This window comes from Vespa crabro, chromosome 6 (genome assembly GCF_910589235.1).
Source record: "Vespa crabro chromosome 6, iyVesCrab1.2, whole genome shotgun sequence".
Lineage (NCBI taxonomy): Eukaryota > Metazoa > Arthropoda > Insecta > Hymenoptera > Vespidae > Vespa > Vespa crabro.
Window position 1 is genome coordinate 3,637,838 of NC_060960.1, and position 72,089 is coordinate 3,709,926.

The following is a 72,089-nucleotide window of genomic DNA, read 5'->3' on the forward strand; positions in this document are numbered from 1 at the left end:
ATCTAAGAAAATTATAAATCTATTGTGCAATTTATATTATAATTTATATTAGTATAACTATACTATAATTATACTATATAATAGAGAAAGAGAAAGAGTATAATCTTTTAATACATTATATTAGTATATTATTACATATATTATAGATATATTATAGTGTAATACTATATAGAATAATACTAAGAAAGTTATATAAAAGTTATAACACATACACATACACATACAAATAAAAGTTATATTAAGTATACTTAATAAATATCAATCTTCGCATCTAAACTAACAATCGATTCTATAAAAATGCGAGAATCTTAATTAATTTTATAGAAAAAAAAAAAAAAATAAGAAATATATATTACATAGCTTGTAACTTTCAAGTTACATGGCATATAAAGGATCATATAATATTTATATATAAATTTTTCTTTAATTTAATCGTATGTTAATTAATTAAATCAAATAAGCTAAGAAATGATACTATTATAACGTGATCAATTAGAAATAATTCCAATTATCATTTAAATAATAATAAAAATTTTGTTTGTTAATAATTTCATGAAAATATCTTATAAATTGTAATTAAATTTCTAATTTAATCCGAGCTTTTTTTTCAAAGCTTGAGAGAAAATTAAACCGAAAGTTATTTCGTTAAGAGTAACACTCCGTGTAAGTACCACGCCAGTGAGCAACAACGTGCAACATGCAACGTGGACCTCCTCTCGTCCTCCTCTTATCGTCATCCTTTCTTTCTCTCTTTCTTACTGTGTCCTACAAAACTCGAAGCGAATTAACGGCCGAGGCATTTACATCGTCCTCTTTTACTCGCGTGCACGCGCTCTGTAAGTATGTATGCGTGGGTACGTGCCAAGTTTCGCCGTGGAATGCAAAAAGTTCGGTGAGTTGGTAAAACCGGTGATTTAAAAAATACCATCGTCCTTGCCTTTTTTCATCGTCCTTAAAGGATGCTTTAAAACGTTTTTTCTTGTTTTTTTTCTGTTTTTTAATTTTCAGGCAAACTTTCCTTCTTTTTTCGTTCTTCATTTCTAATCATCGTTTGATTCATAAGTGTAAAATCTTAAGGCGAATGAGCGTTTAGAGAAATAGAGAAAGTAAAGGAAAGATTCAAAAATGATGATAAGAAAAGATGAAAAGGATGATGACGCCAAAAAAAAAGAAATGATGAAAATGATGAACACAAAAAAAGAGAGAAAAATAAATTGAGAAAAGAGAAAGAAAATAAAAATAAAATAAAAAGTTAAAAAAAAAAAAAAGAAATGGAAAATGATAGCGACGTAGGTGTGGCATAAGCTATAACGAATCCTGCAGTAGAGTCTAATGAAGAAACGTGAGGAATGGGCACATAGTTCAGTCGATGCTTCCTAACTGTAAACGTACAGAATCCAGTTAATCATACGTAGTATGACGTATACAAATAATTTTTTAAATATCGAATGATGTGCTTGTATAAAAATAATAAGAACGTTCGATGATTAGCTAAAAAGTAAATGAAAAAAAAAAAAGAAAAAGGAAAGTATAAAATATATAAAATTTGAATATCAAGATCAATCTTAATTTATCAATTTTATTAATTTATAACGTAAGTTCGTATAATATATAGTAAATAAAAAAATATAACGTAAGTATATTATATATAGTAAATTTAATGATATATTAATTCGATCATGAATGAATAGATCGAAATGATAAAAATGAAAGAAAAAATGAAAGAATTCGAGTCAATGTGACGTGATCCCGTGTGACTCTTTACTGTCCCAGTTTGTAGATCTAGTCAAGTCATTCCTATGATCGAAAAATCAACTAGCAATACATGTGCGTGCACGTGTGTATGTCCGTGCGTTTGTGTACACACATTCGTGTGCGTTTTTGTGTATTCATTTATTCACCTCGAGTAAAAGTGCGAGAAGTTTAAAGAGTAGGTGACAAAGGGAGTAGAGAAAAATTAAGTGTATAGTTGGGTAAGTGTGCGAAGGATAGTTGAACGATGCCAATGGAGGCCGGCAATCTAACAGGCAGGAAGCTGCCAGGTGTAACGGTACACTCGGACCCTGACTACTTTGTAGCGATGCGGAGCCTTTTCGCATCGTCGATCGTTTCACGTTGTAAATATAGGCAAACGCGTTTCTTACCCCTTACTCTTCCTTCCCTCACCATGGAAAGTTTCTTTTTCATTAGACTTACATGATCCGTTATCGGTACCTGCATTATTCAACGATTAATCGAGAAATTTTAATTCTCTTCTTGCAATCCTTCATTAGTTCGATATTTAAAAATAAGAAAAAAATATATATATATATATATAAAATTATATGATTATATTGATTATATAAAATTATATGATGAGTAAAATTAGGCATACAATGAATTTTGTAGAATTCTTTCTGTTTCATTTAACATCGGAACTAAATACTTTTTTTTTTTTTAAACGTGTCCGTCAATTTAATAGATATTTGACAAATAAATGATTATTTCTTCTTTTTCTTTTTTTTTTTTGTTATCTTCAGTTCATTCAATTTTATAATGATAAGTAGACAAGAACAGTTATCAATTGACATTTTTTAATACGTCAAAGTCACGGATTTTAAAAATTCTTCGTCTACAATTACCGAGATCGTGATTATTAGAGTAATTTTAACTGTGAGATGTTTTTGTTTACCTGTTATTGTAAAATTAAAAAAACTAAAAATAATAAAGAGTAAAGTTTAAAAATTTTCTTTTTTTTTCAAGTACTCGTGAAATTAACAAAAAATATGTGGTCAAAGTAGCTCGGCATAGTTTTAGTATTATCAATTATCATCTTAAATGTACTGTAAATTCATTTCAATTCATTGTAAAAGAAAAGATTCGAAATCCATAATTTTTACGGGTTTAATAGTTCTAATGTTAATTATACAGGATAAGGAATCTAAATGAGACTACCTGCTTATTTTGTATTATTCATTAATAAACGAAATATGTTCTTAACGAGAACTGATTTCAAAAAAAGATTTTTTACTACTATAATTACTATTACTATAATATTTCCAAAAATTATAATATTTTCATTAAGAAATATTATTGTGCATCTATAAACATTCACATGTTCTTATTGAAATGTTCCACCCTGTATATAATTTTTTATCATCATCTGAATTTTCCTTAATCATGTATTATTTACGATTTATTTAACAATTTCAACTTTTTTCTAATATCTAAAACTTTGGCTATGTCAATTTTAATAAATTCATGAATCTATTTTGAATTTATGGAACACGTCATTTTGATGAATTTCAGATTCTTTGTTTAAATTTATTTTTTACGATTTTATGTTGACTTTGATTGATATAACGATTTGAACCAATGTTATAACGACAATTTTAATGTACTCTTCAACATGAAATATCTTATATCATAAATTTATAATTTTTCATTAAGAATTAAAAAAATATTCTTTAATTTCTTTGTTTTTGGAATTTTAGTACAGTAACATTAAAAATCAATATCTTTGATAACATCTAACGTTTAATAATGCAAATATAATTTTGTTCATCTAATTCAACTAAGCAATAATTTTATTAAGATTACTTTTAATTTCAATTAAAGCAATTAAATACAAATAAAAAAAAAAAATAAAAAAAATCGTATTTAAATATAAAATTAATCTCAATTTAAAATTCTCGTTCAATATTTTCATATTTAATACCCGTTAAATAGTAACTAACTACTTCGCATTATATACTTAACATTGAATAAATAAACTAAATTAAAGAGATTTTTTTGAAAGATCATCAAAATTCTTTTTTTAAAGGGTGTACCCTTATCGAGCAATTAATTAAAATCTATAGACGATAATAATCAATTTTAACTTCATAATTTTTTTCTCTGTTCATCAATCTTTATGAAATTTCATTCAATCCATTTCATATTTTCCTTATATACGTGAATAAAACGCCATCCCGCGAATTGCAAACGTCATTTTCGTGTGAACAAGGATGATTCACGAGGTATTAGTAGTTCAGTCTATAAGACAGGATAGAATGGGCATATATAGTTGCGGATAGAACATCGAAGATACACCTTAGAGGCACGCGCTGATGTAATGTGGGTAATGCATAATGAGGACTTTGCACATTCCTCGCACCATCGACTCGTTCTCGTCGAGTTGGAGAAGGAAAGATTTCTCTCTGGCTTCATGACTTAGCCCGCAAGCCTTTCCCCTTCTGCCTTTTCCAGATTGGCCACATTGCGTTCTTTCTAGGTAAGCACGTGCTTAACTATGTAAGTACGTATAACTACACGCTCTTGTGAACGCGAAAAAGAATAATACGTTAGCGCGATAACAAAAATCTAAAAAAATTATTATTTCGATATATGTATTATTTACATATCATTTTTTTTTTTCTATAGTTCATATAATTTTTTTCTTACTATCATCGTTAAATTTTGTTCATTAGTTATCTGTAGGAATACTTTTTATATTGTTATTACTTATGTTAGATTCGACGATAAAATATTATCGTGAATTTTATATAGTTTATTTTCTTTTTTTTTTTGGTTATTTAATAGATCACTAGATTTGTAAGAATTTTCTCATTTCACGTTACTGTTAGTTCTAATAGTAGTGATAGAACCGAAGCTACGTAGAGAGATCGAATAGAATAAATGAAAAAGAGGGGAGAGAAGGAAAAAGAGACAGAGAGAGAGAGAGAGAGAGGGAAATAGATGGAGAGAGAGAACGTGAGAAGAGAATAGGTATTTATAAGCGGTGAAGCGAGCAGCGGGATAAACGTGGATCAACGGTACTTCTTGGAAGAAAATTATACGTAGACAGTGCCGATTACACGATCGACGGTGCCTTGCACAATTAACAGGGACCAGCATATTATTGGGTATGCCTTGAAATTAATTAAATAATCGCTATAACGTCTGGCGTAGTTATTCTATTAGAAGCAGGAAATCTAATTAGACATTATTTTTCAAAATTGTATTTATTAAGAAATTTAATAAATATTTATCATTTACAAAACAGTTATTGATATTTATCACGCAATAAATAATTGTATAGAGATTATTATATTAAATAGTATCTATTAATCTAAATTGTACTAGAGTTATTTATTTTGAATTACAAACAACAAATGCACGATAACAGGGTATCCATGGCTTTACCAATTTTACCATTGGTCTATTATTTCTCATTGTTAACCATGTTTTGTAATTTATTCTAACTATATAAAAATCATCGAAAACTGGAATCATTGGTACGGTATCATTTTGTATGTTTGATAATATACCAGAAACATAACCCAATGATTTACAGATCTCGGATGCGTCATCGTTTGTGTTTATTGGATTTGGGAAACATGCCGAATGCCAAATACCAAAACTTCTCTGTATTACTTCTCCGATATTAGTTCTATAAAATAATATTTCTTTTAATTAAAAGTTTACGATGAATAAATTAATTCTATTTAAAGATTAATACTGATGAATAAGTGGGATATCGAATGATAATCGAAAATTTCATCGTTAAATTAAATACTCACTTATCCTTATGAAATTCTTGTATTTTTTTACATTCTGCTTCATCCTCACCACCTGGACAATCATTTTCTTCGTCGCATACGAATTCTTGTGGGATACATATTTCAGTGCCATTGGTTCTGTGAATACAATATTATCATTAAATTATATTCTTAAATATCTTCTTTATAATCTTTTAATATTTAATTCATTTAAATAAATCAAATTAAAAACAAATATATAATTAAATAAGAGAATTGATTATATAAATATTATTAATGTAATTATTTAAATAATTTAATTTTCTAGTAAATGAGATATAATTTAATAATACAATTGTATGAATAGATTTAATTTACCCGGCACATCTGAAACTGTCATCCTTGCAGGGACATATCATTGACGATTCGTCCGATTTATCCAAACAATTTCGTTTACCATCACAAATACGTTCCGGCGTAGTCAATCTCAAGTAATTCGCGCAACTACAATTTGTCATTTCGTCGCTTCTATCACTGCAATCGAACTTTCCATCACAAAATAGACTTTTCGATATGCACTCGCCATTTCCACAACGTAACTCGAATTGAGAACATTCTATTCGATATAAATAAGAGAAGATATTAATCAAATTTAAATCATCATTTTATAAACTGTACGATAGATCTATAGAATATTATGATCGCATACTAATACCGTATATGTTGTTATTCTGACGGAGTTCCTTTAATTTTAAACAATTTTTTATGTTCTCATCGAAACCATCCCGGCAGTCTTTCACTCCATCACAAATTCGAGGACAAGGAATACATTGGCCAATTTTACAACGAACACCGTCGCATTTAGGTTCTTTGTATGGCTTAATTTTATCCTCTGAAAACATAACAACTGTATGAGAAAAGTGTATAATAATTATTTTATATTAAACAAAAATCATAAAATTTTCTTACCCATTGCTTGAGTAAGATATGCATTTAGATAATCAATGCTCGTTAAGGCTTGCACTCGTTGAAAACTACAAGGTGGATTTTTTTTGTGAAACACTGCCGACGGATACCAGCCTTTAACTCCGTGACAAAATATGATTCCATTCCAATCATTTGACGTGTTATTTGTCTGATTAATATATGCAAACATTTGATTAATTTAAGAAAAATAATTGAACAAGGTTTATATATATACATATATATATATATATATATTTCTTTATATATATATATATATATATATATATATTTCTATATATATATATATATATATATTTTATATTATATTATTATATATATATATATATATATATATATATATTTCTTTTTTTAAAGATGAAACTTACCGTACAAAAATCGTTCCTAGCATTCACGAAACAACGATGACACTTTTGACAGTTTTTCAAAACTGGTTTTAAAAGCACCGTATGAATTATCAATTCGTTGTCTGTACCAACTGCTATGCAACTGTCCTTAGTATTTGGTGGGTAAATTCTAAAGAACATAATATGACTTATGAATGTATAACATTATTTGTTATTTAATATTAATATTTTATACGAACTTTTTCTCAAGGAACAGTGCTTGCACATGACGCGTCATATTGACTGATGTCTTCAAATGAATAAGTGATGCTCCTGTATCGTTTAAAATTTTGATATCGTCTACAATTGACACTTGCTGATGAGGCCCATCCGCGTAAAGGAACGACGGAGAATAACCCAACAATACAGTTATATAGTTTTCTGATAATCTACAATATTATCATTCTTATTTATATAAATTCAGTTTAGAACAACTAATACTTATTGTATATTAAAAAAAAAAAATATCTGATTGATCTTAAAAAATAAACATACTTGATATTTTTGGTACATGTCGAACTAGATAACAGCCAATTTGGTTCTAATAGAATTGCTGAACAACGATAGAGACCATCGACAAAGACTGCAGCTAACCACGGCCAGATATAAGTACGACTTCCGGTTTTCGGATCGACAAGCAAGTGTACGTTCGCACTGCTGCTTGGAACCGGTCTGCAATGAATGTAAAGACCTAGACATGTAGACAGTTCCTCGCTAGGAGCGACATACGTCGGCATAGACTGGTAATAAGTCGTGTTTGTTCCGTTTATATCTTTCAATTCTAGATCCATGTTCAATACTGGTACCTCTTCAACCTTATCAGCGTTTCTATGAAAAATAGTTTTGTTAAATGTCGTCGATTACAAATTTTATTCATTCGTTATTTCATTTCTACTTACTCGAATCCAAAATATTCGCACATATTATTAGCGATAATTACAGTTGATGATTGATTAAGAATTTTTACAGAATGATGACAAGTTGGATGCCATTTTTCATTTTGATTTCTGGTGAGGACACCCTCGATATTTAAAATTGGACGTCCGTCAATGTCCACATTCACATACTTGCCATTACTTAAGATGACTAAGAAAAGCAATAAAAATGTTATGATCATCGAGAAATCATCAAGTTTTAGTTTAATAACTGAAACTTACAACAATCCAATTCGTCCTCTTTCAATGGACAATCGAATTTCGCATCGCATTTCTTTGACAAAGGTATACACGTTTTACTTCTATTGCAAAGAAACTGATCATCCGAACATATCTCTGAAAGATCAATTTTTTTCTGTAAATATAGAGCATATACGAAGGTAAATGAAAGAAATTGAAAGGAATTTTACTGCAATTATTTTCATCGGTTTTATCTTCACAATCCATGTATCCGTCACATATTGCTTTTGGTCGATATTGAGATAAAGTATCTTTGCATGTACAATTAAGTTCATCTGTTCCATCCTCGCAATCGATAATTCTGTCACATCGTTTACTTATATGTATGCTTTGAATTAATCTGTAAATTAAATTTTCTACTGTTCATTGATTTTCTAAATTTATTTCTGTAAATATAGAATATTGCGCCTGAAAATATAAAACACTTTCTACTTTGTCGATAATGTTGTTTACGAATGCCATCTATCAGTGAGAAACTTTTTTTAGTCCCTAAGAGAAGGCAACACCTATATACACGTTTGTGAATTATAGCGATTGTATTAAGGTGCTTAAAATAAGTCTCTTGAACTTGCAAACAACATTATCGATCATGTACGTAATGTTGTCTATTTACAGGGAGAACATTTATATCAATTACAAGCAATTGATCGATACATATTACAGATTAATTTCTTAAACCCAGTAATAATAAAATTAATTGCAATGCACCGAATAATTTCGTCACTTTTTACAAATGATAAGAAAACATAAATTATTTTTATCATTGTAACTTTATATAAATTTATTTCATACTTACAGTTTGCATGTAAATACATAAGAAACAGAATTCTCTGCGATCGCTGAGACAGAAGTTGATTCTATATATTTTATAGTTGACGATGAAATATTAGAAATATCAGTATATGCACTGGTTTCCGACGATGACCATGAAATATTTTCTGTAATGATAGGCGTTTCTGTAAACAAAAAATTCATAAAATTCGTTAAACGACATCAATTTTATTTTTATAAATGTATATCTAGCCTGATCAAATAAAACCATTTCATTAAATTATACAAAATATTGTCTCTCAATGGGAACACTTTTATATCTTGTATTATTGATTAAAAGTCGAGAAAAAAATGAAACGATGTTTAAAGATAAGTTTTAACATCTTCTTAAAAATTATAATTTTTCACTTCTATATTAAATATAATATCATTTTTACCTGTATTTGAACTGTCAATCGTGGATTCATTCATATTGGATAATTCAGTAACTACTTTGTAATCATCATTATACGTAATATACTTATTATGAGTTTTGTTTTCGGATTCTTTGAATAATTGAAAATCAGTAAAAACATTACAATTTTCTTCATCTTCGCCATACAAACAATGTACCGTTCGATCACAGCGTTGATTACTTGGTAAACACTTTCCATCGTGACAATTAAAACCTGGACATTTTTTTAGAGGATAACCTTTCCTACGAAGTGTCGATCGTCCTTCTACGTAATGAAATCAATCGAGTTAATAATAATACATTTATATATAGTAATATAAAAAAATTTACCAGAAATTTGTTTGATCCAATTGACGAAATAGCTAACTTTTGTATAAATGCCAGGTTTTCCTGGACGTCCACAACCTTCACCATGACTAACTATACCAGCTACGTAATAAGACAAGTCCACGGATGGATTCCTAAAAAATAATAAAAATGTATAATCCGATCATTTCATTTTTTTATATATTTTTCATGCTATATATTATGAATAATATATTGTACATGCACAATAAAGGGCCACCACTATCTCCTTGACAAGCATCTCGACCACCTTCCGGATATCCAGCACAAATCTCAGATTTATTGTCATATTCAAAATCGATACATTCTGACAAAATAGGTACTGCAACTTCTCTCAATTGATCAGCTACATAATATTAAAATTGATTTATAATATTGCGAAACTTAATATCCATTGATATAAGTAATTTTAATGATTGAAAGAGAGAGAAAGAGAGAGAGAGAGAGAGAGAGAGAGAGAGAGAGAGAGAGAAAGGGAGAGAGAGAGAGAGAGTGTTTTACTATCAGGGCCTCGTTCCATCCATGCACCCCAACCCATGACCACACACATTGTATGAGCGGATGGTACTTGTTCCCAGATCGAACCAGGTATATTCTCATTTGGAAAACATGCAGGACGAACCCATCGATTAAAATGGAGTGGGGCATCCAACATTATCATTCCAATATCATTTCTCATCGTATTAGGATCATAGTTCGGATGTACTACAATACTTTTTGCAATTCTATTTTGTGTCATAGGTGAAAATGATAAACGTCGTAATATGCCAGCTTGTACTTCGTAATAGTGATTAGTTCTAAATAAAGGATTTCAAAATTTACAGATTAATCTTAATGAGATTTTAATTATACCACGATGAGAAATATATTTGAAAAAATCTTACTGAACGAGACAATGAGCAGCAGTGATTATCCAATATTCGTTTAAAATAACACCGCCACAATGAAAATTGCCGTCCTTGTACATAGCAATTAAAAAGGGCCATGCTTCTGGTTCACTAGCACGACCTCCAACAATTCCTAAGATCGTATCAAATTCTTCGTTAAGCTTTGTAACCACTTTTTCTCCGTTCGATTCTGTCGAATTTCTTGATAATTTAGCTTGACCGATCTTAAAATTATTTCTCATTTTATTTTCTTCAGAAAGATAAGAATTATATTCTTGAGACTGATGTGTTGCACCGCAAGGATAAGGTGGACATTTAACATACACTGTGTTCGTGCAAGAATCGATTATTTCCACTTTGCCATTTGTTATTATTAAAAAGGATCCCTCATAATCGTTCCAAGATACTGTACGGATTTCAATTTTTGATTTATCACTGTAATCAATCAAAAAAAGATAAATACATATATGTATATGTCCTTTGACGAATGACAAATAATTTTATCTTTTCTTTTTTTTTTCTTTTTGAATTTACAGAAACATACATTTTTTTCAATCTTAGTTCATTCTTACAGGCTTCTTCAGCCAAAGTCATTTCTTTCGAGCAAACTGGATACCATTTGCCTTTGTAATTTTTGTGTAGATAACCCTCGGTATAGCCGACCACGTTAATCTGAAATAATGATCAATTAATCTCGCAAAATTTATTGTATGTATATCATTTAGAAAAATAAAATCATTTTTATTAAAAAATATACATCTGTATTTTTGATATGTGTTTGTAATAGTAGACTACAATCCTCTTCGTCTTTTCCATTTAGACACTCTGGAGATCCATCACAACGTTTAGAAAGAGATACACATCTACGATATATCTCTCCATATTTAGAATTGTAACAGCTAAATGAATCTTTTGGACAATCTAAAAAAAAATTTTAACACATTTTTTGTATTAAAAAAAACAAAAAAAAAAAAAATCAATGAGACTCGTACTCCTAATCGAAAAATTTCATTTTCAAAAATAAATACCATAACATTCCATTTCGTCTTCGCCGTTAGGACAATCGACATATCCATCACATAATCGATTTTTCGCTATTCTGTCTTTACAACTACAATTCTTTTCGTCGCTACCGTCGAAACAGTCAACGTAACCGTCGCATAATCTTAATTTCGAGATACATTGATTGTTTTGAACGCATAGAAATGTGTTTACTGGACAACGTAAAGATTCATAATTTTCTGCAAGATAAACAAATATTAATAAAATATATTGTATTGATATATTGAATTGATTTTGAAATACAATCAATATATCAAGTTTATCATTGTTACCTATATTCTTTTCTGTATGCCTAAAGTCTGGAACTCCTGGAATGTTTGAGGGATGAAACGGCGGTGCTGGCAAGTATGTGCAATAAAATTGTAATGATCTACCAGGTCCAACCGGAGGAACTTTTTGATTTGGCATAGATAACCAAGGAACAATGTTCTCAGAAGGAGATAGTAATTGCATATTTTGAGCTTGAATTTGTAAGAAATTTGGTGGAGATGGATTTGACAATTGCGAATTCCCGGAATATGGTATAGATTGTTGAGGAATTTGGGGATAAGAACTAGACGGATAGGATGTTGGGAAGATAGGCGAATTTAGATCACTGGACTGGGGAAATTGAGATATACCATAAAAACACGTGGGATATGGCATCCAAGTATACGGTGGTTTTAAATCTACTTGACTCGCTTGTTGCATAACTTCAGCAGTGGGTAAAATTATTTGAGAACTTGACGATGATAATTTAAATCCATAATCTATCGATTTCTCGTTAACTGTATCCGATGATTCGTTAGCAACTGTCTCTAATATATTATCGACTATTTGACGCGTATTATCCCTTTTAGCCTGACCAATCGATGACGTTGTTATAGGATCTGGCATCAAATTCATAGTTTCAGTATCATCAGTTTCCCTTTTTTCATCTATACCCGTTGAATCTAAATTATGATATTCATCAATCATATCGTGTTTACCGTCTAACAAATTGATAACGATTTGAATATTCTTATCTTCATTTTGAAATGACATATCGTTATCTTCGTTGCTTATTGGATCAAACTCGTAACTTTCGGTTATCATACTTTTACACTCTAAACATCTTATTATCTCCAGAAATTTCGAATTTTTATTTTCTGGATTGTTTAGAACGATGTCTATATCTTCCAACAAAGTCGATAAAGAATGTTTATTGTTCGTGAGTATTTTAAGAAATCTGTTTATCGATTCGCAGTTATTCGCTGTTTCTTGACAATTTTCAAACGATATGTTTGATTCGCGTTTAAAACGCTTTTTATTCTGATCTTCAGGAAGAAAGGAATATATCATTTTCAATGTGTCTTCGTTAATATCAATATCGGAAGTTTGATTTTTATCAATTTCTTTTTGAGTAAACTCAATCGGTGTTTCCGTTTTATCGATATAATCATGCTCGATATGGATCTCATGATAAATAGGATCTCCTGTAATATCAGTATATTCTTAAATTTATTACAAATGCTTCGATGGATTCAAATATCGTGAAAAATATTTTTTTTTTTTTACCTATTTCTAAAGACACGACGTAAATTATTGAGACGAAAAGACACATCATTAGAATCATAAAAAGAAATACAGCCGTGAAGAAAGTTTTCGAACGTTTTAACGTATTCAAACATATGAACGGAATGTAAATATGTCGGTTCGAGTCATCTAATGTTTAAAAAATAAAATAGATTATCAAATGAAAATAATTCATATATTTCTCTTATAAAAATTCAACTTACCTTTTAATACGGTTGTTACTAGACTCTCACAACAATATGACCGATCGATCAGAATATTTTGTAATTTTTTAGACAGATCTTGTTGTTTATCACTTTCATCCATTTTTATTAAAAAGATCACTATTGAATAATACGTCAAAGTAAACTTATGATGTTAAGGATAGAACAATTGTTTAATTATTGATTTTTTATTTCAATGTTAACTGTTTGTTATAAAAACGATTTGAAAAGTAATACGATATCGTTGTGTCAACTGTAATCCTTCAGCTCGATGGTTTCAAAACAGAATAAAAAAGTAATACACGAAGCAATCTATTTGAAACTTATATCGAATGCGTCAGCGACAAGTCTTTCGAATATTTCGACATTCGATTGCGTATAAAGGACCGATTCGAATTGTACGCATTGTTCTTACGATTTTTCTTGCAAAACTTGCAGAAAATAAGTGGGTAGAAATTTTTCCATTATATGTAAGTCTATCGAACGCATGAAAATTTTGAAAAATATGGAATATTTCGGTAAATTTGTAAAATATTTTTATTATTTATTTTTTCAATCAATTATTCCGTATAATATACTATACAAATTAAAAGGTTACGTACATCTCTCTCTCTCTCTCTCTTTTTCTAAAAAGCATTCAAAATTTTTAATGATTGTAACTTTATCAATTTTTGAAATATTCTAACAAAATTAGCAGAGAATAATCTTAAAGAATAATACTATCCAATAAAAATATTTTTCAATTATTTATTTAATCAGTAAAAGTACTTTCAATTGAAATCTTTCATTTCACAACAATTAGCGTTGAAATGTGATAGCCATGTCATTCTTTCGATTTCCTTTGGAATGTGCAGACTAGTCAATTACTCACTTCGTGACATAGTTTTCATTAATGAAATGCATTTGCAAGTTTAACAATGTAAATGCAGACAAAGGAAAAGGAAAGAAGCAGGAAGGGAGAATCTTATTAAATCTATTTAAACATGAAACTATTGTTAAAATTTTATATGGAATTTTAAATGTAGATCTGTGTGATCATGCTAAATTTATTGAAAAAAAAACATCATGTAAAAGTAATAATCTTATAGAGATCTATCTAAGAAAAAATCTATCATTTCAATGTTATACGTTAATGAAATAATGTAATATATATTATTCCCCGATTTTATTTATTTATTACATATTGTGCCTAAAAGTAGGCAACCCTTCTTACTCTGACGCTAATGTCGTTTTCTTGTATCATCTGTTAATAAAAAACTTTTTATTATTAACTGATAGTAGATAATACATTTATAGATCCTTATATGAAAAGAACCAGCTATTATAAGGCTCGAAAAAATTTCTTGTTAATAGATGGCGCTTGACAACAACATTATCGACAGAGTATGAAGAGTTGCCTTATTTTAGGCGTGATATTTAATGTTCTCATAAATAATTAGGAAAACATTGATATAAATGTTATATATAATTATCAACAATTTTAAATTAAATAATAAATAAATTAATTATATTGAATCACATATTTTTTTAACTCTCGCAAAACTTACAAAAACGTTGCATTATATAATCCTTATTTGCATACAAAATAGTTTTTGAATAAGAGAGAGATTCAATAGCTGGCCAAGTCATATATTACATATATACAGTTTATTAATCATAGTGGAATAATCAATTGTATTTTATTATTTCCATGATGGACATAAAAGAATTCGTTAGTAGGATGAACGCGAATGTAGGATAACCATCGCTGTCTACAATGAATCATATTTGAACTGAAGGTTAGACATACTTTAAAGAAATACGATTTACATTAATTATTATATGCAGTATAATTTAATGATTTATCGACACATTTTCAAATCCTTTTAATAAATTTTTTTCTAACCAATTTTTGCTAATGCAATTGTTAGTAATAATAATGTAAAAAAAAAAACACATCCCGACTTTTCATTCGTTCGATTCTTTTTTATTTTTAGAATAATTTCTACGATAAATTTTACATTTAGAATAATCTGATATAACATTTTCTTTTACCAATTTATTATACATTCATCGAGCATTCATTGTTTTATAATGATCTATGCTAACAATAAGTACAGACATAATTCTTGATCAATCTTGATGAACAAAGTCACAATATTTTTTTTTTCTAATTATATATGTTTGTTCTAAATTAATTATATTATTTGTTTATTCCAAATTAATTAATTGATATTGTTTGATCGATAAATAACAACAAGGAAACTTCTCAAGTAATATCCAATAGCATTGTTTGTTTTCATTTCTATAGAATTTGATCGATCTATAAGCACAACAAACAGATTAATAAAATCATTTATGCCACTGCATAAAAATTTATTAAAAAAATAAAGCATTGAAAAATAAACGTGTAATATTAAATATGTGTCGAATAAGTGAAGGGGAATCAGTATGACGATTCGAGCATGACGATTCGAATTGAGAAAAAGAGAGAAAAAGAAAAGGGAGAAAAGGTGATAGAATAGTCTGATCGTATTTAGCGGCGAATATCGATTATGCAATGTAGATTCTTTTACTTTCTCTCAGTATGTCTGAAGAATAACTTCTGTTGGCACGAACGTTGTTATAGGCTCGCTAATGTACGTTCAAACGTGCTACGTTAAAGAATAAATCATTAAATTTTCTACACAGAAATCCGCGTTACCAAAATATCTTGTAAATTATTATTTGAAGATATTCTTTATTTCTTATCTTCCGAAACTTTCGTGAAGGTATTTCAACGATAAATTTGATTTCGTTTCAAGGTGCTATCAAATTACTCGTGTATAAAAAAAGATGGTGAAAATTGGCCAATGACGTAAAACGAATTCATAAAACTTTGTGACAACAAGTGTTTCATATCATAAAAAAATAATACAAATGTTTTGTTAAATATAACGAATATTTCAACAATAAAAATAGAATAGATATACTTTGTTTCAATGTGTCGAGACAATGATTTACAATAATTTATGTGATTTTTAATTCAATATGATCTGATATTAAAATAAAAGAAACGTGAAAATTAATAAATAATTCGTACAATCGTTATGATAACGTAATTAAATTTTCATAGGTAAGTGTATTATGAAAACAATAAAAAATTTAATTTCATCATTTTGAAATATAGATGTATATATATTTTCGTATATTTTAAAATAATGTACAATAATTTCTGATAAAGATACTGAAACTCTATTCATGAAATACTCACGTGTACATAAATGCGAAGTTGCAAATAATCGCAATGGAAAATCTCTAAAATTGTTGACAGTCGCAAATGCAACGTGTATGTTATTTTTTGTTGTATGATGTAATGAATAGTTTATATCATACATTTCAGTAATGATAGTTTAAAAAGGTCGAGAAGAAATAAATATATACATATGCAATATCGGAACGCAATCATTGCAAAAAAACATATAATTTCTTCAAAAATAGATTTAGAAGATATAATAAATGCTCTGATTATTCTTTATTCTCAATGTTCATATATTTGTATATATATATATATATATATATATATATATATATTTCTTGAATAATATACATAAATTTAAAAAAAAACGTATAAATTATTTTCTACATTTATTTAGTGTTATATGATTTAATTTTATTTAACTTAATGAAAAATAAAACCTTCCTAATCTTTTTTCGTAACATTCACTGCATTAAAAATTTCAATTATTTCATTCGACAAAAAATAGAATATTTTAAGGTAAATAAAAATGTTAACTTTCTTTTCAGTAATTCTAAGTGCATGTTCATGTATTCTATTGACAGAGTTCTTTGTTTATGTATAATATTTGTATATCTTTTCTTTTTTTTTATATATGTTATCAATTTACGATACAGAGCAATATCAAAAAGTGATTAATATGTATTATCAATTAATAAAAAATTATAATTAAATATAATACACACTATACATTTTCAATCAATACATATCATATAATGTTTATTTATTATTTTTTTTATATTTTTTTTTTCTTTAATCGATATTATTATAATATATAAGTGTTCCGACTTTATCAAATGTAAATTAATGTAATGAGAAACGTTAATGTTCTCGATTCCAAATATAATATATTTACGTTCAAGAATTACGTGTCAGAAACGTATGTGTATTTTCACCATTCGAATCGTAAACATGTGTAACATTACAAATAAGTTATAGAATAAATCCTCTGAGAATAGAGCCTGTAGTATATAATATCGATAACAATGATTTCGATTCTCGAATTGTAATAATCGGAATATTCCCTTTAAATCCAATGATGTCTACGTAAAAAAATTGTCTCAGTAATATTTATAAATTTTGATTTTATTTATATTTTTTGTGGTATTTTTCCTTTTAGTAAAATTAATGGAAAGGAGGAAGATTAAAGGGGAAGAAAATCAAATATGTGATGAACCTTGGCATTGGTTAAAGACGATGAATCGTGTAACGATTTAATGAAAGAAGAATCGTGTAACCTTTCAATGCAACGTTTACAAAATTGTTGATATTTCCTAAATTATTCCCGAAGTCAAATTAAACAAGTAAAATCATGCCAATGATTTCTATCGATACTCAGTGTTCTCATAAATTTTTGGTAAGTAGTAACAGATTTATAAAAATATTTTATTTTATTTTATTTATGTATTTTTTATTTTTATTCATTTCTTTTTTTTTTTATTTCAATCTAATTACGATTCACTCGTAAAGTAATTGATTGAAATAAAAAAAAATTTACGAACGTATAAAATAAAAGTATATTTCTCTTCTCGTAACGGGTAATCAAAATGATTCTATACATGTATATTGTTTAATTAATACGCACACGTGAAAGATCGAATAGAAGATATACATTTAATTAATATATATATATTTATATATATATATATATATATATATATATATATATATATAGCGGGTGTCTCATTTAAATCATCATATAGACAAATATCTCTGATCCTATTGATTTTATAAACAAATGTTTCAAGTAGAAGTAGAAGTCAATAGGTTTTGAATATGAAAAGTAATATTTATGGTAGTTATTTAATAATTGATAAAATATTGATGAAAAGATATCCTATAAGTATTTCTTGTATTTTTGATAGTTTTGATATTGTAATATTATCGATATTTTTTATAATTTTTCTTATACTTAAAATATCAATTTCCATTAAAAAAAAAGTTGTTATAACTTTCGTATCTTGACAAATTGCAATTTCTATAAAATAATAACAATAAATATTACATCGTCTCTTCCGATAAGATCAGAGATATTTGTAAAATAAGACGTCCGGTATAATATGCATTCGATTTATTTTCTTTCGATCTATCGGCTTTAAATGTTCTCAGGAACCGCTTTATTCTGAATTGAACGATCCAAAACAAAGAGATTTGTGTAAATGTAGTTTCGATGAAGTTTCATATACCTCATTATATTTTTTATATATAATATTTTTTGTAATTATCAATTACAATATATTTAAAATAAAACATTGAGTTTTATTAACTCGGTTAATAGAGGAAATAGTAGCTTGAAGATATTTTCCAAGTAATAGTCCATACCTTCATTAATTCGCTTCACTGGTACAAGCAAATGGTAGTAGAGTGAAATTAATTGCTTGTTGTTAGATTGAATTAATTAGCCGTCGTTAGGATGTTCTTGGGTAGTCTTCTCGGAATATATCTACTATATAGATTTAATGCTGAGTTAATGCTTTATGTTCTAAGATATAACGAATATAATTTTGTACGAATAGATGAAGACAAGTAAATTAAGCAATTATATATTTTATTTTTTTCTTTATCAAATCGCCTATCTCTTATATTTTACATTGTATTAATATTTAATTAAATGTAAAAATAATATAAATGTATGCGACTTTGTATGTGATTTTTTGCGATAGCCATAAATTATACATTATCTTGACATTAATTCTAAGTTCGGAATAAATATGAAATGAAATTAGAAGAAACTTAAACGTTTGTCACACTTATTATAGTGTATCGTTCTGACACATCTCAAATAAAATAAGTATTATGCAGAAACATTAATCATACCGTAAAAATACTTTTTAAACCAACCTAACCTAGCATTCCACGATTGATCAATTCAAAGTTACTCTTATTATATCGTACGCCATAAATATGGATTAGATATTTTCAATTTCAATGAAAGTTTCTTTTCTCTTCTTGATTATGACTTTGTTATCAAAATTTGAAATCGATTTTTTAATATAACGTCTTAATAGAAAATTTCATTGTTAAATTCACACGAATATTTCTTATTAGTTAAAAATGATTAATATAAATCTTAGTATGTAGATATATTTGAATATAATATAATTTAAGTGTACTTTTCTACGTGACGTAAAGAAATTTCGGAAACGTTCACCTTCTTTTCTAAATATTTTTTTATCATAATTATTAAAAAATTTAATCGACCTTAAAAAATATATTTATTCATTTTTATTTATTTATTTATTTATGTTAAACTTTCGATTTATGTAATATATGCATATACAAGTTAGGCATAAATTTGCCAGACGTAAGCCTGAGTTCGTAGATTCGAAATACTGCCTTTAAAAATTCTTCGGCTACTTGACCTAGTGGCCAATTATATTAAAGATGCAAGGAAAGATCATTTCGACCAATCGTATCCTCGAACGAATATGGACCACCTGTCGCTTGACTCACGTGGTCGAGTATTTTCTCCTCTAGCTTGTTTCGAAGAAGAGGCAAGAGAAGAAGAGAGAGAAAGAGAGAGAGACGTAAGGAGAGAAAGAGATAGAGATAGAGAGAGAAACAGAAAGAGAGACAGAGACAGAGAAAGAAAGAGATAGAAAAAAGAAAGAAAGAGAAAGAGAGAAAGAGCCAGAGAGAGAAAGAGGAAGAAAGAGAAAGAGAGAAAGAGCCAGAGAGAGAAAGAGAGACAGAAATAGAGAGAGAGAGAGAGAGAGAGAGAAAGAGAAAGAAAGTGAGATAGCGAACGAATGAAATAGAGAGGGAGAGAGAATGAGAAAGAGAGAAAGAGAGATAGCGAAAGAACGAAATAGAGAGAGAGAGAGAATGAGAAAGAGAGAAAGAGAGATAGCGAAAGAACGAAATAGAGAGAGAGAAGGAAATGGATGTAGACAGATATGTAACTGTCGACAATCGTTAGTTAGAAAGAGAGAGAGAGGCAGAAAAGAAAAAGGATAAAACCATAGAGGTCACTAAGTGAGTAGAAATAGAAAAGTGGCGGGGAGGGAAGAGAATAACCATAGAATTGTTTCCGTTTCCCCTTCTCGATACGCATCACGGTATGTGAGTCGGGCAACGTTTGACACTCACGAAGGAGTGTCGTTCATGAGCAGTTAAAAGAGACTATTACGATCAACTCGTGTTCATGTATCTGATACTTTGACATCGCTTCATACGGTCTGTATCATCAAAGTTTAAGTGACTTCGAATGTGATTCATCCTATTATTGATTCAATTATTATTTTGTCATATTTCTCAACAAACGGATTTCGAGAATAATCTTAACTGATTGGACGAGAAGAATATTGACTTTGAATTGGCCAATAAAAGGATGGTGAGTTATCTTAATTTTTTTCTGTGTCTCTATATAGACAAGTACGTATTCTACAATAGTAAATAAAAAAGGAATTGTTGCGCAATTGTTATTCTTTGCATGGTGTTTACTAATGAATCTCAGAGTTTTATTATTACGTGCATCGAAATTATACGACAATATAATAATAAGGAATTAAAGCAAATTTGCGCGGTTTTAAGTTAAAAAGTGAAAGCTACAATTTAATTGGTTACCGGTGAAACCATCTTTCAAGTATTATATATATATATATATATATATATATATATATATATATATGTATATGTATATATATGAAATTTTGCAACCGAAAGATCTCTTTGTTCGACTTGGATCTTTCTCGGAGTAAGTAATCTTTAATTATAGCGTTAACAATATTGCATTGGATCGGTGATATTGTTTTTGTTTTTCGAATGATATATTCTTTATTTTTTTTATTCCTTTTTTCATTTTGGATCGGTAATATCAGAAATTATTTTTTTTTTTTTTTCTAATTATCAACCGAATAATTTTCTATATCTTTAATATTTTTAATCTTTCGTCTGAATTCGTTTTAATTAATTTTCTTTATCGTTTGAAAAAAGAATTGAATATAAGAAATTATATAATAATTATAATAATAATAATAATTATTATTATATCATATAAATTTATAGTTTATTGTTTTGAATTTTTAATTTGTAAAGAAGGAATAATGTTATGCAACGCTTTTGTCTTTCAATTTGATTTCTATTATATTTTTTATGCTCAATTGATTACTGTACAATTAATATTTATGACATATCTTGTAATTCCTGACGAGCGTTATGTTAACTTTTGTCAATACAATGCAATATAATAGTTTTATACACACGTTCGATAATTTTTTTTTTTATAAATAATTGTTTAAAATATCGAATTAATTAAAAAACTACAGGATGTTCCATAAGAAAAATTAAAAATAATTGAATTTTTGATTCAATTGAAAATCGATTATTTTATTTCGTATTATGAAAATATTTAAAACGCGAGATTGTAAAACTTCGTTTAATTAAATAAATATTTTTATATTAATCGAAGGAATAAAACAAAATATATTATAAAAGTAAATATATTTTATATATTTATGCTTTTATACGAGAAAGAGAGAGATAGAGCATGAAATCTATCATTGATAAAAAAAAAAAGATTATTTATCTTTTCAATCGAGATAGTGTCTCCGATAGTGATTTATTTTAAGTCACATAAGGTCGCGTCGAATGGCAATTTATAAAAGAAAAAAAAAATTAAAGGTAGTCCTAATTAAAGATAAGAGTTAAATTTTTATAAAGATAAAAGATAAGAGACAAGAGATAGGTTTTTATAAATTATTAAAATAATGCATTACCCGTTAAAACAAACGTTTAGACATTTAGGTTCTTAGTATTTTAAATTAATTCATTATTTTTAATTTAGAATTTAATTCAGTATTTTCATATTTGCATCAATCTAAACATACATACCATCTCGTTATCTATCAAAGAGAGAGAGAGAGGGGGGGGGAGGAAGAGAGAGAGTAAATATTTGTAAAAATTCTTATATATTTCTTTAGTAAAAGAGAAAGTTTAGATATTTTCTTCGTGTTTGCAACTTAGGCATCTAGATATAATGATAATATGTCTCAAAGAAACATTCATGACCTTATCAATAACATGCCTACGCTTTACTCTTTATTTTTTAACTATAGACAGACATTTAAAGTATTTACTTTTTTTTTAACTATATAAAGATCATAAACTCTTATTCCAGATTAAAAAAAAAAAAAAGTAAAAATAAAAATAAAAAAATATTCAAGCCGTTTAGAATGGATCAAAAAATTAAAAAGATATTGAAAGTCTTTCAATGGATATATCAGTTCTAAATGTAAACAAATAATTTCAATCGGTTAATTTCTCTAATTGATAATTTCATTTCAGTTTGAAAAGCCAAGAAGTACAGTAAGCTGAATGGATACGAATCGCTTACGATTTCATGATTTATCCGCACTATGGATCGTCTTATTTATGTTTATCCTAACTCCGAGCTGTCTAGCATCGTACAGCATCGGAGTTGGCATAGCCGATTCCACCGGACCCGTTGCAGAAGTTGTATTTGTAAGTATCCATGATTTGTTCTTTGAAAAATATTTATTACATACATAGTTGTTTGTTTCTTTTTTTTTTGTAATAATTCTATATAAAAAGATATTTTCGATTTATTTTCTCAGTTTTTTTGCATAGCTCATTTTTTATGATGACCTCATGCCGTGAATGAAAGGATTCGTTTATTTCATTTAGAAAGTTCTTCGTTGGAAATTTTATTAACAATAAAATAATTTTTTACAAGAAATGTTAATCGTAAAACTATATGTAATTCATGTGCAATAGTTAAATTAAACAAAAGAAATCTATTAGAATCGTTTTTGTTTCATATTCGTTTATTAATGCATTTCAATTGTTTTGTTCAATTCTTATTCTGAACATTTCTCAATCTATTTATGATTATAGATGAAATATGCGACCATTAATATCGTTAGGTTTAGCTTTCGATTCATTCCTTTGGTTTTTCTCTTTTTTTTTTTTTTTTTTTTTTTTCTTTTTATAGATGGGATATGCAAAGATGGATCAAAAAGGATCAGGAATACATCTTCGAACCTTCTCACGTACGTACATCATTGACGATGGCGAGGAGAGATTTGTTTTCGTCAGTGTTGATAGTTCCATGATTGGAAATGAGGTTCGAAAGGCGGTACGTTCTGAGAAAGATTAATTTAAAAATGACGTTATCTTTGTCAGATTATATTTATATTTAGTTACGAAGGTATAATTCTTTTTTTATTTTAGGTACTGCGTAAACTGAAGCCACTATATGGAAATTTGTATACGGAAAGAAACGTGATGATCAGCAGTACGCATACGCATTCTAGTCCAGGTGGCTTCATGATGGACGTACTCTTTGACCTTACCACATATGGTTTCATCAAGGAAAGTTTCAATGCCATTGTAAACGGAATAACAAGAGTATGCGACATTCGTTTATCGTTGAATAAAATCTTTATATTTTAAAATCACGAAGTGTCAATGAACGATCTTGATTTTGATATTGATCTTCAATGAATATTAATTGAATTCGTCAATTTTATACTTACTCGTATAACGGTAGAATGATCTTTGAATTATTATTATACGTACGATTTAAATGTACATTTGAAAATATTTGTTAATATATTATTTTTGTTTTTTAATAGAGTATTAAACGTGCTCACGACAATGTTGTACCTGGAAGAATTTTCATCACGCAAGGAGAAATTTTGGACGCCAATATGAACAGAAGTCCATTAGCTTATCTCAATAATCCAAAGGCTGAAAGGGATAAGTAAGTGACAATTTCTTTAATATGAGTTTTATACTGTTAAGACAATGTTTTAAAATTAAAAAAGAAAAAAAGTTGATACTTCAAATAAAAATATTCGTTCAACGTTTGTGAAAGACATTTACATTGCCTTGTATCCTATTAACATTTTATTTGCATATTTTTTAAATGAAAGTATTCGAATAGAATTTTTTATAGTTATCTTCTATAACCATTAGCCTGTTTACAAACCGACATATGATGTCATCAAGACCTTGTGAATTAACGTCTTACATGCACTGTTTTACAGATACGATCATAATGTAGATAAAACGATGACGCAGCTACAGTTTATCGGTGCCGATAACCAAGCGTTGGGTGTCATCAATTGGTTTGCTGTTCATCCAACAAGTATGAACAATACTAATCATTTAGTATCGAGTGATAATGTGGGCTATGCTTCGATACTTTTTGAAAAAATGATGAATAAAAATGCTATGATCGGCAAGGTGAGAAATTTAACATGACTTAGGACTCTTCAAAGATCTTTATAAATCCATATATTGATTTATAAATACCTATAAGTCGTAATTTTATGTAATAATTTTATACAAATTATTATAATTTTTTATTACAAAAATAAACTCTAATGGAATTTGTTTTATTGTAATACAAGTTTATTACAATTATTTTCAAATTTTATTATGATAAAATTGAAAGGAATTTATTTTTTATTATAATAAAATTATAAGAAGTTAATAATTATAAATTCTTAATTATAAGGATATATATTTATGAGTCAATCTATGATAATAATGATTAGATCAAAATACTTAATTTATAATGGATATAAATACTTTTCTTTATAATATATATCTTATTTGTATTTACTTATTTAGGGTCCTTTTGTCGCTACGTTCGCTTCTACAAATTTAGGCGATGTTTCACCAAACATTCGCGGGCCAAAGTGCGAATTTTCCGGATTGAATTGTACCGAGCATTACACTTGTCCAGGGAAACAAGAAATGTGTTTTGCTTCAGGACCTGGCAAAGATATGTTCGAGAGTACTAGTATTATAGCAAGAAAAATGTTCAATAAGGCGGCGGTGAGTACTAAATATGTAAATACTAGATCTTTCTCATTATTTTCTTTATAAATTTATTATCTAAATTAATCGATTTCTCGTATCATCTATTTATAATAGAAATAATATTTAATTACGGTAAATTTTATAGTATAGATTTTCAAACTTTATCTCAAGTAATAAAGGTTACACCATTTATCGAGCTATCGAATTAATTGATCTTGAATTATTTCAACAATTTTTTTTTTAGACAATAAGAATAAAAATCGCTTATAATGTCTATCTATTGTTTGCTTTATTATTTATCTTAAATGCATCAATTTATCCTAAATAATTTAACAGGTATTATTTACACGTACATATATTATCGAAATCATTAATAATCTTTAATCAATTTCATCGATTCCGAAGTAAACAATCGAAATCCACGTTATATCCATTTAGTAATGCTTCTCATATCCGTATTCAGGGGCAATATACTTGACGAGTGGCGTAGGATGTACAGCTTGTCCGATTTTTTTGACAATAGCGTTGAATCCATTGTGTGGGTCAGATGTATAATCGACCACACGAATTGTACCATCAGGTTCGTTTAAACTGTAAGAACCCTTAACCACATCACCATCACGAACTTCCTCTTGTTTTTTAACGTCACCAGTAAGGGGATCATGGACACCATATTTGAAGGAATATTTTGGATAAGTCTGAAGTAAAAAACGAATATTCGAACATATTAATGTTCATTTTATTTTCATTTTTATTTTATTGTGCGAATACTTACATATCCTTCGTTATGATCGTACGGTCCATAATTTTGTACATAAGTTGGTGCACCATAGATCAATTTACTAAGAACAGGAGTGATAACAGCTGAGTGTGAGACTGCTGTTTCATATCCTTTGTAACCATTGTGTCCTTCATAATCTCCGTATCCTTCATGTCCGTATCTAATCAAAACGGCATCACAATTCATCGCCAATAGAACTAGACCGAGTGCAAAAAACATCTGGAAGGAATGATTAATAAATTAAGATCTTTGTGTATATTATTGGATAATAGTATGTTTATAAATCGAGATATATTATAAAATTTTGCAATTTGTTGGATGTTTCTAGGAAGATTTCAGAAGATTTAGGAAATCATTAAGAACAATATTTAAATCTTTGGCATCGGATCTATTCTTTTAATACTCAAAGAACACAATTTTGATAGAAATAAGTTGAATTAAATTGTAAATCTAATAATATAAGAGGAGAAGATATGTCAATGAATATTCGTGAAGGCTTACCTTTGATAATATGTTGTTGTTCACTAGTTGATTGTCGAATGGTGAACGATAAATTTGGAACACTGATCAGCTCCTTTATAGTTGGACTTCGTCTGGACCCCCTAACGGTTTCTCTCAACCTCTTGTAACGACGGTAATTGTATAAGAACCAAGGTCACTCTCTTTTCGTGACATACGTTCCATTTTTTTTTTTTTTTTTGACAAAACGAAGGTTGCCGAAAGTGTCTTAGAAAGAGAAAAAATTGTAATCACGTTTCTTTTTAGCCTATAAACCTAATACGTAACGTTGAGGTTCGATAAATAAGGAACCAAGATTTCTTTTTTTTTTTTTTTTTGAAAAGGGAAACGCTATGAGAGAATTAGTGAGAGAGAGAGAGAGAGAGAGAGAGAGAGAGAGAGAGAGAGACGTCTTTAAAACAGGATATTCCCTTCGATGTACTTTGTATCTTTTAAAGGGAATGTTCGAAGGTTGACCTTGGTTTTAATAAATTTGAAACATTCGTGCGTAAAACGATTTAGTTGTCAAATGTTGTAGGTCATATTATTCAAGTAAATTTCAGATTTGAATGTAGTTACATTGGTGAAATATAATAGTATTTTTATAAAATATTTTTATATAAGGGATAAACATGATCGTTCTAATTATTTTCATTCATTTAACAGAGAATCATCATTCTTCTTTATTACGTTATCGAATTTTTTCGCGTATAGATCTGAAAGATAATTATATTTTATATTACATTAATTAAATATAATAACCTTGAGAAAATTGAGTATCGTACATGAATTTTATTCGGTTAGTTTCGACCATGAAATGTTATAACAGATTATATAATATATTCTTTTCTCTGTGTATGCTCACTAGAATGAAATTATTCCGAACAAAAAACGTATATCGTTTCACTATGGAAATGATTAGAGTGATTTGTATTATGCGACTAAAAACTGTCGAAGTATAAAGATTGAATAATCTTAATGTTTCTAATTTTTTGGTCTTCATAACGAGTCATTAATTTTCATCTTTTTTTTTTCACTCTATTCTTCGATTATTTCTTTCGAAAGAACAAAAAATAAATGTGCCCGTAAGATTTTATAGTTTTCGTAAAATATTACACATAGAACTGATATGATATGTATATACATCATATACGAAATGCAATGGATAGGTATTGGTGTGTCACGTAACGTGATTCGTCACGCGAAGAGTTATGTTACGGATGTTGTAAAAGAATCAAAAAAGAAATTGGCGAAACTGAAAAAAATGTCTTCATCTCTTTTATTCTTATATGTCTGTTATAGCAACGTGCCTATCGTTCGGGTTTATGATAATAATAATAAAATAAAGTAGGGTAAAAGTAAAATCAAAATTATATATAAAATAGTGATAAATTTCGTATGTATATATATATATATATATATATATATATTATTTTATTATTTAGAGAATTGTTATAAATAAATAGAAAATTTTGGAAATGCAATTTAATTAAAAATTTTATTTACTGCATGTAAAAAGTTTCTGTTTTCTAATTAGCTTTCTATATTAGATTAATACTTTTTTTTACTAATCTAATTTGAATCAAAAAATGTATACAGTGTGAAACCATTAATTATAATACAATTAGGAAAAGATTGATTTTTTTTTCAGAGAATTATAGAATACAATTTCTTTTATATATAATTTTATTTTCAAGAAAATCAACTCTAAATATTAATGCAGTACAGGTTTATAATAAGTCAGCTATCATTGAATGAATCTTGATAGACATCATATTTTGTTTACAAATAGTGTTAGTATTATCTATATATAATCTTGATTTCTTAATAGTATCAATGAGCTATTATCAAATATTTGTAAACGAGATATAGTCTATATTTGATTGACTTAGATGTACACGTTTTCGATTAATATTTATAGTCGATTTTTTTTCGCTAAATATAAAAAGGAGAAAAAAAATGTTATTTTACAATTTCTATTTATTTTGTCAAAAGGTATCAGCGATTATCGAGTCATTCTGTATGACAATATAGGACCTCAAATAATAATTGAAATCAAATATCAATTAACTTCAATTAATTCATTAAACGATAATAAATTCTATTTCAATCGAGACATTAATTCAATTGTAATTTTTCTTCCTTAATAAAATTCTGATTAACTTTGAAACATCGCTGAAACTTTCTTCTTCGGTGTATAAATTTTTAATTAACTTTCCGGACGAAGATGGACAATTAAAGATGATACTACGAAATATGATGATTTCAAACGAAAGCGAAAGTTTTCTCTTTCCTCTTCATTATCATTTACAAGAAATGATTATGATTCATTATTCACACGATGAGCGAGAGATAAAAATCATACGAGTTGAGCAATCGTTTCTACTTTACTGTAGGATTTTATTTATCGACTTGTAATAATCGTACGAAGAATATCATTTTGAAAGTGATATGTATAAGATGAATCTACGTTTATTATAATAATCTTTCTCTCATTTTTAGGATTAGTAAAAAAAAAAAAAATTGAAAGTGAAACATCAAATTCTCATTCATACCTTTTAAAAAGTTATTGTACAACGTTAAAAAATAAAAAGAAGTTAGGATTTTTTTTTTTTTTTAATACCGAAGGATAGGTTTTTAAATAGAATTGAAATATTTTATTGAGTAATATGCAATTGTATTTACATTACGTCATTCAGCTATTAATTTAACGGCTTTCGGAGATTAGATATTTTTTTCTTTTTTTTTTTTTTTTTTTTTTTTTTTAACATTTATCGTAGTAAATTTTATTCAAGGTTGTTTCTCTATTTAGAAATCTTGTTTCAGCTTTTATAAACTTATATCTATATACCATGTGTCTCTGTATATGTATATACCTTCTCATCTTCTTATCTATGATGCAAACTTTCTTCGGTTTCACGCTAGATTTGTTCAAAGTTCCTACGGCGTCGGATCTCTTCGATTTCAGCTTTATTCCACTTGAATAACGAAATCAAAATCTCTTCTCTGAAGGGAATTCTTTCGTAAGGAAAGAGATGACTTTTCTATCTCGAAATAAGGTACTTTTATGTGTTGAAGACTTTGTCAATTCTATCGATCTGTTGAAATACGATACAAATGTACACGAGAGCAAAAAATAAACGAGTATTCTCGGAGAAGAAGTTAATGACCTAACGCTTTTTAGAATCCAATTGGAAAAATCGTATCTTCGTAATTTTTTGTTTTTATTATTTTTTTTTCTTTTTTTCTTTCTTTCTTATCATTATACTAATCTCATCGAATATCATTACTTATTTCTGTGAGATATATTTTCATACATCCATTAGGAGTTAAAATACTTTCATGTTAACATTTTAAATCTATTTAGATATATTATTTCAATCGTCGATTATCGGAGTTATTAAGTTTATATAAAGAAAAAAATGATGTAAAATCATTTTCAAAGGAAAATAATTAGATAACATTTAAAAATTTTTGATCGAGATATCGAATAATAGTCGTACTAATTTAAAATAATTTCTTTTTTCATATTCGGTGAGTAGAAAATGATAATAAAGATGATTTTGTATTTCTATATAAATATTATTAAATATTTATTCGAGGTAAGAAAAGTACGTTTCGAAAGATCTTTATGATCTTTCCGATGGACGGTTAGTTAAACGCTCGTACGTTACAACTTTACACGAGGAGAACTCTACTCGAGTAGTCAATATGGCGGACGCCCGTTTAAATATTTGGCGCGAATTGAGGTACATAAAGAAGGGAAAGAGAAATAGAAAGAGAAAGAGAGAGAGAAAGAGAGAGAAAGAGAGAAAGAAAGAGATAGAAGATAATAATGTTTTTCAGGACGTTGCGGACTGATTAAAATTAAATAAACATTCTCTTAATTAATCGTCTAAAAATAATCGGTTTTCCTAGTCATAGTGATTGTAATAAGCTGGCGAAGAAACGTATTTGGCGATTGGTACAGGTTTTGGATGAATCGCTGGTCCAACCTTCTTCACTATCGCGTTGAATCCATTGTGATCATCTGCGGTATATTCAACGATTCTTACGCTTCCATCAGGCTCGTTCACGCTATAAGAACCGTGAACTACATCACCGTCACGGACCTCGTGTTGCGTCTTGACGTCGCCGGTGTGTGGATCGTGTACACCATAGTTGAAGGTGTATTTAGGGTGCGACTGAAACAAAACGTGTTTGCGTAAGAACGTAATGTTGTTGCACTGGGTGCGCCAGTAACTCGATAGATTAAACGATTGATTTTTCCCCGATTTTAAACTTTTATTCTAACATTATTTAGCGTATGTTATCAATCTTGAAGATTATCGATATCTACTACGTTAAATAATGAATGAATTTTTGTTTTTATTTATTTATTTTTTTTTTTTAATAATTTTTATCAATCACTCATTGATTTTAAATTTCAATGAACAAGCCAACGAATATTGATTTAGTCAATTTCATTTCTGAAATTTTTGTAATGCAATATCAATTAATGAATGAATCATCACTAATTAATTAAATATTTAAATTTAACCTCGAACTTCGTAATTTTAATTTCAACATTCACCTTCGACTGATACAATCTTTTAAGTGAAATTAATACAATGAGAACGAACAGTTTTAAAGAAGGAAAAATGATGAATGAATGAATGAAAATGTCGTGGGAAAAGTTTCTACGATATTTTTCAATGTATATAACAAGTCTATATAACAGAAAAAGCCGTAGCATCGCGTGTTACTCTCGAGACGATCGTTCGCCAACGTTGGGACGATATTTCGCTACTGGTATTCAATTAACATCGCGAGAAAGCGACGACAATGGGCGTCGCGGAACGTCGACATTAGAAATGAGATGCAGCACGGAAGGAGTTACAAAACAAGAGAGTCAGCCTGCCCAGTCTCTCACTCTCTATGTGTGTTCTTTTGGTGACACACTGAGGAATCTCTATTTAACATATGTGAAAACGCGCTTTTTAAAAGAGCACACAGACGACACGCAACGTTATAAAAAGGTGATTCTTTGCTTCATTTGTTACATAGAGAGACAGAGAATAGAGAGGGAGAGAGAGAGATAGAGATTACAAGAAAGACAGATAATAGAGAGAGAGAGAAAACAATGAAATGTGTCATATTTTAAAATTTCAATTTTTGTAGTATTTTTGTATTACTGTTTGAGTTTACGTTGATTTTGTAAACGTGATTTTATTATACAATAAGGGTTACGTGTATTTTTTTGTAATTCGACTCAATTTCAAATTCGATAACAAATTATTCAATGACTTTTTTGTTTCTCTCTTTTTTTTTAAGTTAAAACACATTAAAAGTGAAATTACATATATATATATATATATATATATATATATATATATATATATATATCTGTCTGGAAGAATGAAATCAAAGAGATTCTAATAAAAAATTATGAAATTTCTCAATAATGAATTCACAATTTTTGCGAAAAATACAATACCGATATCGGTAAAAAATATATAACAAAATTGAATATTTTCAATGAAGATTTACAAATGTTACATAGAAAAATCTTTTCGACGCATATATGAGAGACATGACTATTATGATTTTAATTATGCAAACTGATAATATTAATCGACGGATATAGATGGAGTATCGTGATGAATAAAAATAAAAGAAATTTACGTAATAATCATGGTCCTTGTCGGCGTGATGCTGCTTGTAGGAATGGAAAGTATGATCGAAGGATGAATCGGCGTGTAACGGTGCGGCCGAGACTGCGTGCACCGGAACTGCGATCGTTGGCAGAACGGCGTGTCCCTCGTAATCCGAAGATCCCGCATATCCCGCGTTGAGGCCTTCGTAATCAGCGTAAGAAACTGTGTGATCGGCTCCGTTGTAACCACTCACGAGAATCCCTTCGCACCACGCGAAGATGGCACAGAGCAGGTACAAAATCTAAAATGAAAAGAGAAAAATAATACGATCGAAAATTTGTCTCCATTTTTTGCGTTTTTTTTTTTTTTTTCTTAAATTTTCTTTCGAAAATAATTATTTATTTGTCCGTCATTTAATGATAGAAAAAAAAATATTTCTATACATTTATTGTTAATTTATTTGTCGTATATTACGTACATACGTGTTATTCTTTCTTTCTTGTTCATTATTTCTATATATTCATTATATCTTTCTTGTTTCTTTTCCTTCAATTTTTGTTAGGAAAGAAATTTCTAAATAATGAATTCGCAATGTTTGCTAAAAATACAATACCGTACAGAACCTGTACAGATATTATACATTTATTTACGATATATTATGTATATATTTGAAAGAAGATTCATTCATCTTCCGTACGAAAAAAGATGTTAACAAATACCTATATATATTATAGATATATTATGAATATATTTTTATACACATAGACATATGCGTTTCCTATGAATGGATTATTACTTTTTCCTTTTGATTTTCTTTCTTTTTTTTAGAAAAGAAATTCAAATGTTTACCATTTCTACATGAAAAAAATGTAAACGATCTATAAATGCATTTTTTTTTATATTATATATTATGTATATATATATATATATATATATATATATACACATTTATAGATCTATTATTATTATTATTATTATTATTATTATTATTATTATTATTATTATTATTATTATTATTATTATTATTATTATTATTATTACTTTTTTAATCAATCTAGGAATCTTCATAAGAAGATGGTTGTCTTTTTCTTTCTGCAAGTGATCAAAGATATGATATTTATCGATCCGTGAAAAAGATCCGTAAATACACGGTAAATGATGTATATTGGAAGCTAACAACGGAAGGGAAGAGTTTCATAAATTTCAGAATATCTCTTCGGAGTCTACTTTGAAATATGTATGAAAAATTCTCTTCTTGAGAACTTTATTTTCGAAGGCATCAGTTTATCCATTTCCTCTTTTGATTCATCACGTTTCTTATGGATTCGTATAAATCTTTTGGTAAAGAAACTTTTTTATTTGTTCTTTCGAGAGAATAAAATATATTTTCTCACTTTGAGATGAGACTGCATTTCTTTATATTTCTTCTCTCTCTCTCTCTCTCTCTTTCTCTCTCCATCTCTATTTATTTATCTATCACTTCCTATTTTTTTATCGAACGGTTGATACAAATGGAAAAGCAGTCGAACTACAAGAAAAAAAGAAATTTAATTTCATATCCGTTCTACGTCATTGATATACTTTAATCAAGCACGAAGTTTGGTATAAGTTTGGAGAAGTTTGAGCAAACGTTCTATTTGTTCTTTTCATTGTTTCCTCCGGAAAATAGTAGGAAATATCCTGTCACAATTTTCCAAGAACAATGAGGATCTTGCATTTTTTTTGATTAACGGGAGAGATTTATTGTTTGGACCTTTTTTATTTTTTTTTCCTTTTTCCGTAATATAATTGTTGTTATCTACGTAAAGGTATATGTACAATCAAAAAGCAAACGAGACGAAATATCGGTGAGAAAGACTTTATAGAATTTCTTGTGACTATTCGTTTGAAATTCTAATGTTTAAAGTATCTTCTAACATTTTTCTCTTTCTTTATTTTTTTCTCGTATCGTATTATTCTTTCTTATTTACATTTCCATGCCACAAAAGGGAGCATATATTCACATGTATTATGTGTTTATGTGTAGACATATATATGTATTTATCTATGCACATAAATATGTATATATATATAGAAAAGTGAAGTTCGTAATGAAATAATGAAAATCCCTATTCGAAATTCTATTTCAAGAGTTATTGAAAAGAAACTGGTAAAAGTGTAGAATTAATTATGATATATTAAACGAATTTTTTTTTAACATATATTTAAAATGAAATCATAGAAGAAAGGATATCTGATTTTATATTATTTTTTACGAATAGAATTTTTTGGAATGGTAAAGTGAAATAAGACGCGGTGTAGAAAAAAAAGAGAGAGAATGAAGAAAAATAAAGTATACATAAAAAATAGAGAAACGATATCCGGATATATAACATATATCTAGTAGAATTCGTATGAGAAAGAGAGAGAGAGAGAGAGAGAAAGAGAGAGAGATAAAGAAACAGATAAAGATAAAGGACTAAGTATGTGTGTGTGTGTGTGTATCAGTAGAGCAGGAGGGTCAAAATGACTACAGGCAAAAACAAAACGAGGATTTCTGCTTGGAATAATTGACATATTTTGTCATCCACATGCGGGTACATTAACGTAATGGTGCATAGTCAAAATTTGCAAAAGGAAAGAAGCAAAGCGAGAGAGAAAGAGAGAAACGTATTTTCAAAAAAAAAGAAAAGGATATAATATAGTATATTATTATGATAGTAAACGGTCAAGTATTTGTTCATAAAAAAATAAATAGATATAATGTTAATTCGTGTGATAGGACTAATTATTATTACAGTTGAAAATTATTTTCTATGAAAACGATTAAGATAGAAAAAGAGAGATAAAGAGAGAAAAGAAGAGAGAGAGAGAGAAAGAGAGAGAGAGAGAGAGAGAGAGAGACAGAGAGACAGAGAAAGACAGATAATGAAATTATTCGTACCTTGAACATGATGTTTCCTTCACAAAAAAACAAAAAGTAATAATCTTAGGTTATTTTATGCGAGAGAGCACGAAGTCACTGATAGCATTATTCTCAACCGATGGGCTTATATCCATCTCCCACCAACGATGCTTTCGTTCCGGGCAAAAGCTCTCCTGCGAACCTCCTCTTTTTACTCCCTGCTTACAATATCTTTCTCTCTCTCTCTTTCTCTCACTCTCTCTCTCTCTCTCTCTCTCTCTCTATGTCTATGTCTCTCTCTCTCTCTCTCTCTCTCTCTCTCTCTCTCTCTCTTTCTTTTTCTGTCTTGCTCGCAATCGCAGCCCCTCTTTTCTACTTCTGTGAAGTCGTTTAGAGGCACGTGCTACACGCAACTACACGCGAATACCTACACCTTCTTCCTTTTCTTCGAACTTTTTTCTTTATTTTTTTTTTGTTTTGTTTATTTATGTTTTATTTTATGGAGATTCTCTCTTTTTTTATTATAAGAAAGAAGCTCAAAAGAATTAATATAAAGAAAAGAAAGAAGAATAAGAATAAAAATCTTTGAAATGATTTATTGAACATAATTATATTATTTTGATGGTTTAGAACTTTGATTAATATTTTTTTATGCCGTTATATCGTTAGTTAATTTCAAAAGTTACCATCAAGCTAATTGATATTGTAAACGTACACGTCGATTCATAAATCGATCTTTTATTTATTTATTTTTTTTTTTTTATTAATCCAAATGTAAAAATATCTTATACATTTGATTAGAATATTAAATTATATTTTGAAATAAGAATTGATATACATAGTGTAACATACGTGTTCACTCGTAGAAATTAAAATTCTCAGATTATAATTCATGAATGTTCGTAACAATTTCATTAAAAATCGAGTTAAATTAAGACAAAAGATTTCCTTTACGCGGACTGATTACATTATAAATTAGTTGTTCGTAAATACAAATGAAATATGTTGAAGTTTTCGTACGTAATTTCGTTCGAGTTTAACAAACTAACAGAAAGAGAAAGAAAAAGAGAAAAAGAAAGAGAGAGAGAGAGAGAGAGAGAGAGAGAGAGAGAGAGAGAGAGTTCTGTTAACATATATTAGCCAATAACTCTTACCTATATTTATGAGTTTCGAGTTAGCCCAGGTGTTCTACTTATTGTCTTTAGAGTTCTCGTATCACGGCCGTTATGGAACGGCCGTGAATTTTGTAATTTCGACAAGTTTCGAGACATGGGAAGAGAACAAGTAACAGTGGTTTAGTTTCATGATAAAAGATTGAATGTAGTTAATCCCTCCCACTCAACGCTATAGGTATATGAATAGTTCTCATTACGCGAATGACATTGCCTGACTGTTGTAATTGAATGTTTCAACGTTTCCGCGGACGATTTCGTTAACTTACGAGAAATATTACCAGCTTTCTTTCAACGTTAGCCTCGATAAAGTCTTTCCCTCTCTTTCACTCTCTCTCTCCCTCCCTCTCTCTCTTTCTCTCTCTCTCTCTTTCTCTCTACTCTCTTACGCAGTTACTTATTATCTGTCGGCGTTCTTGCGTCCTGGGGCAATCATGTTTCATAAGGTACACAACTCACTCGCGCACTCCACCAAATTAGTTTCAACTTCGTCCCCGTAATATCTCATCCACTGTTTTTATCCCTTCCTTACCTTCAACCACGTAAGTAGACGGACGTGTTCGAGATAAAGGTATCAGTTCCTATAGCATTTTTCTTTTACCCTTTTCTAATGTTCCTCTTATTTCTTTTTTTTTCCTTCTTTCACATATCGATCCATTTTCGTCAGCTAAAACTACAATATCACTATAATTTAATTCCGGACTCGTGAACTCTGCAAAAATTCAATTGTCGATAGTGGAAGGACTCATCGAGTGGAAATTTAGTAGAAGATGGAAGAAAGAGAGAGAGAGAGAGAGAGAGAGAGAACGAAAGAGGAAGATAGATCTTTCTCTGTTTCTACATTCTGAAAGGAAATTTCTTCTTATATTAATCAAATTATTAATTCTACTTGTCTTACCTCATTCGTAAATTTAGTTAGTAATTTCATATTAATATTATGTAGATTCAAGTCATATCTATTCTATTCGGTATATCATGATAATTTGACGATCATTATTTTTTTTATATTAATACGATATATTGAACGAATATCATTTTATATAATTTTCGTAACTTCCTTTCCTATTATTCATTTAAAAATTCGAAGTTTGAAATTTCTTAAAAGGCATTCTTCATTCCTCGTCTTACCTAATAATTTGCATTGTTAAACTTAACAAATGATGTATTTGCTTTCATAACGATTTAAAATCAGTTCGTATCAAAGGCAGGAAAACAGTGGCAAAAGTAACAGGTATATTCTTCTTTAATGACTACCTCGCACCAGCTTCTTATGAATATTATCTCCTTTAACTGCTCGTTAAGTATACCCAACCCAGACGGCAATGTCCTTGCATGAAGATCGAGTAAACGCTTCCACGTTCTCTCGACTTTGTTCTAGAAGGAAAAGATTCATCGTAGCGTTTAAAGCCGTGCCTCTTGTCGCTTCGAATCTCATGATCGATCCAGGGAAAAGTCTCGTTTGCCATTCAAGTCTTCACTTTCGAACTAACCGCGAATATAGCATACGGGGTGTGTATAAATCAAAACTATCAAGATTGGCTCTGTTAATGGCAAATAATTTCTTTTTCTTTTCCTTTTTTTTTTTTTTTTTAACGAGTAAAAAATATTTGCAAGAGATTCATTTAATATAATTTTATCACTCGAAAGAACTAGATCTTTTTCTTTTCTTTTTTTTTTTTTGCTTTTTGATTCAACTGTAAATAGTTAGAATTCTAAAAAGTAGAAACTTACGATTGACTGATAAAAAGATTCGATTATTTATTTATTTATTTATTTTTTTTTTTTTTTCATTAAGAGAAGATCATTAAGTTTATTTGTACACTCTGTATATAAATATTTATACACATGTAACGCCATTGATAAAGTAATTCTATTTTTAAAGTTGTATTTCTCATTATCTCTTACCTTTCTAATGAAGAAAGAGAGAGAAAGAGAGAGAGAGAGAGAGAGAGAGAGAGAGAGAGAGAGAGAAGCAAGAATTCTAACGCGTTTTTCGACGTACTTATTTGAATGAACATAGAAGAGTCTTATAAATATTAATCATTACACGGATTTTTTTAGCTCGTCGCCTTTCGTGAAAGTGTTTCATTGTCCGAGCATTGGCCCAACAATAAAAGCAAACGTAATGTCGACGTGCTGCTTTCGTCATTTTTGATTTCCCGAACGAAATCGTTTCTTTTTTTTTCTTTTTATTTTTTAATTATCATTTTTTATTCGCTCAGAGTAAATAAATTGATCGATTTCCGAACGATTTTCAAACGCGAACGAATTTTCGCGGCCGTGAAAGCGACGATTTGCATTCACGAGATATATTGTATGTTTCCGTATCATGTTTTTTATTAAACATGTGTATGTACTTGATCGTTTTACACGTACGCAGATACGCACTGCGGTATATCAATGTAGAAACCACTTTCGTGGTGTTTCATTACATTGGATCGATTTGAAAAGAAGAAAAAATAAAAGGCTTTTACGTATGCTTTTATCATCAATGTCAATGTCCGACGACATAACAGCATCACCACTTAGAATCCACTTTCATTCAAGACTTCATTGTGAAACAATTAAAATGACTTTGTATTCCTTATTTGATATCGATCCGATGAATAGAAATAGAAATTGGAATAGAAATATTTTCGACGAGCTTGAATCTTTTTGAACGTTTTAAAAAATATGCGATAAGGAAGAATATTTTCAACAAAATTAATAATTGTTTGAATGAATTGTTTTTAATTTTATTTATATTTTACGTATATTTTGTGATACGAATTTTTGAATAATTTAAAGGATATATATCAAAAAAAAAAAAAAGACATATCTTCCAATAAAATTGATAACAAGCGAATGAATTTAGTTTTAAGTATAATTATATATTTTCTATGTATGAAGACATCAATCTTTGCGGATAATTTAGAATATATTATATAAGAGAAAAGTATCTTCTTGAAAATTAAAATTTCAATTTTGATTAATTAATAACATGAAAATTAATTAATTTTTTTTCTATATATATATACTTTCGTATTTTGTACGATACTCTTCTGAATCGAAATTTTTTCTTAATATCCATAAAACATCGATCACGTTGCTACGTATAATATGTAAACAAATTTTCACGTCGTGATCCATAAACATTTTTCATTCGTAAATCATTTCATAAATCGGGAAGGTACCGATGGAATAAAACATTAAGAATTTTCGTTGATCGATCGATTTTCTCTTCTTCGAAAAAAGTTTAAAAGTTACTCGTATTGTTACGATTCTAACAACCGTGAAAGGTTGCCTCGTGACCGTAATAGAAAAGAGGAAGGATCGTAGTCATAGATATAGTCACATATCGATAAAGGCAACGTGAGATGTGTGCTGAAGACGTGTGCACGTTACTTACGGTATTTAGTATGTATGGCGAACAGCACCATAGCTACGCAAACTCGAAATGCATACATCTCTCTTCCTCCCCCTCTGATACATACATATACACACGTGCATCGTGCTAACACTATATAGGATCATGGAAAGCTTTACTCCCACGTTGCATTCGACTACGTATGACGTGCAAATCCATTCCATTCTTCTCTTTTTATTTTTTTTTTGTTTTCATCCTTTCAATAAAATATTCCGTTTTATAGGACCGTGAAAATGGACGGTATAATGCATCAAATAGTCGATTAGCATAACTTCAGTTTTCCTTCTCGTTTTCATATCGTATTGCGATCGAAACATTGTTTTCAATCTAATGACTCGATTGTACGAATCAACGTAGGTAGACCGATTAACGATGGAAAATAATTATACCACGATTTAGTAAATTATTAGATAAGGATCGTAGCTTTAAACGATTGATAGTACTGCGAAGTTGCTGTAGTAACGTTTAACGGAAGCAAATATGCGTGTAATATCGTCGTATTTGTTGTCTTTTATCTATTTGTCTTTTTCTTATTCCTTGAAAATCATATCGTAGTACATCTTCTTTGCACTAAAGTCGATTGGACGTTAACTGAGAGTGTCGGTTGGGTTACGTAATGCATTGTTTAACAGAGTGATTTCAATACAATCATGTGAAAATGAGAGTCATCTGAGAGAGAGAGAGAGAGAGAGAGAGAGAGAGAGAGAGAGAAAGAGAGAGAGAGAGAGAAAGAGAAAGAGAAAGACAGAATAGAAGGAAGGAGAAGAAATTTTTGACGTATCCTTGGCACGGGCCGATAGAACGACACGAATTGACGCTAACTCTATTTCTTTTCTTCACTAGTACCTTGTCTGTAGTGTGAAGCGAAGGCCTTGCTTCACTGAGGCCAACTTACCGCTTTGCGTTGTTAGCCTAAGTCAGTGTCGACTTTTTTCGTGTCTCTTTCTTTCTTTCTTCCTTTCTTCCTTTCTTCCTTTCTTCCTTTCTTTCTTTCTTTCTTTCTTTCTTTCTTTCTTTCTTTCTTTCTTTCTTTCTTTCTTTCTTTTTTTCTTTCTTTTTATTTTTCTTTCTTTCCCTCTTTTACTCAAAGATACAGTGCGTAAAGTAGTCATTAATACCTTTTTTGCAATTTACATTAGCATTCTGATCATTTTTATACTGCCATTGTTTCTTGAAAGCAACGGATTTATTATTTAAAATAAATTTGTTTGTTTGTTTTTTCTTTCTTAATTCTCCTAAACATTCTGTAATAAATATTTGTAAATCATGTGGATTTTGTTGTAAGAAATTTTAATATTTGTTGTAAGAAATCAATTGTTTTTTGAAATAGATTTATATCGTATTACGTTTCTTTCATCAGCTTCGTTATCTCGATATTTATTTCATATTTCAATCTAGTTCTCCTTCATCTTTTGTTATTACTACGTTTAAACTTTTATTGAAGCGTGAGAAGTATAATCTATCGTTCGATAGATCGTGACATACGTTTTTTTTTTAATATAGTCATTAATCTCATTGATCTAACACGTAGGATAGATATGATTCATTGATTCATATGTCATGTATATAGAATGTTTTTGATCTTTTCGTTAATATTATTTGATATCATTGATATTTACGTGAGTTCATTGCGATCGCGATTATAAGAACGATCTACTTAAAAAAAAAAAAAAATAAAAAAAATAAAAAATAAATAAATAAAAAAAAAAATATATATATATATATTCGAATAAATATCAGAATCGAATGTAAATGAAAAATAAAATTTGATTTAACGTCGTTACATTTCTGATATACGTCGAGTAAAAAATACATGTCATACTCGTTATAATTTGAATGGACAAATAAATGTTTGTGAAATTGAGGAAGGAAAGATGGTATTATTCTCGTTAGATACGTTCGAGATTAGAAAGAGAAGTGTGAGCTGGAGATGATGATGTACACTTGTTATTCAGAGACGGTCAAGAAAGGAAGCGTTGTAACGTATAAGGCTGTGAATAGTTAATGCCTGGCTGCTCCCTAGTTTGATTTCGTGCAAGGCAACACATAGTGTATCTCTTTAAAACTTGGCGAGAAGTGAAACCAACAGCGGCAACTCCCGATTGAATAACCATAGTCGTTCGCGTCGTTGACACGAGGAAGAAGAAGCACTTCCATTTTTTTTTTCTTCCTCCCAATAACATCACTTCCCGATATCCTACTACTTTCGTATTCATAGCATGCGACGAATCCCCTCCCCTCCTCCCCCCACCCAACGACGAGGAGTTACGTGAAGATTTCGTAATCCTTTCTCGAGCATTTCGAGCGAGAAGGGAGAGAAAAAAGAAGAAGAACAAAAAAAAGAGATAGAGGGAGAGAAAAATGGCCTAGTTGCATGAATGTTTTTTTTTTTCGTCGAAGATTTTCAGTCAAATTTTAATACCACATCGTGAGACGAGAGTGGAAGTGAAAAAGATTAATAACGAGAGGAATTAGAATTTAATTTGTCCCGGAGTGGAACCTTGAAGAAATTTTCTTCTTTTCCTTTTTTTCTTTTTTTTTCTTTTTTTTCTTTTTTTTCTTTTTTAATGTAATGAAGCAATTACCTATCTTGCATTCTTTTTTTTGACATTATATTTAAATCGAAAAAGGATTGATTCTAATCGATCGAGTTGCGATCGAAAGAAAAAATAATCGTAATCAATAATACGATAAGAACTTTAAAACTTTCTTCTTCTCAACGATTTGTTCAACGTTTCTCACGAAACGTGACATTTTCTTTTTCCTTTTTTTTCTCTCCATTACTTTTTCATTTTATTTACATTGAAACCTGAACTGCATACACCCGATCGACGTGAGTTTAAAGACCACCAACGCATTAGCGAATTTTGTCCCACGACTCTAAGGAAAGGAACGATAGAGAAAGGAGAGGGTGGGGGAGTATTACCCTTTGATATTAGTCTAAGTCTTGTGCAAGGGTCGATTAGCATAGGGCGGGTATAGTTAGTAGTCTCCGGGAAAAGAATCGTTTGCGAGAGGGGATAAGATGAGAATGAGTAGGAGGGGAGAGTGGAAAAAAAATGGAACGAGTCACTCAGCACCGATCCGCGTATTTACACGTTCCTGTTCCCACGTCTGAAAGCAGGACATTGCAATCGTATAGCACCTCTGCCTTCATTATATACCGTATCTTAAGATCTATAAGAGTTGGGATTTAGCTTCCGCGCTTAAAAATCTTTACTATCAGTTTTGTCTCGGTATTAGATATCTCTTTTCTCGCATTAACTCTGTTTTTCTTTCTCCGTTGTTGTTATTTATATCTCTCTTTTACTTTTGTTGTGTCTATCTGATTATTTCTCTCTCTCTCTCTCTCTCTCTCTCTCTCTTTTTTCATGTATATATTTCTATCTATCTTTCTCTCTGTTAATTTTTCCTTATTTATTTGTCTCAGTCTATTTGTACATTTATCTGTCTTTCTCTCACTCTCTTTCTTGTTTGTCTACCTTTATCTATCTCTCTTTCTCCCTTTCTTGTTTGTCTACCTTTATCTATCTCTCTTTCTCCCTTTCTTGTTTATCTACTTCTCTCTCTCTCTCTCTCTCTCTCTCTCTCTCTCTCTTTCTATTGTTTGTCTACCTCTATCTATCTCTCTTCCTCACTTTCTTGTTTGTCTTCTCTCTCTCTCTCACTCTCTTGTTTGTCTACCTCTATCTATCTCTCTTCCTCCCTTTCTTGTTTGTCTTTTATCTCTCATTCTATCTCTTTCTCTCTCTCTCTCTCAATCTGTTTATTTATTTGTTCCTGTCCTACCTCTCTCTTTCTTGTTTATCTGCCTCTGTCTATCTCTCTCTCTCTCTTTCTCTCCTCCTCTTTCTATCGAGACTTGAATCGTCACGATGATCTTTCGTTCTTTTTTTACTCGAAGAGTTAAAGTCATCCCATCGAATTGATTTCTAGACATCGATACAGTTAAACCTTTCGTAATTCTGAAGTTATCGATTGGATTAATCATTATAATGTTTAAGCGATGTATAAAGCGTTTAATTATTTATTTATTAGATTACTAAAATACGTAATAAGTAATAAAATCTTGTGTATTTGGAATTTAAAAATTATCTTACAATTTCACGGGATATTTCACGAATAATTACTTTTTCGTTCGCGCATGAGATACCATAGAAACGCAATTTTTTAATAAGAAAAGCATACAAGAAATAACGACATAGAAAGGAAAAATGAGAGGAAAGGGGAAAAGAATGAAGATCGAGATAAAAGCGGGCGATGAGTAAAATAAAATTAATGGATTATTCTCATTATTAGAAATACTTGGAAATTCATACTCTTATTTTTCTATATCTTTCTCTCTCTTTCTCTCTCTCTCTTTCTTTTTCTTTCTCTTTCTCTCTCTCTCTCTCTCTCTCTCTCTCTCTCTTTCTGTATGTGTGTATGTGTTTGCATTGATTAACGAAAGGAGGATTATTAAGCAACTATAATTTATTGCATAATCAATGGTGTTTCATTAAAGATGTCGAAATATTTACTTGTTAATACAGGTTAATATACATGTGTGTCTATGTCTATTTATTATCTCACCTGGTGGATTTAGTAAATATAACTTACAGGATAACGAAAAAGCAATAGTTTCGTGATCAATATCTCTATCCTTTTTTACTTTGTCTTTTCTAAGAAAACAAACCACGCCTTTGACTTGAACGAATCACAGAACGATTCTTTTAAAGACGACGTTTACAACGATTGAAACGATAGCTAAACGACGATCCTATTTTCTAGCTGAGAATTACTGCGACCTCGTGCTGCAAACCTTAATGATGTTAAAATCGAAAGAGACTTAAGAGTGCTCGATTTCTGTCTAAAATCTTTACGTTAGAAGATAATTCTTCTTTGGATGGAAACTTATTTATCTTTCTATCAAATTCTTACAATTTATCTGTTTTATATACTTGATTAATAATTATACAAATAATATATAGTAATATATATATATAGTAATTAAAAGTTTGACTTCGTACAAAAACCAACAAATGTTGTTTTGTTTACGTGTTTCATTTTCTATAATTAGAAAAAAAAAAATATTAGTTTGAATCGAATTTATAAAATAGCATTGCAAATTAAACAATTCTGATTGAGTTCGTGATTTTTCGAGGAAACATAATTAGAATTCGATAAAATATAAATAGAAACATATATATAAATAGAAACATATATATATATATATATATATATATATTTGTTAAGATATATGTTAAGATATATATATTTGTAAACATATATATATATATATATATATATATATATATATATATATATATTTGTTAAGATATGTGTATAAGATCGCAAGTAAAATAAAAGTGATTTGTCGATTGGATTTTCTCACGCTTCGCTCCATCACGGAAACTAGTTTTATTATGTCAAAGCGAAGGATTAACACGTAATATAATAATGTCCTTCAATTACGAAGAGAGTTACAGGAGCGTAACAGGATTGAATCATATCGATGGAAATGGTAAATAGTTCAATGTCGTGCGGAAGAGAAGTTTCGTAGTATAGTAAACGCGTAATAGGTTAATGAAAACGGTGCGTGCGAAAGAGAGGACATCTTAGCTCCCACTTTATTATTATTATTTATGTAAATGGTAATTGCACTCGGATTCATTTTTGTCGTTATTAAATACTTATGTAAAGTTTCTTCGCGGATGCGATTAGGGATAAAGAATCATGTGATCTCAATATTTAATTGTAAAAATATAAGATAATTAAAAAATTTATTTAAATATTTGATCATTCGAATTTTCGTTTTGAATGAAAAATGTGGCTGTTCATGTTATTTTTTCTTTTTTTTTCAACTAATCAATCTACTTTCGAAGATTTTAGAAAATTAAGAAATTAATTCAACAATTGAATCGTACGAATTTTTTCTTTCTATAATAATTTGTCGAGTTTTTCGAGTAAACTAGAGTAAACTTTATTTGTTTGGTATTCATCGAACTTTCGTTGTTCTTTAACTACTCAATGTCGAACAATATACTTAAATTTTTCACATAACTTTTCTTCTCAAGTGGCACTTAATAGTTCAAGTATAGCATTCGAAAAATCTCTGCTTTGGATTGCATAAATAGTAAATTCCGAGTTTTCACGTAATCTCATCAGAATTTTAAAGTACACATCGTAGGTGTTTAAGGAAAATACCTCATTTTAAAATACAATCGAGAAAATTTTAACGACTGCGATTGATACACGAAAATGCAGACGATCGATAGAATTTTTCGTAATATTATATACGAACGATGTTTTTAATTAAAATTTGCATTAATTGAGATCAAGTTATCGTTCATAAAAATGACGATTAAACAATTTTCTTTTCGCGTTATTTATTCTTAAGCATGACATTTTAAAGAGACGAAAAGAACAAAAGATTTCTTTCGATTAAAATATATAGTACGATGAGTTTCATTTTAATCTTTTAATGCATGATTTATTTTTTATAATCTTGTAAAAAGAATAAATACTATATTATATTATATTATATTATATTAATTAATATATTATATCAATTAAATATTTCGCTATGTGTAAAAGTAATGAAAAAAAAAGAAAATAATGAAAAGAAAAACAAAACAACAAAAAAGAATTACATTATTTAAATTGTTACACATTTTATTATCATAATTAATTAAATTGACCAAATCTTTTATTAGATATTTATTTAGAATGAAAATGTACATAAATATTATACATACATATAGCATAAATATATACATGCATACATATATACGTATATATAGACTGAAAAGAGATCAGTGCTCGTTACGGTGATCGCTACGTATACGCTTCCTTCCTGTTAATCAAAGTTATACTAAAAGAATAATTAAAAGGAAGGAAGAATAAAAGCGAGAGAACATGGGTGGACCGAGATTTCACCGTTTCTCGAGCGTAACGCATTGGTAACATTGAAGATGCATTCTTCAGGCTAGGAGAGCCAGTCCCGAGAGTAATTTGCTTGTTAATGACGTTAAAGCCGTACACGGAGACCTTCTAAGATGTACATCGGAAGGGATTCGTAATCGAATTATCACGGTGGGTACTGGTACGCACGTGCCTTGTGTCACAAACATACATTCCATTTGATGACCTCTCATCGACATGATTCACGAATTTTAATTAACGGTACGATCATTTCTTTTGTTTGTTCGTATATGCGTGTATGTGATTGCACGCGTGCGCCTATTATATTTTACGATAAATAATATAATATAATAATGTCAATTAAAAAACAAAGGAAAGAGAAAAAAGAAAAAGATTGTCGAAACAAATTCTTCTTGTATTTTTTTTTGGATCTTATCGAAAAATAAACAATGTTTCATATACTTTGAAACAATTGTATATACTTTGAAATTATTTGAAATAATTAAATTCTCAAATGTAAATAATCACGTAGAAATGTTACGTAAGTAAATGTTTGTAAATAAATCTCTGTTAAATTATGCGTATACAATAGAACACTGTTTTTATTTATGTTTTTATTTATTATCGAATAATAGACAATGTCTTATTAGATTACGATGTTTTGTATGCCGCATGTTGCACGTCACGTTTTACTGGTGTTTTACACGTTAAACATTGTGTCGCATTGTCAGTGTATTTTGTTTTCCGCGTGCAATACGCGCGCCGTTTCGCGAATGTGTTTCATGTTTGTGTAATCAGTTGTATTAAAACGCACAGTTTCTACTTTGGCGGAGAAAACGTGATATGGAAAACGCAGCGTACAAAACGCCCGTGCAACACCTTTATTGTGTTTATACATTTATAGTTGTATATACTTCAAAATCCTTTGAGATAACTAAATCGTCAAGATAAGTAAATGGTAAACGTGAAAATATTACGATAAAGTTGCGCGTCGATGCAATAAATTATTTTCGAATTGCATATATAAAACATTTTCTTTCTTTTTCTCCTTTTTATTTCTTTTTATTTGCAAGCATGAAACTTATTTACTTGTGTAGTTATCAAGTAGTTATGAATTCAATCGAATTCTTTGAATTCTTATCAATTATTTCTTATCTTCCTTTGAAGTTTTATTCTTCATTACGTAAAGTAATTTTGCTTTATAATTTTTATTATGACGAACGATTTAATATTTATAATAATATGAATTTTTAATATCTATAAGATAAGAATATGTTTATTATACAATATTTGTAATTTAGCAACAATTTTCACATCTTTTTCTTTGATATATCGTAATTAAAATTAATCGAGTTGTTATTTTTTTTTTTATTTTCATTGTATTTATTATACGATAATTCATTTTATTGATGACATTTGATTTCCCTTTAATTGTTCAATGATTAGATAATGTGCTAAAATATCGGCCATATTAAATAAAAATTTTTCTCTTCATCTTTATAATTTCATAAAATCACTTAATGTAATATTTTCATAAAAATATCAATGTAACCATTAATGAAAATATTTTTTTTTTTTTTTTTTTTTTTTTTTTTTTTTTTTTTTTTTTTTTTTTTTTTTTTTTTTTTCATTAATAATATTACATTGCATGATTTTAATTTACTTTGATAATTAAATCCTTTGGGGAAAATTGGAGAAAAAGGGAATACAGTCACATGACATATTTTTCTTCGACAAAGTCGTTTACTTTAATTTTATTTGAATTTTATTTCAAAATCTTACAAAAGAAATACAATAGAAATGACGAAAATATATTTTACGTAATTTTGTATGTTCTCTTTAAAGGTATAATACTTTCGTGAACATTAAAATTCATGAAGAGGGCATGAAAGCTATTTCGTTGGTATGACACTCGATTTTACACAAAGTCGAATTTTATTTCTTACTGAGGAATCATTGGATGTCATTTATATGGAAATGTTTTATAAATGAAATTTCCGGCAGGAATAGTAGAAACTCGAATCCTTTCTCAATTTTAAAGTGTCATCGTCTATTCCTATACTTTACTACCGAAAGAAATAAAATTTGATTATTTAATGATAGTAATTAGTATAAATAAATAATCGCCATCGATTACGATTCCATCGTAGGTAATTAGAAACTATCAACAGTGTTTAGTGTTATGCACTGATTATTTTAACCTTATGTTTATTCATCAGAATAAATTTGAATGATTGATTGATCTTACGTTCAAATATACAAAAAAGAAAAGAAAAAAAAACAGAAATATGTAAAAAATATTTAAGATATCCAAGATTTCGTCGTTCATAGCTTGTTAAGAATTACTATGCTAATTATCTCCTTCGTTAACATAGCGATCTCACTTTTACATCTTAAATTATTTCTTCCGGAGTATACCTTTATTTTCCATAGATTTCTAATCTACTAAGAGTTTTTGTATTTCAAAATTTACTCTGCATTACTTATATTTCGACAAAATTTTGAATGCTTTAATTCTTTTTAATGAGTAACAAACTTTTCTCGTTTTTCAAACTCAGCGTTTTCGTATTTTTTTTTTACTTAATTCATTCTCTATACAGTACTTCGTACTGTTCAGATTTTCTAGAAAGTTTCAGTGAAGTATAATTTTTTACACATTTTTTTTTTTACTCGGACGCGACATTTCTTACAAGTCCCTGGTAGAACTTCTTCATAAAAGTTTATAATGATCTATATTCTAAAGTGTTGTACAAAAAACACGTTATGTGGTTGTGTAAGGGAAAGTGGTGTATCGTGTATATAATGTTCTCTCTCTCTCTCTCTCTCTCTCTCTCTCTCTCTCTTTTTCTCTCTTTTTCCCTCTGTCTCTATTTGTTTCTTTCAAAGTGTGGTCGGATGTCTTCCAAACACGATCTTTGCTCAGGTCACTTTCCCTCGGGTGTTCTGAACTTCGTCGGAAATAGTATCGATACTTCTTGCGAAACCACGAAAACTTCCAGTTGCTGGGAAGACTTGTTCGACTAGTTGACGTCGATGATTCCGTTATTTGAACGTTAAACGAAAATAATAAAATGTTCCTTCATCTATTCCTCCCTCGGCGATTATATCAAACATATCGTTAGATTTCTATGATTTTTTTTTTTTATCATCGGATTATTAAAATTTTTGTTAAAATTTCATAATCATTAATTTTAATGGACCATATCTTTAATTATCTATAAATCAATTTTTCTTCGCGCCTAAAAGAAATTATATAATCTAAAATAAATTAAAATTTGTTTTAAAGTAACAATTAATTAGGTATTCAGTTTAAAATGGTATTAAAATTAAAATAAATATATACACGTATGAGTTCGAAATTACATAGCGTTATAAAGGATTAAAGTTGACTTTCATGACTTATCGTTAGTTAAATCGTTATTATTTATTTAATCTTTCTTAAATTATTTCTAGAATGGTGATATTTGTAATCTATTGAAAATAATACGTGGAATTTATCTTCATTTCTTTTTTTTTATACTTACACACTCTTAAAAATTATCTGTCATTGATTGTCTCTCGATGCGATCGAATATTTCATTCGCATAATTACAATTAATTTGTATATATATATACATATATTTGTTTGTCAAAATTATATATATATATATATATATATATATATATCTGCGTATATATAAATAGTATGTAAATATAAATAATTATTATAAATAATTCGAATATATTTAATTCGCTATAAAACGTTGAGTAATACGTTCCTGCGATTTATTTTTTCTTTTAGTACATCCCCTTAAAGGAAAAACGTTTTATGTTTTCCGTTCTCTGCTTAACAAGCGACAGTGTAAGTTCGATCGAGGTGGGTTAGATATGTATATACATATATGTAATAGATTCGCGAAGGGTAAAGTCGTGTCGAGTTTCGAATCCTTTATCATGCTAATCCTCATTTCTCTTCAAAACTCTTCGAGCGGTATACGTTTTGCGTTATGAGCGAACTTCGTCACGGCTGAGAAGCACGTGAATGTATGTTAATTACGAAGCAATTGCGTCCGAGCTTCCGATTCGTCGATTTCAGCTCTTTTAACATCCGTTCGAGAAAGTTTATCGTCTAGGGATGAAATACGAAACATGATGATTTATTAAACATTTTTGTGATTTACTCAATGATAATACTATTATTATACTTTTGAATTTTTAAACTTTCTTGATAATGAAAATAATATAATAATACATATAATTATATATATATATATATATATATATATATATATATATATATATATAATTAATGTAATAATATTTATGTATAATATAATCATAGTTAACGTAATAAAAATTTATATAATATAATAATAATTGATATAATATTAGTGTTGATATAAAATAATAATAAGGCGATGGGAAATAAATGATTATAATAAGGATGATAATGATTATACTTTGAATAATATAATAATAATAATAATAATAATAATAATAATAATAATAATAATAATAATAATAATACTTAAAATGTGTCTGAAACGTAACATTTGCGAAAATCGAAACTCGTGAAACTCGCCGAACAAGTAAATGTAACCTCATTTGTTCTGGTTTGCCTCGAACTGTTTAAAGATCAGAGTACTCAAAGCTCATTTATCTACTAAGTGTTACGCGGGAATTATGTCAGCTGCTCATTAAAACACTTTATTCTTGAAACGTTTAAATTCAACTAACGTTAAAATTATTGTGTCGCTGGTATGGTCGATTATAGCAAGAATATGTAATATGTTCGATTCTTCGGCGAAATAATAATATCTAATTCTAATAATAATGATCGTTCGTCTTTTCATTGCAGGAACTTTGGAAGAATGATGTTAAGAAGGAAGTGATCGGTTCGATACGTGTTGTACATCAATTTGTTGATATGCCTAAGGAATCCGCAACATATTTTAATACAACTACAGGAGACGTACAGGAGGTAAAAAAATAATTTTTTGTAGAAAAATTAAAAATTTATAAAAAAATAACATAATAATAATATTATTACTAATGTTATTATAATAATATTTGTTATTATTAATATTAGAAATGCAATGCCATTTAAATTAATTTACGTTAAATTAAATGCTATTTAATTTCTCCGGTATAAGAAGAAAAAGATAAACATTTATTTATATCAATTATTTTACATTAATAAAAAGCGAAATATTTATTTAAATTTTTCAATTTCAATAAAAACTTGGAATTGTTTTTAAAACTTTTTTTTCAATTAAATAAAAACGTTTGCATTTTAACATGTTTTTTCAATTTTTATCATAATAGCTTTATACAGAGCTGTCTATCTACATATACCCAACATTCGATTTCTTTGTTATTGTATTTTTCAATCATTTTAACAACGTGTATCAGTTTACATTCGTTTATTAATCACGTGTATATTCACTCGTGAGATCTCGCTATAGGCAATATCGAAATTTTTTTTTTCAGAACCATTCCTTTCAATCCATTGATCGGAACATAAAATACACACACACACACATATATATACACATATATACATATATATACACATATGAATATATACATTACATATAATAGTGATATTGATAAAACGTAAATATTTCTTAATCTGTTGTAACTTCCCATTTATAAAATTATAGTGTTTATCATGTCGATGCTCTCGGATTACATAAAATCATTAGACCGTACCCAGCTCGAGTAATATTGGTTTTTATGAAATAATTGTTATGCCGATGAGTATTTCTAACGTTTGAACTATCTTCGAATTGGTATCTTTATCTTTATTGTATTCAGAGCAAAACGAAGGATAACGTAAGAAAAAAAGAAAAAAAAGAAAAGAAAGAAAAAAATTAGACTAAGGTTCTCAAATAAAAACGTTCCTATCTTTTTCTTTATTGTTTTTTTTTTCAATATTTCTATTTTTATTTTAGGTACATGGTTGCTTACCAGCAATGGGCTATAGTTTTGCTGCCGGCTCTATAGATGGACCAGGATCGTTCTCTTTCGAGCAAGGTACAACAACTACCAATCCTTTTTGGAATACAGTGCGAAATTTCTTGGCTACTCCTACGGAAGAAGATATTCTTTGTCACGGCGCCAAGCCGATCTTACTTGCCACAGGTCGAGTAAGTATAAAAACCAAATGATAATGAATTCTTGACTTATTTCAGAAAGGTGAAAGTGAAATCAAATTAAATTATATCTTAAACGAGAAAGCGGAACATTTAAAGAGTAAACATATTTTATGTAAGTAGTCGAGAAATGAGATAATTTAATTTAATTTAATTATCGTTTTTTATTACATTATAAATTTTAAATTGTTTAGTACAAAAGTGGTATAATAGAAATTTAAGTGTTTCCTTTAAAAATTTAATGGCCGTATATTATATAAATAAATTAGGAATGGTCATTTATTTAATGGACATAAATAAATTTTTTTTTTCATATAAATTAATTCAAAATATAATATATAAAAAAAATTTATAAATCAAAGTTTTATCCAGTTATAATTATTCCTTTCATCATTTCAAACAAACAACTATATTCACAAGTTCGTCGATTCATTTTCTCTCTCTCTCTCTCTCTTTCTCTTTCTTCTATAACACATTAATTTCCTTTCTAGATGAAGTTCCCGTACGAGTGGCAACCGAGAATCGTTTCGACGCAAGTCGCTCTTATTGGAAATGTTATTATAGCCGGAGTACCAGGTGAATTCACAACGATGTCCGGGAGAAGACTAAGAGAGACTATTAAAACTGCTACGAATAGCATTACATACGATGAGGATTATTCTATAATAATCGCAGGTCTTTGTAACACGTACAGTGATTACATTACCACGCCAGAGGAATATCAAGTGAGGACGTTTTATCAAACCTAATATTATTCTACTACTTTTTACGAATGTCGGTCATTAACTCCTGTTCATTAAATCACGTAGGATCTACATTTTTTTTTTCAACGAACGTGAATTTTTAATGACTGTTAAATATTTGTTTTAAAAGCTCCGTAGTATAAGTAGAAGTCAAATGTATAATTAAGGTCGTAACATGAAGAATTTATATTTTCTTCACTTTTCACCCGAGTTTCCATTTATTTTTCATCAATGTATATTTATAGGATATGAGTTATGATAGTAAACCGAGAGTGTTTTCCATCTATCGTATTTTCCACTACATTTATCATTCTTCGTGTCTCAAGTTGTTTTAACGATTTTTAGATTCAAAGGTACGAAGGAGCATCCACTATATACGGTCCGCATACGCTTACTATCTATCTAAAGTTATATCAAGAACTCGTAATGGCAGCCATTCATGTGAGTAGTTAATAAACGATTTATCATAATTCATTACTTTTGATTTATAGATTATTATAAATTATTGTAAATTTTTATTTTTGATTTTAACGACATAGCTATAATATTTTAGCCAAAATTGAAATCAACGTAATTTATTTACGTTGCAGAAGAAAGAAGTTAAGCCCGGTCCAAATCCACTGGATTTAAGTTCGAAGAAAATGATTACCTTTCTTACGCCAGTGCTGTTCGACACGGCAAAGTGGAGACAACGTTTCGGCGATTGTGTTGAACAACCAAAATCTATCGTTTATCCTGGGGATATTGTTAGGGTATCTTTCGTAAGTATCGCGTTAGAAATATTTACATGTTCACTTTTTTTATTCGATTGACTTTTGCAAAAAAAAATGTTATTACTTTTTTTTTCAGTAGACAGAAATAAAAAAAATATTTTCTTTCTTTTCTTTTTTTGACGAGCAGACGGAAAAAAAAATTTGGTCGAATCATTATAACATGACCTTGATCCAATTTTAGAAAAAAAGAAATTTTTTAATTGTATAAAGCTTTTGCGCAAAATATAATATAATCGACATGTCGAATTAATCTAAATGAATACATATGCAAATGCGAACAAATTTCTTCTGACAATAACCATATTCGTATAGTACGCTTTTCAAACCGTATCGAGATAAATGCACTTCATATAATTGATACATATGTGCCTGACGTATGTATATATTGTATATTCATATTCTTTTGCGATAAAAACAATATTAGTAATTTTATTATCACAATTAATAGAGAACTCGTTCGTCACATCGCTTTAATTACGTCATTGATATTTTATATGGTTCATTGATTACGAAACACCCATATTGCATTTATAGTTCGACATTAATATCCTTTAGCATATATGCAATTATTATGAAAATGAATTAGTGGTACGGTCGAATACACCAAAATTGAATTATATTAAATATTGAATAGGCATGTTATTAATGAGAAGATAAAATCGATGAAATAATGTTTAGAATGAACATCGTATTGTCTGTATTTTAACGTTTAATTTACTTTTCATTTTGTAGATCTCTGGACATCCACGAAACAACTTGATGACGGATAACTCGTATTTGATAGTTGAGCGATTATTGAAAAACAATACATGGATTACTATTGCTACTGATGCCGACTGGGAAACGAAGTACGTGTTTATAATGATATTGAAATAGTCGATTGAACTGAAGTATGTAAATATCGATTTGATAATATTTTTATTGTAGATTCGAGTGGGTTAGAACGTCTGTAGTTCTTGGCTCGAGTCAAGTTTACATTACATGGGAAATTCCAGAAGATGTAAAACAGGGTAAATATCGTATCAAACATTTAGGATATTATCGTTACATTTTCGGAGGTGTCTACCCTTATGAAGGAGTTTCTAATACCTTCAAAGTAAGTTATCCAATTTATAACAATAATTTGATTGGATTTAAGAATTTTATCGTTTGTTCATATTTTCATTCATTAATCTTTTTATTTTTAGGTGATTCAGCCTGAACCTAATATCCGTCGACGAAGACATGCTTAGTTATATATTTTGCCATGTAGCATTTTTTAATCATTCAATGAAATGAATACGCTTAATAATTATCATATTTACTTATGTACATATGAAAAATATTTACTTATATTGAATTTGAAACTTTATGAATGTTCGAAACATGAAATAAATTCTCTTTTTCTTTTGTTATAAATGATAAAAGAAAAAAAAAAAGAAATAATAATTTCATTTCTATATAAATTCTTTGAAGTATAACATTTCCAGAGTAAGCAGTGGCAGCAGTAAAAGAAGAGAAACAGAATGATTACGAAAAAGAGAATAGAAGTGGATTATATGCGATTAAAGGGAAAACGTTCTCGTAATTCATTTTAATATCTATAAGTTTTCTTATCTTTCAGATAAATCTACTTTAATCTACGGAAAAACTTTAATTCTGTGATTGTTATAGAAAAGTTTGATTTCCTTCTTATTACGATGGTTTTATATATCAGTTTTTGATTCTTTTCATTTTTAACCAGCATTTACTATTAGAGTCAATTTTATTACTAAATATTCTAGAAGCATAAATACATAATATATGTATTTATATATACGTAAATGTATATTTATATAATTCAACATTAATTGCAAATTTCAACGTTAATTATACAAATTATGCAAATTATGAATTATCGATGCGTGCTTTTCGTTTCTTAACAATGTTTTAAACCATATTTTCTGTTATAATCACTATCATTACTTATTTAACACTATTTATTTATTTTTTTTTTTTACATCTTAGATTCTCATAAATTTTTCATATTTTTTCTTCATTTTGTTATTCCTTTTAAATGGATTGTGTTATTTGTTAGCGTAGAAATTATTCAAATTTCATACAAGTTTGTACGAAAAACAAAAAAGATAGATAGATAGATAGATAGATAGATAGATAGATAGATAAATAGATAGATAGATAGATAAATAGATAGATAGAGAAAGAGAGAGAAAGAGACAATATACAGAGTAAATAAAACACAGAACTGAATACGATGACATATTTATATTTAAGGTATTTTACGTTTTAAATTCTTCACTTACATATTGACATTCATAGATATATCAGATGACTATGAAGAAGTTATATAGATTAGATGATAAAATTCTAATACAATATGTTCATGAGGAACGTTATTTTTATGTTTTCTTTTTTTTTTTAAAGAATACAATAATAAGGAAAAATATTTTCCAAGAAATGTAATAACGATTTTCTTTATATTTTTATTGGTATTATAAAAGATTAATTATAACTACAGAATTATTTGCGAAAACTACAGTAATGATCGATTTTACAATAATAGAAGAAGATAGATATATTTAGGAACGTCAAAGCTAATCAATTCAAATCAGTATTTTAAAATATTTAAATATTTAATCGATTAGTTAAATGTTCATTGAAAGGAGAAATTTCAAATTCGAGGAACTTCGACTTATGGGATCCTTGACCGTCTCCTGATTCAAAATTTTCCATCATAATTTCAATTACATTATATCAAAGTGACATAAATTTATTGCTCCATTTGTACGACAAACAGTATACGAATCTTTCATATAAAATAATTCATTTGGTCATTTTTCCTTTGTTTTTCTTTTTTTTTTTTTTTTTTTTTTTTAATGCAAAATTCTAAGTACAATACAAAAGAAAAATTGACTTTCGATAATGAAACTCATGGGATGTCGAAAATAAAAGAGAATTTCATTCAAAGCAAGTTATAAAACTATTCAAATTCTGAAGATACTTAAAAATGGACTTTTATATTGTTAACGTACACATATTTTACAAAGTATTTTCCGATCAAGGTTTATAATTTTTGTTTTATATCTTGTAATCAAAATTTTCGGAATAAATACGACAATGTTGATTAAAAAAAGAACAATCGTTCTATATATTTTTCTTATATTTCTTTATTCAATTTCTGGATTAAATATCTCGATATCTTTATAGATAACGTTATAGCTTTTTTTGTACTTACTTTTTTTTTATTTGATAAATCAGTGAAGAGGCGTTTAACGGGATTTTAAAAAAGAACCGAACAAAGACATTTACTTGTTTTAAACTTCACGAAACATTTCGTCTTTGTTTTCTTTTTTTTTCTTTTTCTTTAGAAAGAACACGTAGGTGGACATTTTTCGTCTACTTGTCCTGGTATAGTTGATCGATAACTGTTTGGACAATTATAGAATGTATAGTATGGTTTCTTGAGATAAAAATAGTCGAGCTTGACCCTTTCTATATTTTATCCATTTCCAAAAAAAGACGCATCCACAAAGAGAACGAATTTAAAAATTGGAAGATCTATTTTCAGATCTATCACTAGACTATTCGTTCCAGCTTTAAGTTATTTTATTCAAGTGAGAAGAAACCACGTGTTTCCTGAACACGTGCGACTGACTGACATGCTTACATATGAAGTTACCCAACTTATTGAACATTACGATTTATCGCGTGGAATGAAATTAGGTTTACTTGGACTTAATTAGTTAGCACAAAAGATGAAAGTCTTTTTATAGTTCAATTTAATTTTCATCTTTTAATAAATGTTGTATACGTATTTCAAAAATCATATTTAAGAAAGATTAATCTTGTCATTTATTAATCCTTTGCACTCTGGATATCAACTCTGACATTATGACATTATTTTTATTTAATAAAACATGGAAAAAGAAATAGCTTTATTAAATATCCACGGTAATATTCATATACGGACATATACATATAATTAAATATAATTACTAATTTACATTATTAGTATAGAATTAAGTGAAATTTTATGAATCAAATATGGTCACTCATGATTAGGTAGTTTGACATTATTCGGAAGCGTCATGTTTCTTCTGTATATGCCTTACGATTAACTCTTGTTATTTTTTATTTTTTATAATAATAATTCCAAATCTTCTTAGCAAGCATAATTATCTTTTAGCCTGTTCGATAATGAGTTGAAAAATAGAAACAACAGTAATGAATATGTAACAAAATAATATTTTTACACGTAGAACAAAATTGTTTTCAAAATTATTATATATATCAAATTTACTTAAAAGCAATAATTTTTATACATTTTACTTTAATTTTGATTTCCATTAAGTGTTACAAGTATTTCAAAAATCACGTTTGACAATGATCAATATCAATATTTTCAAATGTTCGATTTATTTTGCAGTTGACAATAAAAGGAGAAATAATAAAAGGGGAAAATATTGATAAAAAAAAGTTAACCAATCCTTAACTGTACCTTTTGGGGAATTTCGTTCTAACTTATGTCGAAACTGAACTTTTTCCTACTTCGTTCTAGTTTCTCAGTTTAAATTAGTTTACTAAGAAGGGATAGTTCGCAAGAAATTAAATACTTTCTTTGTTGTTTGTTCTTTCGATACTTGCTTTCAGTTGAAAGTTTTCAACAAAAGGGTTCTTTATATATTATATTTTCTAGCATTCTATTATATCTTCGTCTTCAAATTTTATAAAATAAAAATCTCTCTCTCTCTCTCTCTCTCTCTCTCTCTCTCTATATATATATATATATATATATGTATGTATGTATGTATATTAGGTCGAATCATAAATAAGTGCTATTTTATTGTAATGAATTCTTTACTTTTAACCGTTTGTACATACCGTTGTATATATATAATAAATTTCTACTTATTTACATATCTCAATTATAAATCAATCTAATAGCCATGCGAAAATGATAGATTAAGACATTATTTTATAAACTAAAACATTATTTATGTATTTGAAATTTCATTCCTATAATAAATTTCTTCTCATTATAAAATACAGTTTTATAAAAATATCATAATTATTGGTTTGATTCATAAATAAATGTCATTTTATTGTAAACTCAGGTATTATAATACCATTTAATTATAAATCAATTCAATATTTCTCTCTTTCTCTTTCTCTCTCTCTCTCTCTCTATCCTAAAGATATATTGTTTTTATCTTCAATCTGTCTACTTAAATTCATATATACATATATGTAAATACCGCGTATCATAGCCGTCTCAATGCATAAAATCCAATCTACAAGATGTCAATTTATTTTAGCCAACACATTTACACAATACTATCTCCAAAATTTCATTATTTAACTGCGAAAAGGTCCAAAAATTTTTGAGATCCTTCCTGAAAATTTGCCAATAAATCAATTTCTCTCAAAGAAGGGCTCTCGTAAAAAGAAAATTCCTTTTTAAAGATTGAAGATCACAAAAAAAAAGTTCCCTGTCCTGTTTTGTGGGGAGTTATTGTAAACACAAAAAAAAAATAAATAAACGAGAGAAGACAACAATGGTAACGACGAAATTTAATTTATTTAGAATAAAGGAAAAGTCGATTCGTGAGGACGACGGCCTGAACGGATGGTCAGAGACGACGCAGAGAGTGCCGGCCGGTTTCTTCCTCTTCGCGGCTGTTTCGCATCGCAGTCGCGATTCGTGCGGCAACCGTGACGGCTCGTGTGCGATAAAACGGTCATATTTTTTCTCTCTTTCTCTTATTTCTACGCGTATCCCTTCGAGAATCACGTGTGTACGAAATTAAATTGTAAAAAAGAAGAAGAAGAAGAAGAAAAAAGAAGAAGAGGAAAAAGTAAATTCATTCAATTTTTTTTTGAACTTTATCTTTTCTTATTTTTTATTCTGTTCGAGTATACTTTAAAATTGAAGAAATTTGTAGAGAAACAAAAAGAAAAGAAAGAAATCATCCTTCATTTCCTCTCTTTATTTTTATTTTATTTTCGTATTGGTTGTTGTTTAAATTTAAAGTGGAACAAAAGGAAGAAGAAGAAGAAGAAGAAGATAAAAATGTTTCGAATAGACTCATAGTCCTTTATTTTTTCGTGTGTTATTCAGGATTACATGGGTATCAAAATCAATTCGAACGCAAATAAGTTAAATTCTTTTTTTTTTGTACCTATCCTACGTATATTTGACGATTACGTGTGTGCAAGATCAATTAAAAGGAAATAGAAGAAAAATAACAGAGGAGTCCTCTCAGTTTTTATATGATCTTAAACGAATAAATTCCAATTACTTTGCAGAAAAATTATGTTTGACTTCACAATTGAATGAAATAATGAGGAGAATTAAACGTTTCTCGTAATCTACTTAAAATTTTCATAAGAAAGAAAAAAGAAAGAAAGGAAAAAAAAAGAAAGCGGAGAGTAAAAAAACAATCAAAGAATGTTCTCGAAAGAGAAACCAGAAAGAAAAAGGAATTCGATTTTAATGGTATGATAGCCAATAGGAACGAGAGAAATAACGATGGAGAGTACTCTGTCAGCGAATTTAATAGAGCCAACGAGTTCGGTTTACTCGACGCTGAAAGAAAATGTTCTTCCGCAATTGAATTGTGAATCGTGTTATCATAATCATACAACTTCGATACTAACCGAAGAGAATTATTCGATGGTAGCTCGAAGGGATTCTTTGTACATAGTGATACCTGTCACAATAATCTATGTATCAATATTCATTACTGGTACGATCGGTAATATAAGTACATGTATAGTGATTGCACGCAACAAGTCGATGCACACAGCAACGAATTATTATCTCTTTAGTTTAGCCGTGTCGGACTTGTTGCTTCTAATATCGGGTTTACCTGCTGAAATTTATTTGGTATGGTGCAAGTATTCCTATATTTTTGGCGAAGGATTTTGTGTTATACGTGGCTTGGCCGCAGAAACATCGACAAATGCCTCGGTATTAACTATCACGGCGTTCACTGTCGAAAGATACGTTGCTATTTGTCATCCATTTCTATCACAGACTATGTCAAAGTTATCACGTGCTGTTAAATTAATCCTCGTAATTTGGTTGGTTGCATTATCCTTCGCGTTACCTCAAGCCTTACAATTTGGTGTTGTTCGTCATGGATCAAAACAAGAGATAGTTATGTGTACGGTGAAACGAATTATAATAAAACATTCCTTCGAGATGTCGACTTTCCTCTTCTTTATCGTACCCATGAGCCTTATCACTGTCCTATATATTCTTATTGGTCTCAAGTTAAGAAAATCGAACATGATGAGGAGAAAACCTGGAAATGGAGAGTCACAAAGAAGCTGCAGGCATTATCCTGGGAAAAATTCCAGGAAAGTTCTTAAGATGCTCGGTAAGTCTTTCCTTTTGTTCATTTTATTTCTTGATTCGACTTTAATTTCTTAATTCTTTTATAACCAAAATATTTTTCTTTTTTCTCTTTAATAAAAATATATATAAAAATATAATAAAAATAATATGTATGTATATATATATATATATATTTATTTATTTATAAATAATGTTAAACTTATAAGAGAATAAAATTGTATAACATTTATAGTATACAATAAATAGTTGCATTATAAATTTTACGTTATACAATTTATTCTAGATGAACAAAAAGAATAATATAATTATACTATAAATTTCACATATAATTAGCAAATTAATCTTTGAATATGACTAAAAAATTAATTTTTTAGTAAACAAATTAAATAAGATCTTTAAAAATGCATATAAATGTTTTGAAAGTTACATGACGTTATAGAGTTTTAATTTTGTTTTTAATTATGAAGCTAAATTTTCTACTTCTTGAATCTCATTCATATTTACGAAACACGGCTAATGATAAATACTGTAGTAATATTGTGTAAAAAGGAATGAGAAAAAACGTCCCATTTTATTTTTGTAAGAATTTATTATCACAAAAATATTTATAGACGTATTCTTATCATGATTCTTGCTTCATTACAAATGTTTTTAAATTGTCTCAATTCAATTCGATCATTTTCATATTATCAAAGTTTGTTTCCATCCGCATCTTTCAATTTTTTTTTTTTTTTTTTATAATACATATAGCTATCGATAAAAATAGATAAAAGATGTATTTGTAAATTATATATTAATAAACTCGCACTCGTTTTTTGCTTTTTTTACATATTTCGAAAGCAATAAATGAATTTGTCAATTGCTTTATAAGATTAGCTTGTCGTTTACTAAGGTCGAAAAGATAAGATTTCTCTCAGTTTCGTCAACAAAAATAAAATTTAATATCCAATGTTTTTTAAGCTCGATTTGAAACGCTAACATGAATCTATCAAAATAAATTTAAGTTATTCAAAACCTGTGATCTCTCTCTCTCTCTCTCTCTCTCTCTCTCTCTTTCTCCCGTTCTTTCTTTCTCTCTACACGATTATAATAACATGTGGAATGCTGTTGAAATCATCAATGACCAGAAATCAATCTTGAGAACTTTATTTAAAACGTTTTAAAAATTTTCTGTTTTTACTGAGTTTCCGACAACATTAAACATATCTATATTTCTTAAGAAGAGTAATATATGATATAAAAAGTATAATAACGAGTTATCTTGCATCTTTTATTTAGAAAAACTTTTGACAGTTATTAGATATCTATCGATCTCAATGTTAACGTATTAATTTCGTCATCATTGGTTTCAATTGAAAAAAAGAAATTTGAGATTCGACTTATCGAAAATAGGTATTTAATGAGAATTTGAAACCTAATTCGCCTACGGACGATAAATTTTCTCCTTAAAAATCCATTTTGATGTCATCTTGCTTGAATTTGCTTTGAATTGTTTGAACGTATATACATAAATATATAAATTTACTTGCTCTTTTGTTATTTGTTTTAATTAACATATAAATCATTTTAATTAAATTAAATACGGTCAGATTCCAAATCGACCGTTTAGTCTATCTCCAATTTGCACCTGATCAAATTAAATTGACATATCAATGTGTGCAATGTTCATGATTTACGTGTTACGTACATTCTTTTTGTGTTATATCGATACCGTTTGAGTAATACTCGAGTTCATTTCGATATATCGAGACGAATTATTTCTATGGCTTGGTCGTCCATTTAATACTTTGAGATTTCATTTCCTTCAAGGAATCCAATCAATTACGTAACATTCGAAACAAATTCACATTTTGTTGTATTAATAATGTCGACATAACCGGAATTTACTCATTGCTAGATCGTCGATCGATGCTTTCGAAGTTACGAAACGAGCGGACAAAATGAAAATAAACTTATGAGAATTTGAAGTAAACCGGGAAAGGAAGGGAGATATTTATACACTTTTTGTCTCTCTCTCTTTTTCTTTCTTTCTTTCTCTCTTCTTTTCAAATATGCAAGTAAATGTAATCCGGAAATATTTCTTACCAATTTTTCAGTAAAAAAATCTGTGAAAAATAACATAGTTAACAAAAAAAAATGTGTCAATTTATAACAACAAATAATTTATTATATATATATAATTTATATATATATATAATTTATATATAATATTATATATAATTTATATATATATATATATATATATATATATACATACATAAATACAAACTATTTTTAAATATATCACGTATTTCGATTATTTTCGCATGGGGAAAAAAGAACAACATCGTAGTTAAAGAAAGAACAGAAGAAAGAAAGTAAGAATTTAAAAATAAAAATGTTACAAGTCTCAGGAATTTCAGATTTTTTTTTTTTAAACTGAATTATAAATGAACATATTTTTTTATTTTTTTGTCCTGTACTATGAACAATCATTGAATGCATTTATAATACATGGAAATTTGAATATTCTTATTGTAATTTCTTTTTTATATTGCTTTTATGTTCCTTACATTTCTAATCAAATAATTAATCTACTGGAATTCGAAAAATTTATTAAATGAAAAGTCATTTTTTTTAGAAGATTAACGCGTGATGGTTAAAGGTCAAGGATGAAGGGTCAAAGATCGTTTAGTTCTTCTTCATAAAAAATAATTACACGCGTGCATAAAGGACAACGGTCTCACTGCTATAGATTTGATTGATTAAATTATTGATTCGGTTATATGCTCGTTGTCAAAGCGAATAAGATAGAGATAGATAAAGAGTTAAATGGTTTCACCTCTTCCACTTTTGCCCTTATACATGTAATAGGATTCAATTGTGAGCAAAGTTTCATACATATTTATATTAGACATATATATGTGTGTGTGTGTGTGTGTGTGTGTGTGACAAAAGTATCTAACGACAAAGAAACTTGTTTGACCCATTAATAGGCTCGCAATATTGATCGATTTACTCTTACGACTTGACATTTCTACGGATGAAAATACAAGAATTAAATGTATAAGATTCTTTTTCTAAATTAACCTATTTCTTTATCCTATGACGGGTTTATATTAATCTATCGACATGATTTCATTCGATTACATGACGTAATCATTTAAACTAATCATCCTTACCACTGGACATCGCTGTTCATGTGCAATATTATAAGAAATCTAAGGATATGATAATTAAGATTTATTTGAAACATATTTTAATATCGCCAAAAAATATTTGGTAATATTTCTTGACAACCAAATATTATTAACTACTATTGATATTTGTCGAAATGAATTTCTTAAGATAAATCCTCAATATTCTTTTTCTTTCTATTTTTATTAATGTCTTCGTTGAGACATATTAATATGGATATTTTTCAAATATGATTTAAAGCATGATATTTTAGAAATTTTCTAAAATTCAAAATTATAGTTATGGAGAACTCAAAACTTATAATTTGTGGATGTATTAAAGATTGATCAAATACAGTTGACAGAATACAATATTAGTATATGTTAAATATATAATATATGTTGAAATTTCACAAGCATGTACATTTAAGGGTTAATCCTATTATTATAGGGAGGGGGAAGAATGGTGCCTAAAAAAGATTAATATGGCTTTTCCTTTCTGAAGAAAAACTCGGAACGTTGTTTTTGTTTCATTAATGTTTTTACATTGGTATCCCTAGTAGCTCTAGTCGATGAAGCGTAAATATGTACACCGAAAAGTAAATATTCTATGGAATGGTCGACATCGATCGGTCAAAGTTTCCTAACATGATCGCGATCTCTTACGATTAATAATTACCGCGTCATGAAGAGAAAAAGAAAAAAAAATAACAAGAAGTATTATATTCGATGGCGTCAAATGACGGACGAAGACGCATCGATATTGATTTCTAATTCTTACAAATAACTTCCTCCGTTCTTCTTCTTGATAAGAGAATATTCTAGTCGATCTAAAAGTTATGAAAAAGAGTTATACGATAGATTTAATATGATAATTAAAACGCACACTGTAATAATATTCTGTTCATTAAAAATACTTCTTCTATAAATTTTTTATTTTATTTTTAGAAAACTCCTATACATTCTTAGTAATATGATGAAGAATAAAAAATAAGTGAATATAATAAGTTTATGGGAGCGCATAATTTTTATTTTTAATTCCATGCACTGGGTTTGTTAATAAATAATGTCAATATTTTCAATATTTTATATCTAAAAATATAAAAACGATATAATAGAATATATCATATACAAATAATACATACATACATATAATAGTATAGTATTGGGTTGACTGAAAAACTAATGCTAGAATTTTCAATAAAAAATACTATTGATGTTTAATATCTTAGATAAGATTAATTTAATATATAAAAAATTAAGTTAAATATATAAAATATCGATAATTCCAATATTACTTATTGATCAATTCATAAATAAAATGTAATATATATTTTTACAATAGAAAAGAAATATAATTTGACAAATAAACAATTCAGGATATAGAAAATTAAATTCAGCAATTTCTAATCTTATCACGAAATTTCAAATAATCGTCAAACATCGTCTTACCTTAAATTTTGCAATTCAAATTTATTTTCTTGTTCTCCCTGTAAACAGGGCATTCATACGAGTCAAAAAACTCAAAGAAAGGCTTCGTTGACAAAGGATAAGGGGAGAAAAAAATGTCGACAATAGAGAAAAGAAAAAAAAAAGAAGAAAGAGAAATGTCGATCCTTTGATATTAGAGTTCTTATACGTACGTGGGTTAGGCCTACGGACGACGACCCAAAAAAAAAGAAAAGAAAAGAAAGTAACGTTTTATCTGGAACAATCGATCTCGACATTTTTTTTTCTAATGTCACTTAAAAAGGACACTTTCATTTGTACGATTCCCATTGAACTATTTTTCATTCAGTCTATTCTTTTTTATATTTTATAATCTCTCTTTTATTTCAATGGAATTATATAAAACTGTTTTTTTTTCTTATACATTTAATATATGCTAAATTAAAGTTAGATTGGAATAAGTTATATCAATGGTTCATACTGTATAAAAAAAATATATCTTTTTTTTACAAACTATTATACGAACAAATTTGTTTTTTTTTACAGATTAAGAAAAAATTTAATTATATAGGTTTTAAACAATTGTTTTTTTTTTAAATTTCAATACTGGTTAAAGAAGATTAAAACTGTCTTTCTAGAATATTAACCCGTTAAATGGAGAAAATGAATTAATCAATTATGAAAATTTTAAATGCTTTTATGATAAAAAAAAAGAAAAAAATAAATCATTTGTTTTTTACTCTTACTAAAAAAGTTTACTTATCGATTCTTTTTATAATTGAATAATTCACCAAAAATTTCCGTCTTCTTTCGTAACATTTTATTTTTAATTAAAATAAATTTCGTACATTTGTATTCACCGATCATTTCTCTACTGAATAGATTAATGTGTTTATAAAGAAAGATATAATCACTGTTATCAAAAAAAAGGACAATAGAAATATTTTTTCATTGCAAAAGTAATTATATAGTTGTATGTAACAAAAAAATTAACGATCTCGAAATCGATAAATGCATCAAAGATCTCATTCATTTTTTTAATATATATGTATGTTAATAAATCCGTGATATTTAATTGTTTTGTGATAAGGAAAAAAAATCGTCTTAGTAATTACTGAAAAAAATGAATGGCAATATCATGAATTTTATTTTATTTATCTTTTTCATTTTCTCATTTATTGTTGTTCCTTTTTAATTTATTTCTCGTCCGATTCGAACGTCCAAGAACAATTTCAAATTAATTAATTTTATTTATTGGAAAAAAAAATTAAAAATTAAAAAGAAAAAAGAAAATATAGAAAATTGAGACTTTCATTTTTCTTTAATTTTAACGTCATTTTTTGTTTGAAAGGTCTGACTCTCTTTTCTTTCATTTTCTCGGTTGACGATAATATCGTTATGTTTCAATATTTATATTTAATATTTACATTTAACATATATAAAATAGTATAATAAAAGTTGATGTTCTTCGTTAGTAAATAAATGAAACATTTTCATTGTGTATTATTATCAAATAGAAGTAGAGTATTATTTTTTATTTTTTATATCATGTTTATATATGAATGCTTTTATTAAATAGTAAAAAAAGTTCAATAATTACAAAATCATTGTTACACCTTGAATGGTTATGAAGGTAATCAAAAGAACATTTTTCAATTTATAATAAATTACATATTCAAACAACTATATGATTTAAATATCTGATAAATTATTATTAACTATAAATGATGAAGTAAGACAAAATAAAAGTAATTTATTAAATGTTTGCGGAATGTCATAATACAAGTGGCATTTATGGCAATGATATACTAAATGAAAACTCTAAAAATATAAATTTTCCAGATAATACTGACAATGATAACAGCGGTGGTAGTGAAATCATCCTCGTGAGATACGACAAATACTGCGTATACTTGACAGTATATATTCTCGCTTTATACAAAAAATATATAAGAGTATAGTTGAAAAAATTCTCTATTAAAATCATAAACTCAAAAATATTAGGTTATTTGAATATTTGGATATCAATCGAAACAAATATTTATCTCAAGTTATAAGATAAATATTTCTAAGATAATAAAAAGAACAATTTTATAAATAATAAAATATAAAAAATATATATCAAAAAAATAATATATATATATAATTTTTATTAATAAACTATATAATATATAACTTACTAATAATACTATGTAATATTTTATTGAAAAAGTATCAATATCTTAATTCATTACTATCATTTATACGTACTAAAGATCTAATTTCAATCAATAGAAAATAATTATTATCGAAAATTTTGTTCATAATTTCCTATTTAATTAAATGCTAACATTTCAATCGAGCAACGTGAGAATTTTTCCGAAAGAAATTTTTGATTTCTCCTACAGATTATTATATACATATTCATCAAATATCTACATGTTAATATCTATGTAATATCGAATATGTAATATCGAATAATCTGTAGGTTTGGTACATAATATTCAGCGAATCATCGAATTCGCGTTAAAAGGAATTTACGTGTAAATAATTGATGCATTTTTTTTTCTTTCCTCATCACATTTCGAACTTGTTGAGAAGCATTAAAGTTTTGCTGTTAAGAAATTTCTATTTAGCGTGCCTAGTTAATTAGCATTAACGGGAAGGCGTTATTGTTTTAATTAGCTTACCATTATAATTACGCCGAGGCGTTACTCGCGACGATTTAATTTGACAAAACATTACAACCGAAACTTGTAATATATTTTTTTTTCTACCTGGGATTAGTCGATTCCTATTTGTCATATGTTATGAATATTTTTAATAAATATTTATATTAATATATGATTTATATGTGTATAAATATTTTATATATATTTATTTGTATGTTTATATATAATGTTTATGAATTCTCTCCCTCTCTCTTTCCCTTTACCTCTCTCTTTCTCTCTCTCTCTCTCTCTCTCTCTCTCTCTCTCTCTCTCTCTCTCTCTCTCTCTCTCTCTCTCTCTCTTTCTGTCTGTCTGTATCTCTTTTTATCTCTCGAAAAATATAGAGCTGATAGTTAAAAGTGTCAGGATAAATAGGGAAAATGTGAATCTTATCGGAATTCAATCAGTAAACGCAAATGTGTTCAAGTGGAATCTCTTTGTTTCTTAGTTTATTTTTTTTTTATGCATTTTCTTCTACATTTTCTCTAAATAAAATCGTTGAACGCAATCATTGTTATTGTTGCGTAAAATGGAAATGGGAAAAGCCGTCCTAATGTTTTCGATATAGATATTCTTTTAAAAATATGAACAGATATTCTTACATATTACGTAAATATAATTCGAAGCATCGATTTGCGTAACTTGTTGTACCTATTTAGTTATGAGAATGGATTTAAATAATGTAATTCAATAGAATTGGTTTACTATAAGGTCTGTGACAATGAATGGCCGATGCAAAAAAAGGGGTGGAAATCAAACTTTTTCATATCTAGTAGCAAGATAACGACAATTTTGAAATTTTTTAGGGATTAATGAATTCTGAAACTCTCCTGAAAGAGATGAGCGAATAAATATTTTTTTTTACGTTTTTAATATTTTTTACTCTATGATTATCAAAAGAAGAGTAACAAAGAGAGAGAAAGAGAAAAAGAAATAGAAAGAGAGAGAGAGAGAGAGAGAGAGAGAGGGAGAGAGAAATCAAAAATGCATAGTAAAGATTCCCTATTTATTAATTTGTTATTTGTGTTGAATTATTTATAATGATATGTAAAATTTATAATTCGTTTAATTTTATTCACGATTTTTTATACAGTGTCTGGGCCAATAACGTGACAAATGAGGTGATTTCTTATGAAAAAAATAAGATGAAAATATAAAATATAATTTTTTCCTCCGAGATTTAATTTTTAATAAAATCTATTACGTGAACATTTAGTTGTAGCTAATTGTATGTAAAATATGATTTATCATGCAACGTGCATATTATATATTTTTAAATATAAAATACTCTGTCTTTGTTTTTACAACTCTCCTTCGAAAAATAATCATATTATTCTGCACAAAGTCCTTGCTAGTATACTTTAGCGTTAGTATATAAAATTCTTTTTTTTTTTTAAGAGAATGGAAAAAAAACCCGGTAATATTATGCGCATGTGTATAGGAACACATATCTTGGAAGTTCTTGACGGCCGAGCTTTAGAATAAATTATATCATTTTGTTGAGTGAAGCAGCCGAAAACAGCAGTTGGCGACAAAAAAATGTTATAACACGAATATAAATGATATAGATACAGCTCTTATCAAATACATGGATATTCTAGTCACGAAGAATGCTCTGTCCTATAATTTCATTTTTTTCTTCTTCTTCTCTGTGTAACTTTTTCGTCAATCTTCGTTCACAAGAATCGCGAGATGACTGTTGTTGACCTTTTCTTTTTTACGCGCTGAAAATAATCTCTTGAATTTATCACGTAAAAAATAAAACTGTCTTCCATTTTTAAATGTTCTACTGCATGATTTGTTAGGATCATTAACATTTTTTATTATTTAGAATTATGAAATATATTGACAAAGTTTGGCCATTAAAATCTGAGACACCCTGTATATAATTTGAGTTGACTAATAACTATAGACGATAGGAAAAAATTGTAGAAAAAAATTTTATATTGGTTATGAAGCTCTATCATCGTGTAGTGCGATTTGTTTTTTTAAATGGGACTCTACAATGTCTTTTTTTTGTATAAATTGATTCCGTGTCATTCTAAATAAAAAAACTATTAAGGTACAATAGTGCAAAATGTTTAATTCGTGAGGTACTTTGAAAAAATATCTGGTGATACACACAATTGTAACGAGCCATATCTTCTTTCTTTTTTTTTTTTATTGACGTTAGAAAAATATTTGAAAGGAAAGAGATGAATGATTCAAGGTGGACTACATATTCACGATTATATTTTTTCTCGCAAGTGCATATACTATTATAAAGTAAATACTACTATGTACTTGTATTAGAGAGCATATAGTATATATTTTAATAATATATTATTATATATTATATATATATTTTATATACTATATATAATATTTATATATATTTTTAATAATTAATATTGCATATATTTTTTCCAACATTTATGTAACATAACACAATTACATTTACATTTTTTACTTACATTTTTTCTTGCGCGATTGACGGTTCCACTTATTTATAAAAATGTTTTCAATCAAAAACATTTCAAAAATGTTTTCAATGAGAAACAATTAAAAAAAATAACCATCCATATTTCGAGGAAAAGAAGCAGAAAAAAGTTGAATTAATCGCAATATGCATAAATTCGATGATGTTAAATACTAATGTAAGAATATTGATATAGAGAGTATGGAGAATACGGATTAAAAAGAAAAAAAAAAAAATCATAACAACGAACATCACGTTTTTTCCTTCGATCCATTTGAAAATAATCCCAATGTATATAAAATAATCTCAAATAATCCCAATTGGATTATTTTGACAATAAAAGCTGCGACGATCGATCGGAATCATGGTAGAAACAAATAGAACACGAAAATCTTTCTTCCTCTTTCTCTCGATTTTATTATCCTGTCACAAGATACGTCGAAATCGCGACGAATTTAAATTAAAACTCTAAATATGTACTTTATATACTGCGTTTTTCATTTCGTTATTTTTTTTTCTTTTTCCTTTCTTTCGAATCATATGGATTTATTTCTCTACAATGTTACTTGCTTGTCGATAAAAACAATCTCATCCCACAAAATTTGAGATTAAAAAAAAAGTAGATTTCATCTATATTCTACATTCGAAGTTATATTATTTTTTGTTAATAAATATTATTTACAACTTAGTAAGAATTATTTGT

At 28.2% G+C, this 72,089-nt stretch overlaps 5 protein-coding genes across 7 annotated transcripts in view; 2 read left to right on the top strand and 3 right to left on the bottom strand.

Annotated features, from left to right (window-relative positions):
* Positions 1–5,090: 5,090 nt before the first annotated feature.
* LOC124425040 (serine protease nudel) lies at positions 5,091–13,584 on the bottom strand. Of its 2 annotated transcripts, none has more exons than XM_046964807.1 (23): positions 13,320–13,584; positions 13,099–13,245; positions 11,835–13,016; positions 11,529–11,741; positions 11,258–11,421; positions 11,045–11,172; positions 10,498–10,935; positions 10,115–10,410; positions 9,815–9,959; positions 9,599–9,729; positions 9,252–9,533; positions 8,840–8,999; positions 8,214–8,383; positions 8,026–8,139; positions 7,768–7,954; positions 7,364–7,696; positions 7,069–7,257; positions 6,851–6,998; positions 6,468–6,633; positions 6,214–6,390; positions 5,877–6,114; positions 5,541–5,657; positions 5,091–5,410 (listed from the first exon to the last, which is right to left on the bottom strand). In XM_046964807.1, the coding sequence occupies exons 1-23, from the start codon at positions 13,420–13,422 to the stop codon at positions 5,110–5,112; spliced, it is 5,529 nt and encodes a 1,842-aa protein (XP_046820763.1). In that variant the 5' UTR covers positions 13,423–13,584; the 3' UTR covers positions 5,091–5,109. The 2 variants fall into 2 exon arrangements, with proteins under 2 accessions (XP_046820763.1, XP_046820762.1); XM_046964806.1 differs by having other exon boundaries at positions 6,208–6,390.
* Positions 13,585–20,559: 6,975 nt separating this feature from the next.
* Positions 20,560–55,586, top strand: LOC124424845 (neutral ceramidase). Of its 2 annotated transcripts, none has more exons than XM_046964381.1 (15): positions 20,560–20,908; positions 22,861–23,037; positions 23,528–23,671; positions 23,767–23,943; positions 24,171–24,298; positions 24,585–24,783; positions 25,174–25,380; positions 51,483–51,605; positions 52,579–52,773; positions 53,271–53,504; positions 53,868–53,963; positions 54,113–54,283; positions 55,028–55,143; positions 55,223–55,391; positions 55,483–55,586. In XM_046964381.1, the coding sequence occupies exons 2-15, from the start codon at positions 22,891–22,893 to the stop codon at positions 55,525–55,527; spliced, it is 2,151 nt and encodes a 716-aa protein (XP_046820337.1). In that variant the 5' UTR covers positions 20,560–20,908; positions 22,861–22,890; the 3' UTR covers positions 55,528–55,586. The 2 variants fall into 2 exon arrangements, with proteins under 2 accessions (XP_046820337.1, XP_046820338.1); XM_046964382.1 differs by lacking the exon at positions 20,560–20,908 and adding an exon at positions 21,183–21,271.
* Positions 25,398–27,986, bottom strand: LOC124424847 (cuticle protein 19-like). The gene is made up of 3 exons (XM_046964384.1): positions 26,648–27,986; positions 26,141–26,365; positions 25,398–26,063 (listed from the first exon to the last, which is right to left on the bottom strand). The coding sequence occupies exons 2-3, from the start codon at positions 26,363–26,365 to the stop codon at positions 25,800–25,802; spliced, it is 489 nt and encodes a 162-aa protein (XP_046820340.1). The 5' UTR covers positions 26,648–27,986; the 3' UTR covers positions 25,398–25,799.
* LOC124424846 (cuticle protein 19-like) lies at positions 29,314–35,339 on the bottom strand. The gene is made up of 3 exons (XM_046964383.1): positions 35,204–35,339; positions 32,309–32,581; positions 29,314–30,828 (listed from the first exon to the last, which is right to left on the bottom strand). The coding sequence occupies exons 1-3, from the start codon at positions 35,210–35,212 to the stop codon at positions 30,559–30,561; spliced, it is 552 nt and encodes a 183-aa protein (XP_046820339.1). The 5' UTR covers positions 35,213–35,339; the 3' UTR covers positions 29,314–30,558.
* Positions 55,587–60,280: 4,694 nt separating the features above from the next.
* Positions 60,281–72,089, top strand: part of LOC124424963 (pyrokinin-1 receptor-like) — a 16,724-nt gene continuing 4,915 nt past the window's right edge. The window contains exon 1 of the mRNA XM_046964637.1: positions 60,281–61,656. Within this exon, the coding sequence (XP_046820593.1) occupies positions 60,804–61,656 (853 nt within the window). The 5' untranslated portion in view covers positions 60,281–60,803. The remainder of the gene's footprint in view (positions 61,657–72,089) is intronic.

Coding starts and splice junctions, on each gene's coding strand:
- LOC124425040 (XM_046964806.1), bottom strand. CDS start 13,422: ATGGATGAAAGTGATAAACAACAAGATCTGTCTAAAAAATTACAAAAT. Junction 8,140..8,213: donor AACCGATGAAAATAATTGCA/GTAAAATTCCTT, acceptor TTGATCTTTCAG/AGATATGTTCGGATGATCAG. Junction 6,634..6,850: donor CTAGGAACGATTTTTGTACG/GTAAGTTTCATC, acceptor TATATTAATCAG/ACAAATAACACGTCAAATGA.
- LOC124424845 (XM_046964381.1), top strand. CDS start 22,891: ATGGATACGAATCGCTTACGATTTCATGATTTATCCGCACTATGGATC. Junction 23,944..24,170: donor TTGTAAACGGAATAACAAGA/GTATGCGACATT, acceptor GTTTTTTAATAG/AGTATTAAACGTGCTCACGA. Junction 25,381..51,482: donor AAATGTTCAATAAGGCGGCG/GTGAGTACTAAA, acceptor TTTTCATTGCAG/GAACTTTGGAAGAATGATGT.
- LOC124424847 (XM_046964384.1), bottom strand. CDS start 26,365: ATGTTTTTTGCACTCGGTCTAGTTCTATTGGCGATGAATTGTGATGCC. Junction 26,064..26,140: donor ACGATCATAACGAAGGATAT/GTAAGTATTCGC, acceptor TTTTTACTTCAG/ACTTATCCAAAATATTCCTT.
- LOC124424846 (XM_046964383.1), bottom strand. Junction 30,829..32,308: donor ACAAGGACCATGATTATTAC/GTAAATTTCTTT, acceptor GTTTTGTTTCAG/TCGCACCCTAAATACACCTT.